A 72,089-nucleotide genomic window follows, 5' to 3' on the forward strand; every position below is an offset into this window, starting at 1 on the left:
GCCGAGGATGCCCCTCTTGCCTTGTGGTGGGGGTGGACCCAGGCTGCAAGTCGGACTGGGGGCCGCTGGTGGTAGCCAGGATCGATGGGTGGCGGGTCACAGATGGTGCCCTGCGGGAGGGCGGGAAACGCCTCAGTCGTTGGTCTTGGGAGTGGCCAGGGAGAGGGCGTCTGAGGCCCTGGGCCGCAGTGAAGCCTTTGCCTCTGCCCTCGCATTCATCAGCGTCGCCCTCCGTGCTCTTGGAACCTCGAGGTGGAGGCGCGTGGCTGTGGATGCTGAAGCCCCGGCGGATGCTGCTGCAGTGGGCAGTGTAGCAGCTTCCCTTCAGTGGCACGCCCGCTGGCCCGGTCACCTTAGCGGCCTCGGTGCCCCGCTCACCCTGCACCACGTCGAACTCCACCGTCTCGCCGTCGTCCACGCTGCCTCGGTACTTGCAGGGGGTTTCCCCAGTGATGGCCGTATGGTGAACAAACACATCTTCCTGGGTATCGTGCCTCCTGATGAAGCCGTACCCTTTCTTATCCTTAAACCACACGACAGTGCCTAGGACCCTCTTAGCAATGACCTTCTTAGGCACCTTTCCCTTGGCGCCCCTGGTGGTGGTTTTGGGGATCCCATCCCCTCTGAGGTGGCCTGTGTCTAGGCCTAGGGTCTGGTCTCCGCCTCCCAAGGATGCCAGGGGTTTCCACGCCACGTAAGGGCAGAAGGAAGTGGCCACGTCCTTGAGGGTGGGCTCTCCCGCCTCACTCATCAGATCGTCCTTGATCTCCTTTGTCCAAGAATCAGAAGGAAATTTGTCCTTCTGAGGTTGGAAGGGTGGGAGGGGGCTCGGGCTGGAGGCAGGAGCCTCTCTCTGGGAGGTTTGTGGGTTAGGGCCAAGGGCTCTCTGGATTTAGTCCCAGAGTCTTGGAGAGGCCTGTGGCATCTCCTGAGACGACGGGGACGCGGACCAAACAATGGCTGCCATGGTGATGGTGAGCTCTTGAGGGGTGGGGGCGGGGTGGGTCTTTGACGTAGCTTGAGTGGGGTGGGGGGGTTGGGGCAAATGCACTCCACCCCAGCCTCCTGCCACCACATCATAGTACCTCCTGCTTCATGGTGGAGAAGGTGGCACACTTGAAGCTCTAGGAAAGGGCCTTGAGCACCCTCTTGCTTGCTTGAGGGGACCCACGTTCCAGCCCTCTTCCTTGGTTGGGGAGATTCGCAGCCTTCTAAGGGCACTCGCTCAATATTCTCTCACAAATCTCTGGTCCTCTTCCGACCCCCGGGGAGCTCATTGTGTGGGTCAGGCATTTTGTGTCACTTGAGGCAAGATGACAGCCGGCTGATTTGAAAACCTAATCAAAGAAACCTGCTGTGGGTTTTGTCTGTTTGTTTTGTTTTTGTTTCCCTTCTGAAGGCTGCCAGGCCTAGAATGCCAGTGCTGAGAGGACACTAATGTAGTACATGTTTATCCAGACTAGTGTTAAGATTATGTTGACCTAAAACAAATAGACTGCCAGGGGTTTCTCCACCATAAATGAGTTTACTCTAGATCAACAGAGAATTGCAATTCGGGGTCTACAACCATGGTGAGCCACACACAAGCTTCCCTAACAGGGAGAAGATAACTCTTTGAAAGAATGGGGAGGTTAGGAAGGCTGCACTAGGCAAAGTGTCCATGGAAGACTGAGGTTTTGAAGTATGGTGGCTCTTCATTTGCTGAGTCCTGACAGTATCTCATTGGCTAAGCTATTAGCATTCAAGAAGAGGAAGTATTTCTTCTTCCTGCTGGGTTCTGGTGTCATGTCTGAGAGCCCTCTCTTCTGGCCTCCCAACTCTATCATAATGGAAGTGTCTTTTTATTAATTTTTACCCTTCATCCCTTTGACCAAAATCTTTCTCTGAAAGCATCATTGATCAAGAGTTAGATTTTTTTCAGTTTCAGCAGCTTTTTGCCAACCCCCGACCACCTTCCTTACACCCCGCCCCCGCCACTGCCACACCCCCATCCCTGGAAAGACCTCTCCTGGGCATAGCATCCCATGTTAGAGTGAAAGTGCAGAGTTTGGAAGTGTATTGAAGTCACTTTAGAGTAAGAAGGAGGGGCCAGAGGGAGAACCCTCAGGCACTTTTTCTCTAAAGTTCATGTTTTCAAGATCATAGACACCGGAGATCACCTGAAGCATTGTGCCCCCATCAGAGGTTTGGCAGACAAACTTTCAAGAGATGTACTCTGAATATCCTGGGAAGGCTGTCTTGTCAGATATCATGTCTGCTTCCACTTCAGAAAACCTCAACTCTCAGATCACTAGGTACTGTGCAGGTCCTGTCAGGATTGGTGCTTTCTTTAAATGTGTCATGTGAGTCCAAGAGTCTATTCCCTGGAGCTTGGTTGCACAAGGGCTGGCTAGCAGTACCTGATAGGGGCCTTCCCAGCAAGGTAGAGGTGACTCCTTCTGGAAGTGTTTTTGCCAATAGATGTAACGTCCCTGTTGCAAGGTGTGTTGAAATATCAGAGGACCTTTCCTTTTTTCAGTGGTGGGTCAAAAGAGGCAGGAGCCAAGTGACTATCCTATGACTGTCTCAAAGGGTGAGAGTTTATGCGTTCCAAACAAAGTGGATCTGTGATTCAGAAGGACCGAAAGGCAATGCTTTTGGGCAAGGTAATTGGAGGGCCTCCACAAATCTTGCCAACTGAGTCTTAATAATGTTGTTAGTGCATTTGACTAAACCAGAGGAGTGAGGCTGGTCAGCACTGTGGAAGTGTTGTAAAACTAGCCAAACAGTGCAGACTTGTGGAAGTAACTGACCAGTAAAATGGGGGCCTCAATCATTCTGAAGTTTGAGAGGAGTTCCCCGGATAGGGATAATCTTTTCCAAAAGGACTTTAGCCACAGAAGAGGCAGTAGCCTGTCTTCAAGGAAAGGTTTTGGTCCAATGTTAAAACATACCGACCGTGACTAAAACACATCCACGAGATGGAGGAAGTTGTAAGGAATCCTATTTCCAGTGCCTGAATGCTCCACTGAGGCAGTTTAAACTGTCCAGGAGGAGTACAGCCGGTCATCTCTGGGGTGTATTTTGGACAAGTGGGCCATGTGGTTTCAAAGATGATATACAGCTAATAATAGCTAAGTTGACACAAGCATGATACACATCATACACAGTAAGGGAACTACAGATGAAAAGAATAGGATAGCACCACTCACCTGTTGGAAAAGACCCTGATGCTGGGAAAGATTGAAGGCAGCAGAAGAGGGTGACAGAGGATGAGATGGGTCGATAGCATGACCGACTCAGTGGACAGGAATCTGAGCAAGCTCTGGGAGATAGTGAAGGACAGAGAAGCCTGGCATGCTGCAGTCCATGGGGTCACAAAGAGTCAGACATGATTTAGTGACTCAGCAACAAGAACACGCACCTATTAGAACTGCTCCCTCCCTCTCCACTCCCCCAAATGGAAACACCAAATACTGGAGGATGGGAAACAACACCAACTTTAACTCATTGCTGAAAGAATGCATTTTCTGCCTCTCAAGAAAGAGATTGTCAGTATTTTCTGAAGCTAAGCAAGCCTCACACCTTGAGATCCATTGAGGTAGGCACTTATTGGCCCCTTGTTAGTGTTTCCCCACCAGTAGGGATTCACACATGCTATCATTCCATCAGTCGGCCAGTAGTTTAATGCAGGTTACAGTGGCTATGAGGGGGGATTTTAGTCTCCAGTAAAGCTGCGCTGCTATTTGATCTGACTTGGATCTTTCCCTTTTAATCAAACCAACAATTGTTTAACCCTCCAGTCTTGCTTTCCCTTCTCTAAGCCTAAGTGTTAAGCCCCTCTTGCCAGTTTTACCAAGTTATAATTTGGGGAAATATCCCTGTGCACCATGACAGAGGTTTGGCTACTGTTGGTTACTTTAAGAGCAGCATTACTTGTGGAAGTATCAGCAAGGTGATTTGATTTGCCTTAGCTTCCAGAGCATCAAGTTTAGAATGCCTCGGTAAGGATTGCATCCACTAATCCCTAAACAAAAGCCATCTTAAATTTTGCTTCCACTGGCAGTTAGGAAGTCATGTTGCTTCTACACCATTCCAAAGTTATGAACTACCGTGAAAGCGTATCTGCTATAAATTTAAATATTGTTAGTTTTGCACTTGAGAAGACTCTGGAGAGTCCCCTGGGCTGCAAGGAGATCAAACCAGTCAATCTTAAAGGAAATCCACCCTGAATATTCATGGGAAGGATTGACGCTGAAGCTGAAGCTCCAGTACTTTGGCCACCTGATGTGAAAAGACCCTGATTCTGCGAAAGATTGAAGACAAAAGGAGAAGGGGCTGGCAGAGGATGAGATGGTTAGATAGCATCAGTGACTCAGTGGACATGAACTTGAGCAAACTCCGAGTGATAGTGAAGGACAGGGAAGCCTGGCATGCTGGAGTCCATGGGGCTGCAATGAGGCAGACATGACCTAGCAACTGAACAGAGCATAAAGTTCAAGCCTGTGTGCCTGCTAAGTCGCTTCAATCGTGTCTGACTCTTTGGGACCCCATGGACTGTAGCCCTCCAGGCTCCTCTGTCCACGAGATTCTCCAGACAAGAACATTGGAGTGGGTTGCCATGCCCTCCTCCCAAGCCTGGGAAAGAACAGAGAACTCATGCTTCTCTTTCAAGATGGTGGAGTAGCAGGACATGTGCTCTTCTCCTCCTGAGAGAGCACCAAAACTGCAACTAGCTGTTAAATGACCATTGACAGGAGGATGCTGGAGCTCACCAAAAACAGATACCTCTTGTCCAAAGACAAAGAAGAAACTGCAACGAGACAGGAAAATCAAAACATGGGAAAGTGAAATCCCATACCGGCCAGGAGCAGGAACCACAAACTGGAGAAGAATAATTCCAAAGACGTTCTCCCACTGGTGTGAAGGTTCAGATCCCCACATCAGGCTTCCCAGCCTGGAAATCTGGCACAGGGACTGGAATCCCCAGGGAATCTGCCATTGACTGCCAACAGGTTTTGATTGCAAGCCTTCCAGAGCACGGGGGAAAACAGAGATGCCACTCTTGGAGGGCACAGACAAAACTGTGCATGTCCCAAGGCTCATGGGAAAGGAGCAGTGACAGCACAAGAGACTGAAGCAGACAGACCTACCCACTAGTGTTGCAGATGTGGGTTAGCAGTGGCTCGCTGCAGGGACAGGGGCGCTGGCAACAGCAGTCCTGGAAGCTTCCCTTTGGCATAAGCTCTCTTGGAGGTTGCCATTAACTCTACCATAGAGCCCAAAGAGCCCCAGGGATGGGTCGCCTTAGGCCAAACATCTAACAGGGAGAAAGCACAGCCCCACTCATCAGCAAATAGTTCGAGTTTTACTGAGCACAGCCCTGCCCACCAGAGCAAGAATGAAGTTTTCACACCACCAGTCCCTCCCATCAGGAAGCTTACACAAGCCTCCTAGCCTCATCTACCTGAGGGAAGACAGAAGAAGCAAGGAGAACCACAATCCCACAGCAGCCAGAACAGGAACCGCATTACAGAAAGTTAATCAGAATGATTGATTGAATAACAATGCCTAAATCCTGGTTTTTGCTCAGTCACTCAGTCAGGTCCGACTCTTTTGGGATCCCACTGACTGCAGCACGCCAGGCTTCCCTGTCCTTCACTGTCTCCTGGAGTTTGGTTAAACTCATGTCCAATGAGTCAGTGATGCCATCCAACCATCTCATCCTCTGTCATCCCCTTCTCCTCCTGCCTTCCGTCTTTCCTAGTATCCGAGGGTTTTCCAGTGAGTCGGCTCTTGGCGGCAATGGCCAAAGTATTGCAGTGACAGCATCAGTGCTTCCAGTGAATATTCAGGGTTGGTTTCCTTCAGGATTGACTGGTTGGGTCTCCATGCAGTCCAATGGACTCTCAAGAGTCTTCTCCAACACCACAGTTCAAAAGCATCAGTTCCTCGATGCTCAGCTTTCTTTATGGTCCGATTCTTACATCCACATGTGACTACTGGAAAAACCATAGCTCTGACTTAGATGGGTCGTTTTTGGCAAAGTAATGTCTCTGCTTTTTAATGTGCTGTCTAGGTTGGTCATAGCTTTTCTTCCAAGGAGCAAGTGTCTTTCAATTTCATGGCTGCAGTCATCGCCTGCAGTGATTTTGGAGACCTAGAAAATAAAGACTGTTACTGTTTCCTTAGTTTCGCCAACTATTTGCCATGAAGTGATAGGACCAGATCCCGTGATATTAGTTTTTTTGAATACTGAGATTTTTTGAATATTTGAATTTTGATTTTATGCAGGCTTCTTCACGATCCTCTTTCACCTTCTTCAAGAGGCTCTTTAGTTCCTCTTTGCTTTCTGCCATAAGGGTGGTGTCATCTGTGTATCGGAGGTTATTGATAACTCTCCTGGCAGTCTTGTGCCCAGCTTGCACTTCATCCAGCCCGACAGTTTGCATGGTGTATTCTGCATATGAGTTAAATAGGCAGAGTGACAATATACAGCCTTGACATACACCTTTCCCAATGTTGAGCCGGTCCGTTCTTTCATGCCAGGTTCTAACTGTTGCTTCTTGACCTACATACAGGTTTCTCATGAGGCAGGTGAGCTGGTGTGCTATTCCTGTTTCTTTAAGAATTGTCCACAGTTTGGTGTGATCCACATGGTCAAAGGCTTTAGTGTAGTCAGTGAAACAGAAGTAGAGGTTTTCCTGGAATTTTTCTGAATCCTGGAGCAGTTGGGAATCAGCAGAACATTCCTGCTGCCAGTTAAATATAGTCACCCCTTTTTACACATGAATAACTCTGTGACAAGCTCTGTACCTCCCGGGAGCCGGCATACTGCATATTGAGTGCAGCACTTTACACAGCATCATCTTTCAGGATCTGGAATAGCTCAACTGGAATTCTATCACTGCCGGGAGCCAGCGTGAGGAGCTCCACCCATGACAAAGGTCATGAGGAAGGAGGCTCGGCATACGCAAAGGTGGGATCAAGCCTCAGGAGTCCTCCTGGAAATTCTCGAGCATCTACCCCCAAAACCAGAGTCTGCCTACTTTCTGCTTTGTGCTTTCACCTACACCTCTGACTCTATGGGGGGCTGTCCCCCACTACCTCTCTCTGAAAAAAGAGTTAGCTTACAGCTCCAGTTAATAATTCCTGGGTGTGACAGTGTTTCAACCTACAAACTCCTTTGGAAGTCCTCTAGCCTGCCTGAATAGGTTTTTCCAGCCACATGTGATTGCTCAGAGCCTCCCAACTGTGAGAGGCATGAGATGTTCTAAACTGTCTAAATACAGATTCCTTTGAGCAGTTAAAAGATTGATTAGAAATTGTATTGGTGAAGGGATTTTCACTTGTTGGGCCAATGTTTGCTGCTAAGTTTCCATATCCCTTACCTGCTGTGTCCCTGGCAGTGTATTGATTAATATAATTGGTGTAAATAGTAGCTTTAATGTTTGTAACCTGGGACCCTTGAGTTAATTCATTTTCTTGTTATAGCCCACCACACCTTTGCTCTGTAGGAATGCAACTTTATCTAATGCTTTTGGAGGGTGACGCTTGATTTATCACCTTTAGAGAAAAATAAGTTTTCTGAAGAAAGGGTCTTAAAATGTTAACAGGCCTCTGGGCCAGAAGATGATGCAAATCACCTAAGCTTTTGCATATGATAAGTTTGCAGGAAGAAAGCCTGGCTTGCTGCATGACTCTACCCCTTCCCCCATTATCCTCTATGCATAACTTAAGGTATAAAAACTACTTTGGAAAATAAAGTGTGGGCCTTGTTCACTGAAACTTGGTCTCCCCATGTCATTCTTTCTCTCACCTTCTGGCTGAATTATTCAGCCTCTTTTCTCCACTGAATTTCCTCACTGAGCTATCCTTATTTCAGCCTCTTTTCTTCACTGAATTTTCCTACTGAGCTATCCTTATTCTATTACTCTTTATATCCTTAATTAACGTTTAATTAAGCAGTTGTTTCCTGATCCTCGCTGACGCCGTCCCTGCTTCGAATTCCCTGGATCCACCGGGGCTGGACCCCGGCATGTACCCTTCAGTTGTCCCTTGCTCCACCCTCAGACAGCAATCACTAGGTCAACGTCTGTTAATGGATCTTGTTAGGAACCTTTCTGAGCAGGGAAAATTCAAGAATCCTTAGTCTGGCCCTTTATGTCCTCCATTCCCACAAAATAAACCCTCCAGGGCCAGGCTGACCCATCCACTGCCTCCTGATGCATACACCTCACTCAGCAGGGAGAAGCCTATGAATCCAACCCTGTACCTACAGGCGACATTTCCTTGCCCTGTATCCGTGTCTGTTACTTGGCATAAAGAGACATCCTGGATGGACCTGACTTCATTCCTAATCAGAGCAGATTTAGTTTCACTTCAAGTCTTCCTCTATTTTCACTTGCTGCTGTGCATCAGTATAAGTTCGTATGCTTGGTGATTTTTGGTGCTCTCTGCTCATCTCTGAAGACATCAGTTAGTATCCTGGGAAGTGCACTGGGCTAGGAGTTTGGATGGACAACTTCTAGCTCTATGTTGATATGACTTTATCAAATCAGAGTTTGGTGGTGAATGCTAGGTAGAATTTTAAATTCAAGTGTCTGCCTCACCTGTGTTTCCTCTCACATCCTGTGCTAACTCCCCCAGAGCACTCGCTCCATGGTGTAGCCACCGTCAGATTTCTCTGAGGTTTCTCTCCACTAGGTTGTGGGCTACTTGAGATAAAGGGCCATCTTCTTCCTTGTTATGTGATTCCTAGTGCCTGGCAGAGTGTCTGGCACAGGAGGGCACTCAAATATTCTCTGAATGAAGTATCTCTACTGTTTCTGTGTGAATGGATTTGGATATATAGCCATAATGAGTTATTGAATACTCCCTCTCCAAATACATTAGGTTAGCTTTTAATTTTGTGTAAAATGCCTTAGCATGTAAATGAGAAAAGTATTTGGATCTTGCTACCTATAATCTAATTTCCTTAATCTGTAACATGAGGTTTTAAAGACCTCTGTTGGTTTCAAGTATCTATGGCTCATTTCCCCCACCTCCAAACCCAACTCTTGCCTCCCATCCATCAACTCCACCACATGTTCAAGTAAAGATCAGGATAGGAATGACACTCCCAAGCAGAGCTTCTCTGTTTCAAGGGATTGAGGTGTGATGAACTGCACCTGCTCAGCCTTCCAGGAACCTTCCACAGGCCCCCTGGAAGAGCTCAACCAGGAAGCACAGAAGAAGATACAGACTTCATGTTTCTCTTTACCTCCAGAAGTGTACACAACAAAAATTACATGTGCTTCCTTGTCCATTTTATTTTTTTTCCTTCAGTTTTCCCCCACAGATTTATTGAGATATAGTGTAAATTTAAGACATACAATGTGATATCTTTCGTACAGGTGTATGTTAAAACCTTTCCCACAATAAGATTAATTAGCATATCCTTCACCTCACATAATTAGCATTTTGTTGTTGTTGTCATGGTGAGAACATTAATGCTCTACTCTCATAGCAACTTTCAAGTATACAAGACAGTATTTTTAACCATAGTCTCCAAACTGTATGTTAGGTTCTTGGAACTTAACCATCTTACAACTCAAAGTTTGTACCCTTGGATGAGCATCTCCTCATTGTCCACCACCATCAGCCCCTCATGCCTATTTTCTTCTTTATTTTTTTAAATTTTATTTTATTTTTAAACTTTACAATATTGTATTGGTTCTGCCATATATTGAAATGAATCCGCCACAGGCATACAGGTATTCCCCATCCTGAACCCTCCACCCTCCTCCCTCCCCATACCATCCCTCTGGGTCGTCCCAGTGCACCAGCCCCAAGCATCCAGTATCGTGCATCGAATCTGGACTGGCGACTTGTTTCATATATGATATTATACATATTTCAATGCCATTCTCCCAAACCATCCCACCCTCTCCCTCTCCCACAGAGTCCAAAAGACTGTTCTATACTTTTATATACTTAAATGGTAGTAGATTGAGTCCATAAAAAAAAAAAAAAAAAACTTCAAAAGAGGCTAATTCTGCTTGCAGAGAACCACATTTTTTACTTGCCATGATGTTTTGCTCAGTTTTTCTTATTTTTGTCTCATAGAAAACTATCTAATCAATAAGTGTACATAGTTGGGCCCACCCTTCCTATTTTTTGCTCCATTTCCAGGGCAGCAAAAGAGGATGAAAATAAAAGAATTTGGGGGTACATCTTTTTAATACATTCTTACTCTTTAGAATATCCTGAAACGTTCAACCTGTAAGTCCAGATTTAGTCTTAAATTCATGACTTCTAAACAGATAAATATGTATGATCATTACTAAACTCCTTCTAAGAAAATGTGGAAAGGACCATCACAATACAATTATGGGCTTGTAGGCTTTAAAAAGTTTCAGACAAGTATGATAATAGATGAAAGCAACTTGAAATGTTTTATTGAGAAAATGACCAATCAGGTGGATAATATCACAACAGTAATGTCAGTTCATTTTTAGTATTAGGTAATATTTGTTTTTGTATTAAAATAAAATAAAAATTTTAAAATTACTTCACCTAATTCACTTGGGGATGCAGAATAATAGCTGTGGTCCTGGTCAGATATTTAAAAATAATATATTTAGAGGTGTGTGTGAGTGTGTCTGTATGTGTGTGAGTGTGTGTGTACACAAACTACCAAGGCAGATGGTATAAGGGAATTTAGAAATATATAGATTTTGTAAGGTGTGATCCTCACACCTTGAGTAAAGGGCATTTATTATTTTCAGGTCCTAGATCTAACGTCCAATGTGGATGTTTGGACTGAGCTGAGAAAAGGGCATCATCTGCTCAAAGGGAGATCACCTGTAGCCCAGGCTAGGGAGTCCCTGGGGAGGAAGCCTAGCTGTTACTAAGCCCAGGTGGTAGCGGGTGCATCCATGAGCAGGAGTTCCCCTCGTCAGGGGCATCCTTCTTCTTGGCCACAGAGACAAAAACAGGTGCTTCAGTGGGGCTTTTCTTGATCTTGCCCTCTCTTCCCTCAGAATCCCGGCCCTGTGTGCCAGGTGCTTGCTGTGGGTGGTGTCGGGGGTTATTCTGGTGGTGGGATCCATAGCATGGAGCGGGCCTCTGTTGTAGGTTCCTGCTGGCATCACATCCATTCTCCCTGTGCTCTGCCTCTGGCTCTTCAGAGATGTCTGGTAAGTGTCTTGGACCAGGAGTGGTGGATTGGTCCCTAGGGTGATTCAGCAGGTAGCTGGGGCCCACACCCCACTGAGGATGGCCCTCCAGGCTTGCAGTGAGGGCAGACCCAGGCAGGTGGTCAGACCAGGGGCCACTGGTGGTAGCCAGGATCCATTGGCAGCAGGTCACAGATGGGGCCCTGCCAAAGGGCCACAAGCACCTCATTTGTTGGTCTTGGGGGTGACCAGGCAGATAGCGTCTGAGGCCCTGGGCTGCAGTAAAGCTTTTGCTGCTGCCCTTTAGTTCATCAATGATGTCCTTGGCACCTTTGGGACCCTGTGATTTTGGCACAAGGCCGTGGATGTAGAAGCCCTGGTGGAAGCCAGAGCAGTTGGCAGCATAGCGGCTTCCCTTCACTGGGGCTAACCCACTGACATGATTTCCTTAGTGGCTTTAGTGCCCCACTTGCTCTGCACCACGCGGGACTCCACTTTCTCGCCATCACCCATGCTGCATTGGTACTTGCCGGTGTTTTTCCAGGTGGTGGCTGTCTGGTGAACAAACACATCTTCCTGGGTATGGTGCCTGCTGATGTAACCATACTCATCCTTCACATTCAAAACACTTGACGGAACCTCACACCCTCTTACTGATGACTTTTTTCAGCACCTTTCACTTGGCAATCATGGCGGTGGCCTTGGAGATTGCATCCCCACTGACATTGCCAGCATCTAGGGCTAGGGGTGGGTCTCTGCCTCCAAAGGATGCCAGGTGTTTCTGTGCTGCTTTAGAGAAGGAAGCGGCCAACTCTCTGGGAGTAGCTTCTCCCGCCTCACTCACTTCTTGCCCTCCTTTTTCAGAGAATCAGAGGGAAATTTGTCCCCCTGAGGTAGGAAGGAGGGGAGTGGGGTTCCAGCTGGAGGCAGGAAACTCTCTTTCAGAAGTTTGTGGGTTAGGTCCAAGGGCTCTCTGACTTTAGTCTGAGATTCTTGGAGGGGTCTGTGGCATTCCCAGGGACAATGGGACACAGACCTAACAATGGCTACCACAGTCATGGTGACATCTCAAGGGGTGAAGGTGGGTCCTAGGCGGAGCTCTAGCTAGTGGGCAAGGCAAATGCACTGCCCAGGCCTCCTGCCCCTATGTCACAGCACCTCCTGGTTCATGTTGGATAGGAGGCACACTTGAAGCTCTAGGGAGGGTTCTTGAACACCCTCTTGCTTGCCCAAGTGGATGTCAGGAGAGGACTCACTTTCCACCCCACTTTCTTAGTTGGGGAGATTCACAGGCTTTTAAGGGCACTCTCTTAATATTGTCTCACAAATCCGTGGCCTTTTCCCACTCCTGCTGTGTTTTCTTTGTGCATCTCGCATTTTGTGTAATGTGAGACAGGTGACAATTGCATGATTTCAAGACCCACTCGAAGAAACCTATTGTGTTTTTTGTTTGTTTTGTTTTCCTTCAGAGAGACAAAGGAAGGCTGCCAGGCTGAGAATACTAGTACTGACTGGACGGTAACCTCACTTAGGTTTATACAGACTAGTGTTCAGATTGGGTTGACCTAAAACAGACTATCAGTTGTTGCTCCAACAAAAATGAGTTTATTCCTAATCAGTGAAGAATTGCAATATATGGTCTGCAAATATGGTGAGCCACATGCAAGTCTCCCTAACAGGGATATGATAACTCTTTTAAAGAAAGAAAGAACCTGGACTGGCAACTCGTTTCATACATGATATTATACATGTTTCAGTGCTAGTGGGATGACCCAGAGAGAGGGTATGGGGAGGGAGGAGGGAGGAGGGTTCAGGATGGGGAACACAGGTATACCTGTGGCAGATTCATTTCGATATTTGGCAAAACTAATACAATATTGTAAAGTTTAAAAATAAAGTAAAATTTAAAAATAAATAAATTAAAAAAAGTAAATGTAAGTACATAAAAATCTAGACTGCATATTGAAAACAAAACAAAAACCAACTACAAAGTAAACTACATATCGAAAAGCATGCCTGATACATAAAATTAAATGTTACCAAATTATGATATTTTGTAAATATTCTTCATAGAGGTTGGCAATTTTAAGGTGTAAAATGTCTTATAAATTATTTTGAAAAACTTGAACACCCAATTGAAATGTAAGCAAAGTGAACAGATAAGAAAGAACATCATTGAACATTAAAATGCTTCCATCTTTAAAAAAAAAAAAAAAAGAAAAGAAAGAAAGAGGAAGTTAGAAAGTCTACACTAAGCAATGTGTCCATGGGAGGCTGAGGGTTTCAAGTGTGGTGGTTTTTCATTGACTGAGTCCTGACAGTCTTTCATTGGCTGAGCTCTTGCTATTCAAAAAGAGGAAGTCTTTCTTCTTTCTGTTGGGCTCTCCTGTCATCTCTGAGAGTTCTGCCTTCTGGTCTCCCAACTCTATTTTAATGTAAGTTTCTCTTTACTAATTTTTGCAGTTCTTCCCATTGATCAAGATCTTTCTCTGAAAACATCACTGATCAAGTGTCAGATTTTTCAGTTTCAACAGTTTTTGCCCTCACCATCAGTGCAAGAAGGACCATCCCTTGGTTTGGTATCCCATGTTAGAGTGAAAGTGCACAGTTTGCAAGCATAATGAAGTTACATTTGCAAAACAAGGAGGTGTAAGAGGGATAACTCTCAGGCACTTTTTATCTAAAGTTCATGTTATCAACATCATAGACAGTGGAGATCATCTGAAGCATCGTGCGACCATTAGAGGTTTGGCAGATAAATTTTCAACACACCTAATCTGAATATCTTGGGAAAGCTGTCTTATCAGATATCTTCTATTTCAATTTCAGAAAATCTTTAATTTCAGATCACCAGATGAAATGCAGGTCCAATCAGGATTGGTTCTTTCATTAGGTGTATCATGCGAGTCCAAGAGACTATTATAATAGTTGATGGCACAAGGGTTGATTAGCAGTCGCTGATAGGCCCCTTTCCAGCAAGGTTGAAGAAGGTCCTTCTAGAAGTGTTTCTTCCAGTAGAGGAATTCTCTAGGTTATAAGATGTGTTGAAATATCAGAGCACCTCTCCTTTTATCAGTCATGGGTCAAAAGAGGCAGGCGACATGTGAGTATCATTTAACTATCTCAAAGGGCAAGAGATTATGTGTTCCAAAAGGGGTGGATCTGTGATTCAACAAGCTCAATGGGAAAGCTTTTGGCAAAGGTAATTGGAGAGCTTCAACAAATTTTTCTAAGTCTTAAGAAATGTCATTAGTGCATTTGACTAAACCAGAGGACAAAGAGTGGTAAGCACAGTGAAAGTGTTTTAAAGCTAGCCAGAGTAATTGACGAGCAAAATGGGGGCCTCAATCATTCTGAAGTTTGAGAGGAGTTACCTAGATAGAGATAATCTTTTAAAAAAGGACTTTTGTCACAGAAGAGGCAGTAGCCTGTCTGCAAGGGAAGGCTTCAGTCCAATGTGAAAACCTATGTAGATATGACTAAAACATATCTATGACATGGAGGAAGTTGCAAGGAATCCTATTTCCAGTGTCTGAGTGCTCAGTTAGGCAGTTAAGAATGTCCTAAAGGAGTACATATAGTCTTCTCTGGGTTGAATTTTGGATAAGTGGGTAAGTGTATATTCAAAAGTGATATACAGGTAATCCCCTCGAGTAGGGCATGGCAGCCCACTCCAATATTCTTGCCTGGATAAATCCATGGACAGTGGATCCTGGCAGGCTGCATTCCACTGAGTCTCCAAGAATCGGACACAGCTGAGTGACTAACACTTTCACTTTCATGCTAGTGGATAGCTCCTCAGCCTTCAAATCATGGCTTAAATGTTACCTCATCAGATAGGTTTTCTGTTTTCTCTTATTTCACCATTTAAGTAGGTTTATTCTCCTGTTGCTCTGTCTTGATGTGTCATGTAAATTTCCTTCATGGTACACTTTGTTCTAGGGTTTCCCAGGTGGCTCTGTAGTAAAGAATCCACCTGACAGTTCAGAAGATGTAAGAGACACGGGTTCAATCCTAGGGGTAGGAAGATCTCCTGGAGTAGGAAATGGCAATCCACTCCAGTATTCTTGCCTGGAAAATTCCAGATAAAAAGGATCCTGGTGGGCTACAGTCCATGGGGTTTCAAAGAGTCAGATACAAATGAGTATGCATACATGTTGATTTGCAGGACAGAAGTAAATGAGATATAGGCCAGAAAAAAAAAAAAATAGAAAAATCAGTGAAACAGTTTTGGTTTCTCAAAAAAATAAATAAAATTGACAAACTCTAAGCTAGATTGACTAATAAAAGAGATGATGCAAATAGCATCAGAAATGAAAGAAGAAACAATACAATTGATAATGCATATATACAAAGGATCATAGTAGACTAAGATTAACAATGCATGCATGCTTCATCGCTCAGTTGTGTCTAACTTTTGCAATACCAGGGACTGCAGCCCGCTAGGCTCCTCTGTCCATGCAGATTCTCCAGGCATGAATACTGGAGTGGGTTGCCATGCCCTCCTCCAGGGTATCTTCCAAATCCAGTGTTTGAGCCTAGATTTCCTGCATTGCAGGTGGACTCTTTACTGTCTGAGCCATCAGAGAAGCCCAGGAATACTGGATTAGGTAGCCTGTCCCTTCTTCAAGGTATCTTCCATATCCAGGAACTGGACAAATCTGAGTCTACTGCATTGCTGGCAGATTCGTATAGTGTTACAAAAATAAAACCTACCAAGACTGGAATCATGAAGAAAGAGATCATTTGAATAGATTTAAATCTAATAAGGAGATTGGGTTCATAATGAAATTTCCATACCCACCCTTACACATACACACAAAAGACCAGGACTAGGTGGTTTCATTAGTGAATCCTACCAAACATTTAGTAGAATTAGAAAATTCTACTCAACAAAAATTAATGATAACCATTCTGAAAATTGAAGACAAGAGAATTCTATCAAAATTGTAGTGAGGTCAACCTTACTTTGACACAATAGTGGTTGAGGCCAATACAAGAAAAAAAAAGTTACACACCTATATCCCTAAGAAATGTACATGTAGAAATTCTCAAAAACATTGGCAAATGAAATTCCAAAGCACATTCAAAGACTCTACATTGAGGTCATATGAGATACACCCCTGAGATTCAAGGATGGTTCATCATACCAGTCTCAATAAATGCTATATACTGCATTGACAGAATGAAAGATAGAAACCATAGCATCACTTCAACAGATGCAGAAGGAAAACCATCTGTTAAAAATCTACATCCTTTCATAGTAATATCTCTCTACCAACTAAATATAGAAGGAATTAACATAGACATGAAAAAGGACATATATGTCAACTACACATCCAACACCATACTCAGTGATTCAAATCTAAAAGTTTTCCTCTAAGATCAGAACAAGAAAATGGTGCCCTCCTCACCACTTCTCTTCAATATAGTATCTGAAGTCCCACCCAGAGTATGCAAGCAAGAAAAATAAATAAATTGGATAGGAAGAAATAAAATTGCCTCTGTTTGTAAATGACATGAGAATCTATATAGAAAACCCTGAAGACTAGGTCAAAAATATCCCAACTAACGTATCAATTCAATATGTTGCAGAATTCAAAATCAACTTGGAATAATAAGTCACATTCTAATCAGTCCAAAACCTCCCCAGTTTTGAGGTAGCATTGAAACATATATATTACCATATGGGAAATAGATGACCAGCCAAATTTTGATGCATGAAGAAAGGCACTCAATGCTGGTGCACTGGGACAACCCAGAGGGATGGGATGGGGAGGGAGGTTCAGGACACCCTTGGCTGATTCATGTCAATGTATGGCAAAAACCACCACAAAACTGTAAAGTAATTAGCCTCCAATTAAAATAAATTAATTAATTTAAAAATAACCTTACAATATATGAGATATGGGATGATGAGGACTTTGAGTGGACTTGTGCGTCAAAGTAAGAGAAGAAAAGTTGAGTGTTGACAAACTGTATTCAAACTAATAAAGCTATTCTGAAGCAAAATGAAAAAAAATTCTGATAAATTTTGGACTCTACAGTTTTACCTTTTCCAGAATAGCATATAATTGGCGTCATGCAGTTTATAACTTTTTCTAGACTCCCTGCTGTTACTTAATAACATTCATTCAGGTTTCATCCATTTTTTTGTGTGTGATTTGATAGCTCATTTCTTTTTATTCTTAAATAATATTCTGTTATATTGATGTACCATAGTTTCTTTATCCATTCAGCTGTTAAAGGACATTGTGGTGGTTTACAATTTGTGTGTGTGTGAGAGAGAAAGATTTAAGCTGTTATATACTGCATGTTCATGCTTTCTTGTGGTCATTAGCCTTTAAATCATTTGATGGACTATCTAGGAGCATAATTGCTAGATCATATGGTATGAAAATGCTTAGCTAGGTAAGAAATTTCTTCCAGAGTGACTGTATCATTTTACATTCCCCATAACATGGATGTGACTTTCTGTTGTTCCTCACCTGACCAGCAACTGGTTTTGTTAGGTTTTTGTATTTGGCCATTCCAATAAGTATGTAGTGGTATCTCATTGATTTCACCAGTCTACTTTAAAATGTCATCTTATTTCCACACTTCCATTGGAGCATTTTCATTGTGTTTTATTACTATGCATTCCTCAGGTGTTTTATCTTTAATCTAATGTTTAAATACATCTTCTGCTCAGCAAAACTTCTGCTACTATTTATACCATCAGTTATTACTTACCTAAATTAGTCCTCTAATAATTTTTTCATGAAAGACTCATCACTCCAGATCATGTATTTTGGAAAATATTTTTAATCGAACAACACTGATCACATTTTATTTTCCTGACTATTGCTTTGCCCACTAATATTTAGTGTCTCTTCACCAAAGTTTAAGTTCAGAAAACCATCTCTTTTTTTTTATGATGTTCTTATATACATACTAGATGTTAATCAAATCTGTAGTAGTACCAGTTGCAGTTGTACATTTATTCTGAAGTTTTACTTACAAGCATATATTTATTTTTTCAGAATCTTGAGTTTATTTTGTGTCTCCTTTATATGATTTTGAAAAACTAAATGCTCATTATTCAACTATTTTTATAGTCTGTGCCTCTTCTCTACTGAGATTCAAATGAATCCACTTATATAATGTCAGAAAGAGGGAACAAGCATAAAATACATCGATATAGTTACTGAAGGAAATGTATTTTAAAAAGAATAGTAGCTAAATTATTTGCTATTTGTCAGGAAAATTAATTTTCTCTTAGCGTATTTAGTAATTATGAATGTGCAAAGTAATGTTTAAAATTCTCCAAGCCAGTCTTCAGCAACACATGAACTGTGAACTTCCAGATGTTCAATCTGGTTTTAGAAAAGGCAGAGGAACCAGAGATCAAGTTGCCAACATCCTATGGATCATCGAACAAGCAAGAGAGTTCCAGAGAAACATCTATTTCTGCTTTATTGACTATGACAAAGCCTTTGACTGTGTAGATCACAGTAAACTGTGGAAAATTCTGAAAGAGATGGGAATACCAGACCACCTGATCTGCCTCTTGAGAAACCTGTATGCAGGTCAGGAAGTACCAGTTAGAACTGGACACGGAACAACAACAGACTGGTTCCAAAAAGGAAAAGGGGGTGTGTCAAGGCTGTATATTGTCACCCTGCTTATTTAACTTATATGCAGAGTACATTATGAGAAACACTGGGCTGGAAGAAGCACAAGCTGGAATCAAGATTGCCAGGAGAAATATCAATAACCTCAGATATGCACATGACACAACCCTTATGGCAGAAAGTGAAGAAGAACTAAAGAGCCTCTTGATGAAAGTGAAAGTGGAGAGTGAAAAAGTTGGCTTAAAGCTCAACATTCAGAAAATGAAGACCATGGCATCCGGTCCCATCACTTCATGGGAAATAGATGGGGAAACAGTGGAAACAGTGTCAGACTTTATTTTGGGGGGCTGCAAAATCACTGCAGCTGGTGACTGCAGCCATGAAATTAAAAGATGCTTACTCCTTGGAAGGAAAGTTATGACCAACCTAGACAGCATATTGAAAAGCAGAGACATTATTTTGTCAACAAAGGTCCATCTAGTCAAGGCTATGGTTTTTCCAGTGGTCATATATGGACGTGAGAGTTGGACTATAAAGAAAACTGAGCACTGAAGAATTGATGCTTTTGAACTGTGGTGTTGGAGAAGACTCTTAAGAGTCCCTTGGATGGCAAGGAGATCCAACCAGTCCATTCTAAAGGAGATCCTGGGTGATGAACATCCTGAGTATTCATTGGTGGGACTGATGTTGAAGCTGAAGCTCCAATACTTTGGCCACCTGATGTGAAGAGCTGCCTCATTTGAGAAGACCGCTGGATCATAGAAAAAGCAAGAGAGTTCCAGAAAAGCATCTATTTCTACTTTATTGACTATGCCAAAGCCTTTGACTGTGTGGATCACAATAAACTGTGGAAAATTCTGAAAGAGATGGGAATACCAGACCACCTGATCTGCCTCTTGAGAAATTTGTATGCAGGTCAGGAAGCAACAGTTAGAACTGGACATGGAACAACAGACTGGTTCCAAATAGGAAAAGGAGTTCCTCAAGGCTGTATATTGTCACCCTGTTTATTTAACTTATATGCAGAGTACATCATGAGAAACGCTGGACTGGAAGAAACACAAGCTGGAATCAAGATTGCCAGGAGAAATATCAATAACTTCAGATATGCAGATGACACGACCCTTATGGCAGAAAGTGAAGACGAACTCAAAAGCCTCTTGATGAAAGTGAAAGTGGAGAGTGAAAAAGTTGGCTTAAAGCTCAACATTCAGAAAACGAAGATCATGGCATCCGGTCCCACCACTTCATGGGAAATAGATGGGGAAACAGTGGAAACAGTGTCAGACTTTATTTTTCTGGGCTCCAAAATCACTGCAGCTGGTGACTGCAGCCATGAAATTAAAAGACGCTTACTCCTTGGAAGGAAAGTTATGACCAACCTAGATAGCATATTCAGAGGCAGAGACATTACTTTGCCTACAAAGGTCCGTCTAGTCAAGGCTATGGTTTTTCCAGTAGTCATGTATGTATGTGAGAGTTGGACTGTGAAGAAAGCTGAGCGACGAAGAATTGATACTTTTGAACTGTGGTGTTGGAGAAGCCTCTTGAGGGTCCCTTGGACTGCAAGGAGATCCAGCCAGTCCATTCTGAAGGAGATCAGCCCTGGGATTTCTTTGGAAGGAATGATGCTGAAGCTGAAACTCCAGTACTTTGGCCACCTCATGTGAAGAGTTGACTCGTTGGAAAAGACTCTGATGCTAGGACGGATTGGGGGCAGAAGGTGAAGGGGACGACAGAGGATGAGATGGCTGGATGGCATCACTGACTCGATGGACGTGAGTCTCAGTGAACTCCGGGAGTTGGTGATGGACAGGGAGGCCTGGCGTGCTTCGATTCATGGGGTCGCAAAGAGTCGGGCACTACTGAGCGACTGATCTGATCTGATGCTGGGAAAGATTGAGGGCAGGAGGGGAAGGGGACGACAGAGGATGAGATGGTTGGATGGCATCACTGACTCAATGGATGTGGGTTTGGGTGAACTCTGGGAGTTAGTGATGGACAGGGAGGCCAGTCATGCTGTGATTCATGGGATCGCAAAGAGTTGGACAGGACTGACTGATGAAACTGAACTGAACTGAATGTGCAAATGCTCTTGCATATAGTCAACAAACAGAGAAGATGAATTAGCAAGAGCCTTAATCGAACATGGGTTTATAGAAAACCTAATGTTTGGTTTTAAATAGTTTAACTCAGAGTCTTGTTATAGTTCAGTTATCAAGATTCTTGTTTTTCTGTTGGTAAAGAGAATGTGACAGTTCTCTTGGGAGGAACACTATTTTAATCAACATAGTCCAGTGTTTTAGATTCTCAAGAGTAAAGAAATTTCACACTAGTCACTTGTTTTTAAGTGTCTGGTACTGTGCCTAATCAATATTTTTCGAATTAATATGTTATCATTAGCAAAATGATAGCATTCTGTTTAATTCCAACACTGATTTAAAGTGACTTGATAAAATATATATGAGATTAAATATGTTTGGGATTGAAATGTATACACTGTAATATATTAAAATGGATAACCAACAAAGACCTACTGTCTACCACAGGTCATTCTACTGAATACTGTGTAATGACCTACATGGGAATGGAAATACAAATACAAGTACAAAAATTTGTATTCTTGAAAAAGAATACAAATATGTGCAATTGCATCATGGACTGTAGCCTACCAGGCTCCTCTGTCCATGGGATTTTCCAGGCAATAGTACTGGAGTGGATTGCCATTTCCTTCTCCAGGGGATCTTCCTGACCTAGGGATCGAACCCAGGTCTCCCACATTGTAGACAGACACTTAACCATCTGAGCCACCAGAGAAGTCCTAACATTGCTGTACACCAGACACTAACACAACATTGCTATCTAATTATACTCAAATATAAAAGAAAAAAATAAAATAAAATAAACTTTAAAGGAAGACAAAAATAGCAATAAGCTAAAAAAAAACTTTACAATGAGGCAGAATATTATTTTACTTCACAGTATAATAGCTTTATCAATATAAATATTAGTCATTATTTGAAATTGAAGGAAATTAAGTCAGCATTGCTCTTTCACATGAAGGCATATGAATGCATAACAGATACAGACAGAAACATATATTGCCATTTATATAAATCATTCATCTCCTTTTATGTTGTTCCATTATAATAGAATCAGTGCTTATTATCTCTCTATTTATATACTGGAATAATTATCTTTCTTACATTAGGTATTTGTTAAGCACCTACTATGTATCAGAGTGTTTAAGGTATTGGAGTTATAGCATTAAACAAACAAACAAAAAAATAAATCCTTGTCCTCATTGAATTTGTATTTTACTCCCAAGTTAGATAGAGATAAACAATAAGCAAATAAGCCAAATCTTCACTGAGGGGTATGGAGAAAAACCTGGCAGAAATAAAGAACTCAATTAACTAAAGATACATGAACTCAGATAAGAACATTTATTCTATGTTTTAAATTTGTTTCAATAATATAGAAGACCTGAAATGCCATGGAAGTGGAAGTGACCATTGAAAAAGTCATGCCCTGAACTATATCTTCGTATTAGTCAAGGCATTGTGTAAAGTAGACATGGTGAGTTTTTAGCTACATCCTCAAAATGTACATTCTTTTAAGTATTTTACAAACAAGCTTCTTTTTTAAAGTTGAAGTACTGTTCATGAGGTTGCAAGAGTCAGACATTACTCAATGTATAAGAAGAGGACATATTTGATTTACAAAGTTGTTTTTTGTTTTCGTTAAGTTTCACTTTTTATATGCAATCATAACCATGTTATTGAAGACAGATTTCTTTTGTGCTGATGGCTATCACTTGATAGAATCTTAATAAGTTTCAGTTTAGAAAAAAAGGACTTGCATGAGATGCATGTGGTCTTAAGGCTTTTGCACAGTTCTTATTGGATGTTTTAAGTTATAGAAAAATAACATTGAATTTTTGTAAATGACAATGTATCTTATTCAGGAATAGCTCTGGAACTTCACAAAAGATGCCTATTTTCCCACTGTAAATTTTTCATGCCAAAAAGCTCATATCATTAGTCATTTCTCTGGATTATATCCTTGTAATTCTTACCTAATCCTAGCCTATGAATTTGGTAATTTTTTAGTAGAAAATAAGATCCTAAGGGAATAAGACAACAAGAAAATGCTGGGGCATGAAATAGTTTTGAATATAGGTATAGGCCTCGGATTCAAGATGTTCCATAGTATATCAAATAAGCTAGTATACCATACTAGTTTTGGAAGCGCAAGCCTTGTGTACTTTTTTTTAAATATAAATTTATTTATTTTAATTGGAGGTTAGTTACTTTAAAATATTGTATTGGTATTGCCATACATAAACATGAATCCACCACGGGTGTACACATGTTCCCCATCCTGAACCCCCCCTCTCTCCTCCCTCCCCGTACCATCCCTCTGGGTCATCTCAGTTCACCAACCCCAGTGAAATAAGCCAGAAAGAAAAACACCAATACAGTATACTAACGCATATATATGGAATTTTTTTTTTTTAATTTTATTTTATTTTTAAACTTTACATAATTGTATTAGTTTTGCCAAATATCAAAATGAATCCGCCACCAGTATACATGTGTTCCCCATCCTGAACCCTCCTCCCTCCTCCCTCCCCATACCATCCCTCTGGGTCATCCCAGTGCTCTAGCCCCAAGCATCCAGTATCGTGCATCGAACCTGGACTGGCATCTCGTTTCATACATGATATTTTACATGTTTCAATGCCATTCTCCCAAATCTTCCCACCCTCTCCCTCTCCCATAGAGTCCATAAGACTGTTCTATAAAAGATGGTAATGATAAGCCTTGTGTACTTTTTAAGCTTTTCCAGTGATTACTCATTTCTTGCTATGCAGTGAAGTTGAAAGTGTTAGTCACTCAGTCAATTGTGTCTGACTCTTTCTGACAATATGGATTTTAGCCCACCAGACTCCTCTGTCAATGGAATTCTGCAAACAAGAATACTGGAGTGTGTTGCCGTTTCTTTCTCCAGGGGATCTTCCCAACCCAGTGATCAAACTTGGCACTCCTGCATTGCAGGCAGACTCTTTATGGACTGAACCACCAGGGAAGCCCTTGCTATGCATAAGAAATATTAAAATGAAAGATAAGGAAATCTTCATTTTTTTCAGTCTCCAAAATGTGAGACAACTCTAAAAAATGACCTTTAAAGACAAGCTCCATTATTTGCACTGAGACTTTTATTGAAGACCTACTCACTACAGCATTGTGTGATATAAACATTTGACTTATTGATAGTTTAGAGATTCATAAGTTGTGTTTATATAATCATCTGGTTAATATTTTACTACTTTGTTATTATGAAAAATTCAGAAGGACAAATTTGAAGCAAAATCATAAAAACATAAGAATACAGAGATGTCACAAAAGCCAGGAAAATGGTAGGTAACTACATGTTTGGAGGCTGAGTGGATCTTCAGACCATGGTATTTCCATTTTTCAGTTCACAACATGCATAGCAAGCGGTTCTCATAAAAAATTTAAGGACTCCCTGCCATAAACTTAGAAGACCCTACCAGAATTGCCCCCAAAACGGCCTCTGCCGACCACATGGCACCAAATCTACAGAGTTGGAACTTGCAAATTAGCCCTGGAACTCCTGACCCACTAGCTGTATAGATTTATTAACCTTTAAGTAATGTGACCCTAAATTTTCTGAAATTGAATTTTTAATCACTTTTTAAAAATTTGTTTTGCATTGTGATAGATCTTTAAGGCATTCAATAGTTCCCAAATACTTGGTATATACACAGTGCCTTCAGCCATGGTCCCTCTCTTGGCCATCTGTCTTCTGCCATCTAGGGCTGCCCTAGCTCCTTACTTTGAACTCCCTCCCTTAGGCTCTCAGAGCAACTAAGGGATAGCAGGAGGAGTTCCCTAGGATCTTACTGTTAGACAAATGTGAGTGAGAATGAGCTTCATGGTTATATGATCAACTCAGTGACACAGGTCCTTGCTCTTGGATGCTTGGAAGGGCCACAACCATGATTTAATGCTCTGCTGTCAGCATCATGAAATTTTGAATCATTTTTAAAGCAGCAGCCCTATATTCTATTCTTACTGTATTCTGTTTATTATGTAGCCATTCCTGTGATCCCACATCATTTCTAATTATTCTGCTCAGGATGTACCATTAAAATCTTTTGAACATCACCCCTTGTTTTTAATATTGGTAAATCAATAATTAGAATCTTAGAAATCACTCACCACCCACCCATGAATCCAGTTATCTACGCTTCCTTCAGCCCAGTTCAACATTTATTGTGCACATAACCCATACTCCAGACACTGTGATAGTTATGGAAATAGCTATCCAGCCTGAGATGGTCAATTCCTTGAAGTGGAGAGAAGTGATATTTATTGAGTGTCTACTATGATTAACTTCTATGCTAGGTGCTTTATATAACACTATTTTAATAGCCTTTCTATCTTCTCTACATTCTGAGAGAGATGTGCACAAATTGTCCATCTTATAAATGAGGAAAATTTTAGGTTAAATAATACATTTGAAGTGTTAAAACTAGAATGGGAATTCATTATTTTCATGCTCAGAACAGTCCTGGGTTTATTCACTCTAAAAACAAGTTGTTTGAAAGAGCACCTCTAGAATTGTGGCATCATGAGAAGCTCCATGGTTCCCCTTTATCAGCAAAACATCAGTAACTAGTAAGTTTAAAAAAAGAAAAGAAAAATAATATTTACTATACATAGAAATTGCTCTAAAGTCTACAGCACATGAAAAAATGTTTTTATTTTAATTTAATTTTTTAGTTTGATTAATGCTGTTTGTTTGTTGTTATGCTGGGGCTTTCTGTACTTGCAACGACCAAGGTTACTCTTTGGTGAGGTGCTCATTCTTCTCATTGCTGTGGCTTCTTTTGTTGCAGAGCACTGGCTCTAGACCTGCAGACTTCAGTAGCTGCATTATGCAGGCTCTAGAGCAGAGGCTTAGTAGTTGTGGTGAACAGTGTTGGTTGCTCCCCAGCATATGGGATCTTCTTAAACTAGGACCAGGAATCACACCTGTGTCTCCTGCATTTGTAGGTGGTTTCCTATTCACGGCACCACCAGAGAATGCCCTAGGGAAACATTTATTCAAGAAAATCTAGTAAATCTTGGTAAGATAAGCTAGAGTCTATGGCATTTGAACCATGCCTTATTCCCCACCTCTCACCTTTCCCAGCTCAGTGCAACAGAAACTTTATTCCCTGGATATAGCTAATTACACAGGACTTGCCTTTTCCCCTCAGGTTTCAAGATATTGATTCATTATTCAAGACAATGATTCATTTCCAGAAGAGGTTAACTCCAACACACTTTATCCTTTCCAGTTCTATTGCAGAAGCTCTTCTAGGCAAGAGAGATCAAAGACTCGCTTCCTCTACCAGCTCACATCCATAGTACAGAAAGTCTATACCAGGCATGGTAAGCCGAGAATACTAGGCTTCAATAATCTTTTTTGCCAGGTTCCCTGTAGGGCAGAGATCCTTACTGGAAGAGACAAACCAAGAAGACCAGCAATGTCCCATCCCCTCCTGCCTACTAGCCTAGAATCTTGCTTGTATGGGAATGGCACTGCAAGAAAAAAATTTCCTGTCATATCTCTGGAGCAGTAGCACAGAGATTCTGCAGAAGTTGAGAGACAGGTCCTAAGAACAGAGCTGTGTGGCTCTCCTAAAATAAACTAACTTTATTTGGAATAGAGCCTGTGGAAGTTCAAGATTAAGGGTTCTGTAAAAAAGTACAGGTTTTGCTTGTGAACAAAGGTAGCACAAAAAAGCAGAAGAGGAGCTAGAGATGTATAGGAATAACATTTATATATGTCATTGTCACTGCTGCTGTCCAGTAACCCAGTCATGTCTGATTCTTTGTGACCCCATAGACTGCAGCACGCCAGGCTTCCCTGTCCCTCACCATCTCCTGGAGTTTTTCCAAGTTCATGTCCATTGCATCAGTGATGCCATGCACCCATCTCATCTTCTGATGCCCTTGTCTCTTTTTGCCCTCAGTCTTTCCCAGCAGAATGTACTTTTTCCAATGAGTCAGTGGTTTGCATCAAATGACCAAAATACTGGCGCTTCAGCTTCAGTTCTTCCAACAAGTATATAAAGTCCATCTCCATTAAGATGAACTGATTTGATCTCCTTGCAGTCCAAGGGAATTTCAAGTCTTGTCCAGCACCACAGTTCAAGGTGTCAATTCTATGGTGCTTTGTCACTTTAAGGTCCACCTCTCACAATCTTACATGACCACCTGGATGTCCATAGCCTTGACTATATGGACCTTTATCAGCAGAGTAATATCTTTGATTTTCAACACACTGTCTAGGTTTGTCATAACTTTCCTACCAAAAGGTAGTTATCTTGTGATTTCATGGGTGCCATCAATATCTGCAGTGATCCTAGAGCCCAAGAAAAGGAAATATGTCTCTAATGCCATGTTTTCCCACTCTATTTGCTATGAAGCAATGGGGCCAGAGGCCATATCTTTTTTTTTTTTTTTTTAATTTGTTTTTTTTTGTTTGTTTGTTTTTAATTTTATTTTATTTTTAAACTTTACAATATTGTATTGTTTTAAGCCAGTTCTTTCATTCTCCTCCTTCAACCTCATTAAGAGGATCTTTAATTCCTCTTTGCTTCTGCCATTAGAATGGTACCATCTGCATATCTGTCATGGTTGATGTTTCTCCTGTCTATATTGATTCCAGCTTGTAAATCATCCAGCTCGACATTTCTCATGATGTGTTCAGCATACAGGTTAATCAAACAGGGTGACTGCAGACAGTAGTTGTACACCTTTCTCAACCTTAAACTGATCTTTTGTTCCATAAAGGGTTCTATCTGTTGCTTCTCAACCCACAAACAGGTTTCTCAGAGGGTATGTAAAATAGTCTGGTATCCCCATCTCTTTAAGAGCTTTCCACAGTTTGTTATGATCCACACAGTTGAAGTCTTTAGCATAGTCAATGAAACAGAAGTAGATGCTTTTTTGTAATGCCCTTGCTTTATCTATGATCCAACAAAAGTTGTCAATTTAATCTCTGGTGCCTCTTCCTTTTCTAAACCCAGCTTGCACAACTGGAAGTTCTTCATTCACATAATGGTGAAGCCTGGCATGTAAGTTCTTGCCTGGAGAACCCCAGGGACAAGGAAGCCTGGTGGGCTGCCGTCTATGGGGTCACACTAAGTTGGACATGACTGAAGCGACTTAGCAGCAGCAGCAGCATGTAAGTGTTTAAGCATGACCTTACTAGCATGTGAGATGAGTGAAATTGTCTGATGGTTAGCCCATATTTTAGTACTACCTTTCTTGGGAACTGGGCTGAGGATTGACCTTTTCCAGTCCTATGGCCACTGCTGGGTCTTCCAGATTTACTGACATATTGAATGCAACAGCATAATGGCATCATCCTCTAGGGTTTTGAATAGTTCTACCAGTGTTGTATCACAACCCCTAGATTTATTAACAGCAGTGCTTCCTAAGACCCTCTTGACTTCACACTCCAGAATGTCTTGCTCTGGGTGATTGACCTCACCGTGATAATAATCTGGTTCATTAGGATCTTTTCATACAATTCTTCCATGACTTCTTGATCTCTAAAGTGTCTACTAGGTCTCTATGTTTACTATCCTTTATTGTGCCAATCTTTGGACGAAATGTTCCCATGATATTTCTAATTTTCCTGAAGACATCTGTAGTGTTTCCCTTCCTGATGTTTTCTTCTAGTTTTATACACTGTTCATTGAAGAAGGCCTTCTTATCTTTCCATGCTGTTCTTTTGAACTCTGTGTTTAGTTGACACCTTTCCCTTTCTCCCTTGCTTTTCTCTTCTCTTCTTTCTTCAGCTATTTGTAAAGCATCCTGAGATAACCACTTTGCTTCTTGCTTTACTTTTTCTTTGGGATTGCTTTGTTCACTGCCTCCAGTTCAATATTATGGGCCTCTGTCAATAATTCTGAAGGAGCATTGTTAACTAGATATAATTACTGAAATCCATTTGTTACCTCCACTGCATGTTCATGGGGGATTTGATTTCAGTGGTACCTGGCGGGCCTAGTGGTTCTCCCCACTTTCTATAGTTCAAGCCTGAATTTCCCTATGAGAAGCTGATGATCTTAGCCACATTCAGCTCCACGTATTGTTTTTTTCTCACTATATACATCTACTCCATCTTCAGCTACAAAGGATGTAATCAATTTGATTTTGGTATTGACCATTCAGTGATGCCTACATGTAAGGCGCCTATCTCATCATCACTCTTCCCTGCTAATTCATTACCAAGCTATTCATCTCTATAGGCAATAGCTTTCTCCAAAACTCGAGTCTTTGAGTCAGGAGTTAGCATCTGCCTCAGGATATACATCATGTACTTCCAAGTAAGATCATAAAGCAGAGTAACACCCTTAGAGGCTCTAATATGTTTTTCTGAATCCTCCAATAGTCTCCCAGATCTTCCTTGATTCTCGTATTTCTTGGTAAGAAAAGGACTTATTAACTCTCATAAACTGATTATTTTTCCTGATGGATACTTCATCGAGAGGCAACAGCTCAATTGGCTGTTCTTCAGCATCTCTGTCTGCCATTAGCATATTATCCCAGGGATAGATTGGAGGAACCTTTTTTTCCTTATCTCTTTGTCTCCTGTCCCCATTCCATCCTGTTTTCACCCTTAGTTTTAGCTGTCTGTGCATCCCTTACTTCAATTATCTGATTTTTTATTGAAACCAGCATAGGCTTAAGTTGTATTGACACAGGAATTTGCATCTCTACTGAGACTGAGGCAGTTTGAATTTGAGTTTCTACCAAGACTGAGGCAATCCTCCCATGAGGGGTTCCATGACTTTCAGTTTGCTCAGTTGGAAGCCCCTGATATGGGAGCAAAGTAGAACAGGAGGGATCTGAAGGTTTCACACCCAAATCTATACCCTTAGGACATAAGTCTGGCATGTCTCACAGAGGGTAAAAAGGCAACATATATGCTACTTCTACCTATTTACCTTGTTTTCTACAGGACTGGTCTAATTGAAAGACAGTATTATAATTAAGAGACCCTCCAACCAGCCATTGTTCATCGTCCTCCAATGGATACTGTGGCTATGCAGTATCAATAGAAAGATCAGGCATGTGTTCTTTAAACTCTGGGGATCAAATCTATCTGAGGTTTCCAGGATGCAGCTCAAAAGAGTGAGGCTGGAGTTGTTAGCTACCATCTGTAAGAGAGAAAAAAACAGTGAACAGTGTCTTTTTTTCTACAGGAGGCATCCCTCCCTGCTCTAGATGAGGGTGGAGACAGGTCTTCCACATAAGCTTCCTTCCCTACTTGTAGGTAACCTGTCTCTTACTAACACAGGTGTCCCACTACCATCCCTCCCCATTCTACCATCAAGGCATGGTGGAGATGCACCAGGGGTAGACCTGGTGGCATCCCAGAATTATGCCCAGTTCCTCATCAATAACCCTTTGCCTTATTTTTGCTCCTCCTCTGATGCCACCCAGGGTGCAACAGCATAGCCTTCCAGAATGTCTCCCAAGCTAAGACCCCAGGATAAACATCCATCTCTTGCATGCCTGTGCACAGGCCTGAGGATATTTCTGACCACTGTAGAACCAGTAAATCATAAAACCATGAACATAAAGCCCAACATATCCCTTCTGAGTGTAACCAAACCAGTATATGTGATAGCAAAAGAGGTGATGAAGGGCTAGCCAGCTACAAAAAAGTGATTGTTGTCTTTGAGCTGTTAGGGTCAATCCTTCCAAAGCCACCAGAGAGCCTCCTCTGGTCCACCAAGAGCTAGTATTACCAAAGAAAGAGGCCCATTGCACTTCCAATCTGACCAGATCCTGGGATTCCCTATCTGTGTCCTCAAAAACCTCATGCTTAACAGCAGTGCTCCTATCCACATAGTTTGGAGGCACAGCCGTAATAAAGACTCACTTTCAGGTCACTAGCCTCTGAATCAGGCAGCTAAGAGAGGGCCTTCTAGCCTGAGAGATCTTCTGGGAGCTGTGGCTCCACCTAGCTACTGAACATGCTCTTGTCTGCAGTGTGTGATAAAATGATCAACATTGTGGATCACAAGTTTCTTGAAAGTCTTTGATCCAATATGTTTGGTTAGTTATTCTAATTCCTCAGGCAATTACAAAATGGTTAAAGAGACCAGGAAAAGCCAACCAAGAAAGGCATGGTTGGTCCACACGCTTTGCCCATTTCTGGCCACTCTCCTTGCAGGGATGTTGGGTGCCTCTTGGCATTGGCAGGTCAGTACAAACCCCCAACAAGGCTCTCCTTGGGCCTGCCTTCAGTCACTATGAGTCTCCATGAAACCACAGTGTAGGGCTCATCCCTCGCTTTGCCAGGGCACTTCTCTTTCATGCTGTTTTCACACACACAAGTACACTGGAGAGTTAGTAAAGTACAGAAGAAAACGTGTTTACCAGGAGAGCAAAGAGCTAGATCTCTAAGCATACTTACCTTGTCTTGAAGATCATGGACAATCCATAAAGATGAAAGGTTGATGCTGTGAGCCATGTGTTATGCCAGGATTTGTGATCTCCAGAGGAGAGGATTTCAATCTGGGGTCAGAGACGAGCTTTGACTACTTAGAGCTTTCTCTGCAGCAAAGTTTTATTAAAGTATAATAGAGATAGGGGAAATTTCTGACATAGACCTAAGAAGGGGACAGAAAGAGTGCCTCCTTGCTAGTTTTTAGCAAGGTATTTTATGTCTCTTAGAAGCTATTAATGAAATAAGAGAGACACTCAAGGCTAAGGGAGTTTCAGCAGTCCCCTCTCCCACAATATGCACTTTTGAGATACGATTGCATGAGGTGTCTTATACCCCAGCCATAAAACAATTGACAGGAATATGGGTTTGTTGAGCCATTATCAGCCCAAGGTTTGAGAAAAGAAAAAAGTTAATCTTAGGCTAGACCATTTTAAAGAAAGGCAGATTCCAAAGCAGATAAGCAGTTTCATTAACATACTTTAAGAAGAGCATTTTCATAAGAAAAACACATTGGTTATCTGAAGTCAGAACCAGGTGTCCTCAAGACAGAATTAAAAGAAGCCTCTTTTAATTTTGTTTAGAAAAGGAAAAAGAAAAACGTCTGCCATTTGCAGTTTATTTCCTCCTGCCACCTGGAAACCTCTGGCCTTCTTTCCTTTTACCCTCTCAATTCCTTTTAATAGTCCATGCAACACTCCTATTTTGGATTTTAAAAAGTCAAGTGATAAGTGGAGACTAGTTCAAGATTTATGAAAAATAAATGAGGCTGTGCTTCCTTTACACCCCGTGGTGCCTAATGCTTATACTCTATTTTCTGAAATTTCTGAACAAGCCAAATATTTTTCAGTCATTGATTTTAGTCCTAACCATATCCAAAGAGATGAGGGCCATAGGCCCCGAGAGAAATAAGCCTATACTAAATCACCCCCTACATATGATTTTAAGACAATTGAGAAGATTTTGAGGCATCACAGCCTACTGCTGCACTTGGTTTCTGGGTGATGGGGAACTTGCCCATTCTTAATGTAAAGTTATAAATGAAATTCAATAAGCTCAAAATGACAAACTGGTTTAGTGTCAAGATACTCAAAAGGCTTTTAAGGCTCTTCAAACTGCTTTCCTGCAAGCCCCTGTTTTGAGCTTTCCCACAGTGTCAGAGTTTAATCTGTTTGTCATTGAACAAAGAGATATGACCTTGAGAGTTATGACACAACCCCGAAGACCTCACCAGCAGCCTATAGGGTACCTGAGTAGAGAGTTAGATGTAGTGGCACATGGGTGGCCACATTGTCTAAAAATAATCACTGACTCGATGGACATGAGTTTGAGCAAACTTTAGGAGTTGGTGATGGACAGGGAAGCCTGGCGTGCTGCAGTCCATGGGGTCTCAAAGAGTCAGACACGACTGAGTGACTGAATGGAACTGAATTTCTGTTATTGCTTTACTAGTGCCTAAAGCCCTTAAGTTTACTAATGGGCAAAATCTTACTGTACTGACTTCTCATGATATAAGTGGAATCTTAAAGTTAACATTTAGATGACAGTCAGCTTCTTAAATATCAGTCATTGTTATATAACTCAAATTTCAGCTTTTCAACATACATTATGGAAACTCTAGGAATTGATTCTTGTTCCAGCCTCCGAGTCAAATAAGCCACTGTTTGAGTCAGGAAGAGAGGTCCTGATAAAGACATTGGGACCTGGGGAGCAATCTCTCAAGCCCCTCTGGGAAGGCCCTTACCAGGTTATTTTCTTCCCCCATAGCTTTCAAGGTACCAGGAATTAATTAGTGGGTGTACCAAAACTCGAGTTAAAAAGTGGCATCCTGACACCTCAGACTAAGCCATGTCATTTTTATGTCTTTATTCTCTATGCTTTTACTCTTCACTTTTCAGATGGGACTGATAATCTATATGGGACTGCTTCTGCTCATTCCAGAAATTCTGAGTCTGCCATTTGACTGTCAAGCCAACGCCTTCCCATCCTGGGCTCATTCCTAAGCCACATTCCACAATTGGTCTAATTGCTGGTTGTATGGTGCCCTCCCCTCCTAATTAGTTGAAGGCTTCCGGTAGTGGGCATCTCCACTTAAGGGAAAGGACTTTCTCCAAGTCTGCGACTACCTTTCACAACAATCATATGTGATGCTTCTTCTTAATCTGATGACATATAACAATCCTAAAATAGACAGGTGTAACACTTTGTACCCTAACTATGGACATGATGTGACTTTTAACTTTGATTATACTTTGTTTAATGACTATTTTGCTTCACATACAAAGACAAATGGGTCTAGATCTGGTGATTTTTCACCTGATGTTTATCAAATATGGGGTGAGGTCATATGGCTAACTCCTGAAAATGGACACCTAATGTCTAGTGCTATGCTGGGAACAAATACAGCCATCCCCAGAAGTTAGCTGACAAGTTAATTATAATGACTAGAACAAATTAGGGGTTTTGCCTCAAGAAATATGAAATTTAATCAGTCCTGTGTTTTGTAACCCCAGTTCAGGTCCTCCTTTTGCTTGGCAAGGCACTGATTGGGACTGCATCCCTCAGTCATGCTTGCTTGCTCCAAACAAGACCTACTGTATATGTGGCTGTTACCTATAGGTGTGGCTTCCCCTGGCTGGATAGGGAGTTGTACCCTGGGTCCAGCTTTTATTCATGGCTTCATATTTTCAGAGATTCCAAAGAAGCCTGCTAATTTGCCACACCTTTGAACTCTTTGGATAAGGCCTGCATTTCACTGGTATGATTATTTGGCTGCAACGTTCATCCCCTCTCTCGGAAATACAGATGTTATGCTACAAGTTGATGTCCTGACTAACTACTCAACAAGCCTTACAAGATTCTCAAAAAGGTATTTCAGCCCTTAAGTTAAGTTAAGTCACTTGCTCAGTTGTGTCCGACTCTTTGCAACCCCGTGGACTGTAGCCCAGGAGGCTCCTCCATCCATGGGATTTTCCAGGCAAGAATACTGGAGTGGGTTGCCATTTCCTTCTCCAGGGGATCTTCCTGACCCAGGGATCGAATCCAGGTCTCCCGCATTGCAGGCAGACGCTTTAACCTCTGAGCCACCAGCGAAGCCCATTTCAGCCCTTAATGCTGAGCAAATACAAATTAGAAAGGTGTGTTACAAACAGACTGGCCTTAGACATTGTAACAGCCAAACAAGGTGGAACTTGTGTCATTATTCATACTAAAGTGTATACATATATACTAGATATGAGCATTAATGTTACACATTTTACTAAACACATGAACATGATAATTCAGGCTATGGATACTCCTAAAGCCTCAGTCACTTCACTTTAGGAGATGCTAACTAGTTCCCCGCGGTGGAAAATTATCTTATTGTAATAATTCTGATTGTTGTTTTTGCTGTTTACTCCCTGTATCTGTAACTGTGTAGCTGGATTTGTTTGTAGCCACATGAAACCTTTTAAGCTACAAATGGTTGTCCAAACTCCAACCAGCACCACAGCTTCCTCCAACCGTTACTTGGGGCCTCTGGATGAGAGACCCTCAACCTGAAGGTTAGGAGAATATGTTCCCTCACCAATTTAGGGATTATGCCCCTTATCAGCTCGGAAGCACTTATGGAATGAGAATGCCACCCATTTCCTGAGGCAACATAATTCTCCTAAAAGAAAAGGGGCAGTGGAATGAGAGGGTAACAGATAGGAAGGTCTGAGGACTCCAAGCAGCAGGAGAAAGTAAATTGCAAGTGGCAGACTTTTTCCCCCTCTTCTCTGTTGACAAAACCTGTTCTTTCCAAGACTAACTTTTTTTTTTCTTTCTTTTTTTCTTTTTTCTTTTCTCAAACCTTGGGCTGATAACGGCTCAACAACCTGGTATTCACGTCAATTGTTTTATGGCCAGGGGATTAAACATCTTGCACCATCCTATCTCAAAAATGTATATTGTGGGAGAGGGGCCTGGTGAAACTCCCTCAGCCTTGAGGTGTTTCTCCTATCTGATTAGCAGCTCACTAACAGACCTAAAATTCAATGTTAAAAACTAGAAAGTGGGCACTCTTCTGTCCCCTTCTGATTTCTATGTCAGAACCTTTCCTTATCTCTATTATACTTTAATAAAACCAGTCTATACAAAAATTCCAACTAGTCAAGCCTCAATTCTGACAACAGATCAAAATCATCTCCTCCACAGGTCACAAATCCCAGCATAACACATGGCTCACAGCAGCTACCTTTCACTACCATGGTGATGGTGATGTCTCAAGGCAGTGGGTCCTAGTTGGGAATTGAGGTGGAGTACAGGGCAAATGCACTTCACCCTGGGCTCCTGTAATGACACCACAGTACCTGCTGGTTCATGGTGAAAAAGAGGCAGACTTGTACTAGTGAGGGGTCTTGAACAATGTCATGCTTGGTTCAGTGAACATGTGGAGAGGACACATTCCTCCTTGGTTGGGGAGATTCATAGCCCTTTAAGGACACACTCTCAGTTCAGTTCATTTTGCTCACTCAGTCGTGTCTGACTCCTTGTGACCCCCATGGACTACAGCAAATCAGGCCTCCCTGTCCATTGCCAAATTCCGGAGCCTACCCAAACTCATGTCCATTGAGTCGGTGATGCCATCCAACCATCTCATCCTCTGTCATCCTTTTCTCTTCCTGACCTCAATTTTTCCCAGCATCACGGTCTTTTCAGATGAGTCGGTTCTCTGCATCAGGTGGCCAAGGTATTGGAGTTTCAGCCTCAACATCAGTTCTTCAAATGAATATTCAGGACTGATTTCCTTTAGGATGGACTGGTTGGATCTCCTTTCAGTACAAGGAACTCTCAAGAGTCTTCTCCAACACCACACTTCAAGAACATCAATTATTTGGTGCTCAGCTTTCTTTATAGTCTAACTCTCACATCCAAACATGACTACTGGAAAAACCATAGCCTTGATTAGACAAAGTAATGTTTATGCTTTTTAATATGCTGTCTAGGTTGGTCATAAGTTTTCTTCCAAGGAGTAAGCATCTTTTAATTTCATGGCTGCAGTCACCATCTGCAGTGATTTTGGAGGCCCCCAAAATAAAGTCTGTCACTGTTTCCACTGTTTCCCCATCTTGCCATAAAGTGATGGAAACAAAAGCCATGATCTTAGTTTTCTGAATGTTGAGCTTTAAACCAACTTTTTCACTCTGCTCTTTCACTTTCATCAAGAGGCTCTTTAGTTCTTCACTTTCTGCCATAAGAGTAGTGTCATCTGCATATCGGAGGTTATTGATATTTCTTCTGGCAACCTTGATTACAGCTTGTGCTTCATCCAGCCCAGCATTCTCATGATGTACTCTGCATATAAGTTAAGTAAGCACATTGATAATATAAAGCCTTGACATATTCTTTTTCCTATTTGGAACCAGTCTATTGTTCCATGTCCAGTTCTAACTGTTGCTTCCTGACCTGCATACAGGTTTCTCAAGAGGCAGGTCAGATGGTCTGGTATTCCCATCTCTTTCAGAATTTTCCACAGTTTATTGTGATCCACACAGTCAAAGGCTTTGGTATAGTCAATAAAGCAGAAATAGATATTTTTTCTGGAACTCTCTTGCTTTTTTGATGATCCAGCAGATGTTGGCAACTTGATCTCTGGTTCCTCTGCCTTTTCTAAAGCCAGCTTGAACATCTGGAAGTTCACAGTTCATGTATTGCTGAAGCCTGCCTTGGAGAATTTTGAGCATTACTTCACTCACATTAGTGAAGTAATGTGAGATGAGTGCAATTATGTGGTAGTTTGAGCATTCTTTGGCATTGCCTTTCTTTGGGGTTGGAATGAAAACTGACCTTTTCCAATCCTGTGGCCACTGCTGAGTTTTCCAAAGTTGCTGGCATACTGAGTGCAGCACTTTCAAAAGCATCTCCTTTTAGGATTTGAAATAGTTCAATTGGAATTCCATCACCTCCACTAGCTTTGTTCGTCGTGAGCTTCCTAAGGCCCACTTGACTTCGCATTCCAGCATGTCTGGCTCTAAGTGAGTGATCACATCATCATGATTATCTAGGTTGTGAAGATCTTTTTTATGTAGTTCTTTTGTGTATTCTTGCCACCTCTTCTTAATATCTTCTGCTTCTGTTAGGTCCGTACCATTTCTGTCCTTTATTCAGCCCATCTTTTCATGAAATGTTCCCTTGGTATCTCTAATTTTCTTGAAGAGATCTCAAGTCTTTCCCATTCTATTGTTTTCCTCTATTTCTTTGCACTGATCACTGAGGAAGGCTTTCTTTTCTCTCCTTGCAGAGTTCTTGCCAGGCTAGAAGAGGAAGTCTTTCTTCTTCCTGTTGGGCTCTAATTTAATTTCTGAGTGCTCTGCCTTCTGGACTCCCAATACTATTTCAATGGTAGTTTCTTTTTATTAATTTTTGCACTTCTCCCTTTTTATTGAGGTCTTTCTCTGAAAACATCACTGATCAAGAGTCAGATTTTCCAGTTTCAACTGCTTTCCTGCCCCTCCCCCAGTGCCAGTAAAGACCTTAGTTAGAGTGAAACTGCATAGTTTGGAAACATATTGAAGTCACATTAGAGTAAAAGCAGGGGTAAGAGGGAGAACTCTCAGGTATTTTTTTATCTAAAGTTCATGTTGTCAAGTTCATAGAGAGTCCTTCTAGAAGTATTTCTTCCAATGGAGGAAATCACCAGCTTGCAAGATATGTTGAAATATCATGGCACCTCTCTTTTTATCAATTGTTGGTCAAAGAGGCAGGAGCAAAGTGGCTTTCCTGTGACTACCTCAAAGGGCAAGAGTTTGTGAGTTCCAAAAGGGGTGGATCTGTCTTTCAGAAGGACCAATGGTGATGCTTTTGACCAACGTAATTGGAGGGCCTCTACAAATTTTGCCAACTGAGTCTTAACATCTGTCGTTAGTGCATTTGTCTTAACCAGAGGACTGAGAGGTGTAAACACCTGAAAGTATTGTAAAACTAGCCAAAGTAATTGACTACTAAAACGGCTGAAGAGGACTGAGAGGTGTGAACACCTGAAAGTATTGTAAAACTAGCCAAAGTAATTGACTACTAAAACGGCTGCCTCAATCATTATGAAGTTTGAGAAGAGTTTCCCAGATGGGATAAACTTTTCCAAAAGCACTTTAGCCACAGAAGAGGCAGTAACCTGTCTGCAAAGGAAGGCTTCAGTCCATTGTAAAAATACACTGACCATGACTAAAAAGTATGTACGAGGTGGAGGAAGTTGTAAGGATTCCTATTTCCAGTGCCTGAATGCTCCATTAAGCAGTTTAGAATGTCCAGGATGGGTACAGATGGTCTTCTCTGTGTTGTACTTTGGACAAGTGGGACAAGTGTATATTCATAGAAGATATACAGGCAATCCCCTGGAGGACAGCATGGCAATCCACTCCATTATTCTTGCCTGGAAATTCCATGGACTAAGGAGACTGCAAGGCTATAGACCATTGGGTGGTATAGAGTCAAATATGACTGAACACACATGCATGTTCATTTTCCGAACAGAAATAAATGAAATAGAGACTAGAAAAACAATAGTAAAATCAATGAAAGAAAATACACTCTTTCTCAATAAAATAAACAAAATTGACAAACTCTCAGCTAGGCTCACTAATAAAAGAAGAGAGATGATACAAATAAATAAAATCAGAAATGAAAGAAGAAGCAATACAATTGATAATGCATAAATAAAATAGACCATAGTAGACTAAGACGAACAATGTGTGTGGTGTGCTAAGTCACTCAGTCATGTCCAAGTCTTTGAAATGCAATTGGGTGCCACCCATCAGGCTCCTCTGTCCATGGGTATTCTCCAGATAAGAATACTGGAATGGATTGCCATGCACTACTGCAGGGGATCTTCCCAATCCAGGAATCGAACCCAAGTCTCCCACATTGCAGGTGGATTCTTTACAAACTGAACTACCAGGCAAGTCCAATATGAATAATAAATGTCAACAAACTTAATAATCTAGTGAAAATCATATAGTGTTACAAATATAAAATCTACCAAGACTGGAATCATGAAGAAATAGAACATCTGAATAGATTTAAATCTAGTAAGGACATTGATTTCATAATGAATATTCCACACCCACCTTTGCACATACACATGAAAGCCTAGGACTAGGTGGCTTCATTAGTTAATTCTACTAAATGTTTAGTGGAATTAGTGAATTATACTCAACAAAAATTAAAGATAAATCTTCCTAAAAATTGAAGAGAAGAGAATTCTGCTAAAATCATCATGAGGCCAACCGTCCCCTGACACAATAGGTGATGATGCCAATACAAGAAAAGAAAAAATGTTACACACCAATATCCCAATAAGTGTACATGTAGATATTCTCAAAAATATTGGCAAACCAAATTCAACAGCACATTCAAAGAATGTACATTGAGATCATGTGAGATGCACCTGTGGGATGCATGTACAGATCTCAATGATAGCAACACACTGCACTGACAGAATAAAGAATAGAAATCATAGCATCATGTCAAAAGGTGCAGAAAGTCTGTTACTATTCTACATCTCAACCAATTAAGTATAGAAGGAATGAACCAAGACATGAAAATGGCCATAGATAACAGCTACACATCCAACACCATACTCACTGATGCAAATCTAAAAGCTTTTCCCCTAAGATCAGATCAAGAAAAGGGTAACCTCCTCACAATTTCTGTTCAATATAGTATTAAAAGTCCGATCTGGAGCAACTAGGCAAGAAAAATAAATAAATTGGGAAAGAAGAAGTAAAACTGCCTCTGTTTGTAGATGACATGAGAATCTGTATAGAAAATCCTGAAGACTAAGCTGGGAGGACCCCATGCCCGAGGGGCAGCGGCCAAGAGGAGCTACCCCGCATCTGAGGTCAGGGGCGGTGGCCGGGAGAAGCTATCCCCCACCCAAGGCCAGTGGCGGAGGCTGGGAGGAGCTACCCCACACCCAAGGAGCGGTGGCTGCATGGGCACAGGAGGGCCTAGAGGAGCTACTCCATGTTCAAGGTCAGGAGGGGTGGCGGTGAGGAGATACGCCCTCGTCCGAGGTAAGGAGCAGCGGCTGTGCTTTGCTGGAGCAGCCATGAAGAGATATCCCACGTCCAATATAAGAGGAACACAAGTAAGATGGTAGGTGTTGCAAGAGGGCATCAGAGGGCAGACACACTGAAACCATAATCACAGAAAACCATAGTCAATCTAATCACACTAGGACCATAGCCTTGTCTAACTCAATGAAACTAAGCCATGCCCTGTGGGGCCACTCAAGATGGGTCGGTCATGGTGGAGAGGTCTGACAGAATGTGGTTCACTGGAGAAGGGAATGGCAAACCACTTCAGTATTCTTGCCTTGAGAACCCCATGAACAGTATGGAAAGGCAAACTGATAGGATACTGAAAGAGGAACTCCCCAGGTCAGTAGGTGCCCAATATGCTACTGGAGATCAGTGGAGAAATAACTCCAGAAAGAATGAAGGGATGGAGCCAAAGCAAAAACAATACTCACTTGTGGATGTGACTGGTGATAGAAGCAAGGTCCGATGCTGTAAAGAGCAATATTGCATAGGAACCTGGAATGTCAGGTCCATGAATCAAGGCAAATTGGAAGTGGTCAAGCAGGAGATGGGAAGAGTGAACTTGACATTCTAGGAATCAGCGAACTAAAATGGACTGGAATGGGTGAATTTAACTCAGATGACCATTATATCTACTACTGCGGGCAGGAATCCCTCAGAAGAAATGGAGTAGTCATCATGGTCAACAAAAGAGTCTGAAATGCAGTACTTGGATGCAATCTCAAAAATGACAGAATGATCTCTGTTCATTTCCAAGGCAAACCATTCAATATCACAGTAATCCAAGTCTATGCCCCAACCAGTAATGCTGAAGAAGCTTAAGATGAACGGTTCTATGAAGACCTCCAAGACCTTTTAGAACTAATACCCAAAAAAGATGTCCTTTTTATCATAGGGGACTGGAATGCAAAAATAGGAAGTCAAGAAACACCTGGAGTAACAGGCAAATTTGGCCTTGGAATACAGAATGAAGCAGGGCAAAGACTGATAGAGTTTTGCCAAGAGAATGCGCTGGTCATAGCAAACACCCTCTTCCAACAACACAAGAGAAGACTCTGCACATGGACATCACCAGATGGTCAACACCGAAATCAGATTGATTATATTATTTGCAAAGATGGAGAAGCTCTATGTTGCTGCTGCTGCTGTTAAGTCACAGACAGTCTCTTAAGTCACAGTCCGACTCTGTGCAACCCATAGATGGCAGCCTACCAGGTTCCCCGTCCCTGGGATTCTCCAGGCAAGAACACTGGAGTGGGTTGCCATTTCCTTCTCCAATGCATGAAAGTGAGAAGTGAAAGTGAAGTCGCTCAGTCGTCTCCAACTCTTTGTGACCCCATGGACTGCAGCCTACCAGGCTCCTCCGCCCATGAGATTTTCCAGGCAAGAGTACTGGAATGGGGTGCCATTGCCTTCTCCAGAAAAGCTCTATACAGTCAGCAAAAACAAGACTTGGAGCTGACTGTGGCTCAGATCATGAGCTCCTTATTGCCAAATTTAGACTTAAATTGAAGAAAGTAGGGAAAACCACTAGACCATTCAGGTATGACCTAAATCAAATCCCTTATGATTATACAGTGGAAGTTAGAAATAGATTTAAGGGATGAGATCTGATAGACAGAGTGCTTAATGAACTATGGACGGAGGTTCCTGACATTGTACAGGAGACAGGAATCAAGACCATCCCAAAGAAAAAGAAATGCAAAAAAGAAAAATGGCTGTCTGGGGAGGCCTTACAAATAGCTGTGAAAACAGAGAAGCAAAAAGCAAAGGAGTAAAGGAAATACATACCCACGTGAATGCAGAGTTCCAAAGAATAGCAAGAAGAGATAAGAAAGCCTTCCTCAGTGATGAGTGCAAAGAAATAGAGGAAAACAACAGAATGGGAAAGACTAGAGATTTATTCAAGAAAATTAGAGCTACCAAGGGAATATTTCATGCAAAGACGGGCTCGATAAAGGACAGAAATGGTATGGACCTAACAGAAGCAGAAGATATTAAGAAGAGGTGGCAAGAATACACAGAAGAACTGTACAAAAAAAGATCTTCACGACCCAGATAATCACGATGGTGTGATCACTGATCTAGAGCCAGACATCCTGGAATGTGAAGTCTAGTGGGCTTTAGAAAGCATCACTACGAACAAAGCTAGTGGAAGTGATGGAATTCCAGTTGAGCTATTTTAAATCCTGAAAGATAATGCTGTGAGTGTGCTGCAGTCAGTATGCCAGCAAATGTGGAAAACTCAGCAGTGGCCACAGGACTGGAAAAGGTCAGTTTTCATTCCAATCCCAAAGAAAGGCAATGCCAAAGAATGCTCAGACTCAACACAATTGCACTCATCTCACACGCTAGTAAAGTAATGCTCAAAATTCTTCAAGGCAGGCTTCAGCAATATGTGAATCATGAACTTCTGGGTGTTTAATCTGGTTTTAGAAAAGGCAGAGGAACCAGAGACCAAATTGCCAACATCTGCTGGATCATGGAAAAAGCAAGAGAGTTCCAGAAAAATATCTATTTCTGCTTTATTGACTATGCCAAAGCCTTTGACTGTGTGGATCACAGTAAACTGTGGAAAATTCTGAAAGAGATGGGAATACCAGACCACATGACCTGCCTCTTGAGAAACCTATATGCAGGTCAGGAAGCAACAGTTAGAACTGGACATGGAACAACAGACTGGTTCCAAATAGGAAAAGGAGTGCATCCAGGCTGTATATTGTCACCCTGCATATTTAACTTATATGCAGAGTACATCATGAGAAATGCTGGGCTGGAAGAAGCACAAGCTGGAATCAAGATTGCCGGGAGAAATATCAATAACCTCAGATATGCAGATGGCACCACCCTTATGGCAGAAAATGAAAAGGAACTAAAATGCCTCTTGATGAAAGTGAAAGTGGAGAGTGAAAAAGTTGGCCTAAAGGGCAACATTCAGAAAACGAAGTTCATGGCATCTGGCCCCATCACTTCATGGCAAATAGATGGGGAAACAGAGGAAACAGTGTCAGACTTTATTTTGGGGGGCTCCAAAATCACTGCAGATGGTGACTGCAGCCATGAAATTAAAAGATGCTTACTCCTTGGAAGAAACGTTGTGACCAACCTAGACAGCATATTGAAAAACAGAGACATTACTTTGCCAACAAAGGTCCATCTAGTCAAGGCTATGGTTTTTCCAGTAGTCATGTATGTATGTGAGAGTTGGACTGTGAAGAAAGCTGAGCAACGAAGAATTGATGCTTTTGAACTGTGGTGTTGGAGAAGACTCCTGAGAGTCCCTTGGACTGCAAGGAGATCCAACCAGTCCATTCTGAAGGAGATCAGCCCTGGGTGTTATTTGGAAGGAATGATGCTAAAGCTGAAGCTCCAGTACTTTGGCCACCTCATGTGAAGAGTTGACTCATTGGAAAAGACTCTGATGTTGGGAGGGATTGGGTGTAGGAGTAAAAGGGGATGACAGAGGATGAGATGGCTTGATGTCATTGCTGACTCGATGGACGTGAGTTTGAGTGAACTCTGGGAGTTGGTGATGGGCAGGGAGGCCTGGCGTGCTGCGATTCATTGGGTCACATAGAGTCGGACACGACTGAGCGACTGAACTGAACTGAACTGAAGTCCAAAATATATCAACTAACATAGCAATTCAGTAAGTTGCAGATTAAAAGCAACAACATGGAATAATCAGTCCCATTCTACACACTAAAAATGAAAAATATGAAAAAGAAACTAAGAGTGTAACTCCAGAATTTACCTGTTGGCTCAACGGTAAAGAATCTCCTTGTCAATACACAAGAAGTAGGTTTGATCCCTGGTCCTGGAAGATTCCACATGCTGTGGAACCACTAAGCCCATGCAATAGAACTATTGAATTTGTGCTGTAGAGCCTGGGAACCACAGTTGCTGAGCCCATGCACCCTAGAGCCTATGATCTGCAACAAGAGAAGCTACTTCAATGAGAAGCCTGTGCACCAACTATAGAAAAGCCCATGCAACAATGAAGACCCAGCAGAGCCATGAATAAATAAATAAAATTATTTTTAAGTGTATCTCAATTTACAATAGAGGCAAAACAATAAAATATTTAGGAATAAATCTAATCAAGTAGCTGAAATACCTGTTCATCGAAAATAAGTTGGAAAGGACATATATAAATTGAATGTTATCCTGTATACTTAGATTGGAATAATTAATAATGTTAAGATGTCCATACTATGTAAAACCACCTACAGAATCAATTCAATCCCTATCAAAATAACAATGGCAACTTTCAAAGAAATTTTAAAAGAATCCTAAAATTCATAAGGATCCACACACACAAAAAAAAGAATGGCCAAAGAAAACTTGAGAAAGAGTTACAAAATTAGTCATCACACTCCATGATTTTAAACTATTTTAAGATGCTATAGTAATCAAAACAAAATGGTACTGGCATAAAAACAGACACGAAGACCAATAGAACAAAATAGAGAATCCAGAAATGAACCCAACTGATCCTTGAAAAGTGCATCAAGAACACAATGGGGAAATGGTTGCTTTTCAACAAATGATTTTTGGAAAACTGGATGTACAAATGCAAAATAATTACACCAGATCAGATCGGATCAGATCACTCAGTCGTGTCCGACTCTTTGCGACCCCATGAATCGCAGCACGCCAGGCCTCCCTGTCCATCACCAACTCCCGGAGTTCACTGAGACTCATGTCCATTGAGTCAGTGATGCCATCCAGCCATCTCATCCTCTGTCATCCCCTTCTCCTCTTGCCCCCAATCCCTCCCAGCATCAGAGTCTTTTCCAATGAGCCAATTCTTCACATGAGGTGGCCAAAGTACTGGAGTTTCAGCTTTAGCATCATTCCTTCCAAAGAAATCCCAGGGCTGATCTCCTTCAGAATCTCCTTGCAGTCCAAGGGACTCTCAAGAGTCTTCTCCAACACCACAGTTCAAAAGCATCAATTCTTCACCGCTCAGCCTTCTTCACAGTCCAACTCTCACATCCATACATGACCACAGGAAAAACCATAGCCTTGACTAGACGAACCTTTGTTGGCAAAGTAATGTCTCTGCTTTGGAATATGCTATCTAGATTGGACATAACTTTCCTTCCAAGGAGTAAGCGTCTTTTAATTTCATGGCTGCAGTCACTATCTGCAGTGATTTTGGAGCCCAAGAAAATAAAGTCTCACACTGTTTCCACTGTTTCCCATCTATTTCCCATGAAGTGGTGGGACCGGATGCCATGATCTTCGTTTTCTGAATGTTGAGCTTTAAGCCAACTTTTTCACTCTCCACTTTCACTTTCATCAAGAGGCTTTTGAGTTCCTCTTCACTTTCTGCCATAAGGGTGGTGTCATGTGCATATCTGAGGTTATTGATATTTCTCCCGGCAATCTTGATTCCAGCTTGTGTTTCTTCCAGCCCAGCGTTTCTCATGATGTACTCTGCATATAAGTTAAATAAACAGGGTGACAATATACAGCCTTGACGTACTCCTTTTCCTATTTGGAACCAGTCTGTTGTTCCATGTCCACCTCTAAATGTTGCTTCCTGACCTGCATACAGATTTCTCAAGAGGCAGATCAGGTTGTCTGATATTTGCATCTCTTTCAGAATTTTCCACAGTTTATTGTGATCCACACAGTCAAAGGCTTTGGCATAGTCAATAAAGCAGAAATAGATGTTTTTCTGGAACTCTCTTGCTTTTTTGATGGTCCAGCGGATGTTGGCAATTTGATCTCTGGTTCCTCTGCCTTTTCTAAAACCAGCTTGAACATCAGGAGTTCATGGTTCACATATTGCTGAAGCCTGGCTTGGAGAATTTTGAGTATTACTTTACTAGCGTGTGAGAAGAGTGCAATTGTGTGGTAGTTTGAGCATTCTTTGGCATTGCCTTTCTTTGGGATTGCAATGAAAACTGACCTTTTCCAGTCCTGTGGCCACTGTTGAGTTTTCCACATTTGCTGGCATATTGAGTGCAGCACTGTCACAGCATCATCTTTTAGGATTTGAAATAGCTCAACTGGAATTCTATCACCTCCACTAGCTTTGTTCGTTGTGATGCTTTCTAAGGCCCGCTTGACTTCACAGTCCAGGATGTCTGGCTCTAGGTCAGTGATCACACCATCGTGATTATCTGGGTCGTGAAGATCTTTTTTGTACAGTTCTTCTAGATCCCTACATTACACCACTGATAGAAATTAACTTGAAATGGATTAAAGAGTTATATGTAAGACCTGAAACTGTAAAACTGCTAAGAGAAAACACAGGGGAAATTCTTCTTGACATTATTCTCTTGTTTTGCTTTCTATTTCTTTTTTTTTTTAATTGAAGATAGCTGGTTAATACTATTATACTATTTTTTAAATGTACAACATAGTGATTCAATGTTTAGATATTATGCACCATACAAACTAATAATATATATATGTATATGTAATTATATTATATATAGGAAGAGAAGTGGGTGACAGAGGATGAGATAGTTGGATGGCATTATCAACAGAATGGGCATGAGTTCAAGCAAACTCCAGGAGATAGTGAAGGACAGGGAAGCCTGGCCTGCTGCATCCAACGTGACTTAGTGACTGTACAAAAACAACAACAAGGACTTCCAAAAATATATTGAATACTACTGTTGAGAGGTGCACTCTTTTCTTGATCCTGATCTTCAAGGAAATGCTTTCAGTTTTTCACCATTGAGAATAATGGTTGCTGTGGATTTCTCATATATAGCTTTAATTACGTTGATGTAGATTCCTTCTATGCCCTTTTTCTGAAGATTTTTTTTAATAGGGGATGTTCAGTTTTTTCAAAAGCTATTTTATGCATCTGTTGAGATTATCATATGTTTTTTATCTTTGAATTTGTTAACATGGTGTAGCAGATTGACTGATTTGCATATATTGAATAATCCTTACATTCATGAGATAAATCCCACTTGATCATGGTGTAGGATCATTTTAAAGTGTTGTTGGATTCTGTTTTCTACTATTTTGTTGAGGATTTTTGCATTTATGATCATCAGTGATATTGGCCTGTAATGATCTTTTAATGTGATAAATCAGTCTGGATTTGGTATCAGGGTGATGGTGGTCTCAGAAAGATTTTGGGAATGTTCCTCCCTCTGCAAATTTTTGAAAGTGTTTGAGAAAAAATAGATATTATATCTTTTCTAAATGTTTAATAGAATTAGCCTGTGAAGTCATCTGGTCTGGGGCTTCTGATTGTTGGAAGATTTTTGAGCATAGTTTTTATTTCAGTCCTTGTGATTGGTCTGTTCATAATTTTTATTTCTTCCTGATTCAGTCTTGGAAGGTTTCACTTTTCTAAGAATTTTTTCATTTACTCCAGGCTGTCCATTTTATCAGTACATCAGTATATATTTCTGCATTGTCTCTTGTAACTTCTCCTTTTTCATCTCTAACTTTATTGATTTGAGTCTTCAATATTGTTTTTTTATTAGTGAGTCAGGATAATGGTTTGTAAAATTTGTTTATCCTCTCAATGAACCATCTTTTAGTTTTACTGATTTTTGCTATTGCTTTCTTTGCCTTTATTGCATTTATTTTTGCTCTAATTGTTATGATTTCTTTCCACCTAATAATGTGCTATGTTTTGTTGTTGTTGTTCCTCTTCTTTTTGTATTTAGTTTAGGTCTAAGGTTAGATTGCTTATTTTATATTTTTTTCTTTTTTATTGAGGTATAATTGTACTGTTGTATACTTCCTTCTTAGAAGTGCTTTTGCTGCATTGGGTGTGCTTTAGGTTGTTGTACTTTCATTGTCATTTCTTTCTAGGTATTTTTTTAAATTGCCTCTTTGATTTCTTGAATAATCACATGGTTACTTAGAAGTATATTGTTTAACCTCCATATGTTTCTTTTTACTTTTTCAGTCTCCTCCCCCCCCCATAATTGATATCTAAACTCATAGCATTGTGGTCAGAAAATCCTGTCTTGCATACAGGATTATGGTTACCATATTTCTAAATTCCATATATATACATTAGTATACTGTATTGGTGTTTTTCTTTCTGGCTTACTTCACTCTGTATAATAGGCTCCAGTTTCATCCACCTCATTAGAACTGATTCAAATGTATTCTTTATAGTGGCTGAGTAATACTCCATTGTGTATATGTACCACTGCTTTCTTATCCATTCATCTGCTGATGGACATCTAGGTTGCTTCCATGTCCTGGCTATTATAAACAGTGCTGCAATGGACATTGGGGTACACATTTCTCTTTCAGTTCTGGTTTCCTCAGTGTGTATGCCCAGCAGTGGGATTGCTGGGTCATAAGGCAGTTCTATTTCCAGTTTTTTAAGGAATCTCCACACTGTTCTCCATAGTGGCTGTACTAGTTTGCATTCCCACCAACAGTGTAAGAGGTTTCCCTTTTCTCCACACCCTCTACAGCACTTATTGCTTGTAGACTTTTGGATCACAGCCATTCTGACTGGCGTGAAATGGTACCTCATTGTGGTTTTGATTTGCATTTCTCTGATAATGAGTGATGTTGAGCATCTTTTCATGTGTCTGTTAGCCATCTCTATATCTTCTTTGGAGAAATGTCTATTTAGTTCTTTGGCCCATTTTTTGATTGGGTCATTTGTTTTTCTGGAATAGAGCTGCAAAAGTTGCTTGCATATTTTTGAGATGAGTTGTTTGTCAGTTGCTTCATTTGCTATTATTTTCTCCCATTCTGAAAGCTGTCATTTCACCTTGCTTAGAGTTTCCTTTGTTGTGCAGAAGCTTTTAAGTTTAATTAGGTCCCATTGAGTTATTTTTGCTTTTATTTCCAATATTCTGGGAGATGGGTCCTAGAGGATCCTGCTGTGATTTATGTCAGAGAGTGTTTTGCCTATGTTCTCCTCTAGGAGTTTTATAGTTTCTGATCTTACGTTTAGATCTTTAATCCATTTTGAGTTCATTTTTGTGTATGGTGTTAGAAAGTGTTCTAGTTTCATTTTTGACAAGTGCTTGACCAGTTTTCCCAGCACCACTTGTTAAAGAGATTGTCTTTAATCCATTGTATATTCTTGCCTCCTTTGTCAAAGATAAGGTGTCCATCAGATCAGATCAGTCGATCAGTCATGTCTGACTCTTTGATTATCTGGGTCGTGAAGATCTTTTTTGTACAGTTCTTCTGTGTATTCTTGCAATCTCTTCTTAATACCTTCTGCTTCTGTTAGGTCCATACCATTTCTGTCCTTTATCTAGCCCATCTTTGCATGAAATATTCCTTTGGTATCTCTGATTTTCTTGAAGAGATCTCTAGTCTTTCCCATTCTGTTGTTTTCCTCTATTTCTTTGCATTGATCACTGAAGAAGGCTTTCTTATCTCTTCTTGCTATTCTTTGGAACTCTGCATTCAGATGTTTATATCTTTCCTTTTCTCCTTTGCTTTTCACTTCTCTTCTTTTCACGGCTATTTGTAAGGTCTCCCCAGACAGCCATTTTGCTTTTTTCCATTTCTTTTCCATGGGGATGGTCTTGATCGCTGTCTCCTGTACAGTGTCACAAATCTCATTCCATAGTTCATCAGGCACTCTATCTATCAGATCTAGGCCCTTAAATCTATTTCTCACTTCCACTGTATAATCATAAGGGATTTGATTTAGGTCATACCTGAATGGTGTAGTTGTTTTCCCTACTTTCTTCAATTTAAGTCTGAATTTGGCAATAAGAAGTTCATGGTCTGAGCCACAGTCAGCTCCTGGTCTTGTTTTCGCTGACTGTATAGACCTTCTCCATCTTTGGCTGCAAAGAATATAATCAATCTGATTTCAGTGTTGACCATCTGGTGATGTCCATGTGTAGAGTCTTCTCTTGTGTTGTTGGAACAGGGTGTTTGTTATGACCAGGGCATTTTCTTGGCAAAACTCTATTAGTCTTTGCCCTGCTTCATTCCGTATTCCAAGGCCAAATTTGCCTGTTACTCCAAGTGTTTCTTGACTTCCTACTTTTGCATTCCAGTCCCCTATAATGAAAAGGACATTTTTTTGGGGGTATTAGTTCTAAAAGGTCTTGTAGGTCTTCATAGAACAGTTCAACTTCAGCTTCTTCAGCATTACTGGTTGGGGCATATACTTGGATTACTGTGATATTGAGTGGTTTGCCTTGGAAACAGAGATCATTCTGTCATTTTTGAGATTGCATCCAAGTACTGCATTTCGGACTCTTTTGTTGACCATGATTGCTACTCCATTTTTTCTGAGGGATTCTTGCCTGCAGTAGTAGATATAATGGTCATCTGAGTTAAATTCACCCATTCCAGTCCATTTCAGTTCACTGATTCTTAGAGCATCGACATTCACTCTTGCCATCTCTTGTTTGACCACTTCCAATTTGCCTTGATTCATGGACCTGACATTCCAGGTTCCTATGCAATATTGCTCTTTACAGCATCAGACCTTGCTTCTATCACCAGTCACATCCACAGCTGGGTATTAGGCACCTACGGACCTGGGGATTTTCTCTTTCAGTATCCTATCATTTTGCCTTTTCATACTGTTCATGGGGTTCTCAAGGCAAGAATACTCAAGTGGTTTGCCATTCCCTTCTCCAGTGAACCACATTCTGTCAGATCTCTCCACCATGACCTGCCCATCTTGGGTTGCCCCACGGGCATGGCTTAGTTTCATTGAGTTAGACAAGGCTGTGGTCCTAGTGTGATTAGATTGACTAGTTTTCTGTGAGTATGGTTTCCGTGTGTTTGCCCCCTGATACCCTCTTTCAACACCTACCGTCTTACTTGGGTTTCTCTTACCTTGGGCGTGGGGTATCTCTTCATGGCTGGTCCAGCAAAGCACAGCCATTGCTCCTTACCTTGGACGAGGGGTATCTCAGTGTCCATAGGTGTGTGGATTTGTCGCTGGGCTTTCTATTTTGTTCCATTGATCTATATTTCTGTCTTTGTGCCAGTACCATACTGTCTTGATGAATGTGGCTTTATAGTTGAGCCTGAAGTCAGGAAGGTTGATTCCTCCAGTTCCATTCTTCTTTCTCAAGATTGCTTTGGCTATTCAAGGCTTTTTGTATTCCCATACAAATTGTGAAATTATTTTCTAACTCTGTGAAAAATACCGTTGGTAGCTTGATAAGGATTGCATTGAATCTATAGATTGCTTTGGGTAGTATACTCATTTTCACTATATTGATTCTTCTGATCCATGAACATGGTATATTTCTCCATCTATTAGTGTCCTCCTTGATTTCTTTCACCAGTGTTTTGTAGTATTATATATATAGGTCTTTAGTTTCTTTAGGTAGATATATTCCTAAGTATTTTATTCTTTTCATTGCAATGGTCAATGGAATTGTTTCCTTAATTTCTCTTTCCGTTTTCTCATTATTAGTGTCTAGGAATGCAAGGGATTTCTGTGTGTTGATTTTATATCCTGCAACTTTACTATATTCATTGATTAGCTCTAGTAATTTTCTGGTGGAGTCTTTAGGGTTTTCTATGTAGAGGATCATGTCATCTGCAAACAGTGAGAGTTTTACTTCTTCCAATTTGGATTCCTTTTATTTCTTTTTCTGCTCTCATTGCTGTGGCAAAACTTCCAAAACTATGTTGAATAGTAGTGGTGAAAGTGGGCACCTTTGTCTTGTTCCTGACTTTAGGGGAAATGCTTTCAATTTTTCATCTTTGAGGATACTGTTTGCTGTGGGTTTGTCATATATAGCTTTTATTATATTGAGGTATGTTTCTTCTATTCCTGCTTTCTGGAGAGTTTTTATCATAAATGGATGTTGAATTTTGTCAAAGGCTTTCTCTGAAACTACTGAGATAATCATCTATTTACTTTTAAGGTTATTATTATTATTAAAGTCATGCTCAAAATTCTCCAAGCCAGGCTTCAGCAATATGTGACCATGAATTTCCAGATGTTCAAGCTGGTTTTAGAAAAGGCAGAGGAACCAGAGATCAAATTGCCAACGCCTGCTGGATCATCAAAAAAGCAAGAGAGTTCAGGAAAAACATCTATTTTTGCTTTATTTACTATGCCAAAGCCTTTGACTGTGTGGATCACAATAACCTGTGGAAAATTCTGAAAGAGATGCAAATACCAGACCACCTGACCTGCCTCTTGAGAAACCTATATGCAGGTCAGGCAGCAACAGTTAGAACTGGACATGGAACAACAGACTGTTTCCAAATAGGAAAAGGAGTCCATCAAGGCTGTATATTGTCACCCTGTTTATTTAACTTATATGCAGAGTACATCATGAGAAACGTTGGGCTGGAAGAAGCACAGACTGGAATCAAGATTGCTGGGAGAAATATCAATAACCTCAGATATGCACATGACACCACCCTTATGATCGAAAGTGAAGAGTAATTTAAAAACCTCTTGATGAAAGCAAAGAGGAGAGTGAAAAAGTTGGCTTAAAGCTCAACATTCAGAAAACGAAGATCATGGCACCAGTTCAATCACGTCATGGGAAATAGATGGGGAACAGTGGAAACAGTGTCAGACTTTATTTTTCTGGGCTCCAAAATCACTGCAGATGGCAATTGCAGCCATGACATTAAAAGACGCTTACTCCTTGGAAGGAAAGTTATGACCAACCTAGACAGCATATTCAAAAGCAGAGACATTACTTTGCCAGTAAGGTCCATCTAGTCAGTTCTTCTGTGTATTCTTGCAATCTCTTCTTAATATCTTCTGCTTCTGTTAGGTCCATACCATTTCTGTCCTTTATCGAGCCCATCTTTGCATGAACTGTTCCCTTTGTATCTCTAAGTTTCTTGAAGAGATCTCTAGTCTTTCCCCCTCTGTTGTTTTCCTCTTTTTCTTTGCATTGATCGCTGAGGGAGGCTTTCTTATCTCTTCTTGCTATTCTTTGGGAATCTCCATGCAGATGCTTGTGTCTTTCCTTTTCTCCTTTGCTTTTTGTTTTTCTTCTTTTCACAGCTATTTGTAAGGCTTCCCCAGACAGCCATTTGGCTTTTTTGCATTTCTTTTCTTGGGGATGGTCTTGATCCCTGTCTCCTGTACAATGTCACGAACCTCAGTCCATAGTTCATCAGGCACTCTATCTATCAGTTCTAGTCCCTTAAATCTATTTCTCACTTCCACTGTATAATCATAAGTGGTTTCTTTTAGGTCATGCCTGAATGGTCTAGTGGTTTTCCCTACTTTCTTCAATTTAAGTCTGAATTTGGCAATAACGATTTAGGAACATGCAAACTGAAACCAAAATGAGTTTCATGGTTCTGAAAATCATTTCACACTTAAAGATGACTATAATAAAAAAAAGAAGAAGAAAATTGTTCAATGTTGATGAGAACATGGAAACATTGCAATCCTCATACTTTGCTGGTGAGGATGTAAAACAGCCACTATAATCAAGTTGACAGTTCCTCAAATAACTAAATGTAGAATTACTATATGACCTTGCCATTCTACTCTTATGTATATATCAACTGAATTGAAAACAGATACATGTTTGGCAATATTCATTGTAGCATTATTCACAGTAATCAAATGGTAGAACTAACCCAAGTGTCCATCAACAAATAAATGGATAAACAAAATGTCATGTGTGTATACACACACAAACACATATAATATATATGGGTGTGTGGTGTGTTTTATTACTTGAGGGATATTATTTAACCATAAATAGGCAGATATAGCGGGCTTCCCTGGTGGTTCAGGTGGTAAAGAATCCATCTGCAATGCACGACTGCTGCTGCTAAGTCGTTTCAGTCATGGTCAACTCTGTGAGACCCCATAGACGGCAGCCCACCAGGATTCCCCATCCCTGAGATTCTCCAGGCAAGAACACTGGAGTGGGTTGCCATTTCCTTCTCCAGTGCATGAACGTGAAAAATGAAAGTGAAGTTGCTCAGTCGTGTCCGACTCTTAGTGACCCCATGGACTGTAGCCCACCAGGCTCGTCCGTCCATGGGATTTTCCAGGCAAGAGTACTGGAGTGGGGTGCCATTGCCTTCTCTGGCAATGCAGGGCACCCAGGTTCAATTCCTCGATTGGGAAGATTATATATGTGTGTGTGTGTGTGTGTGTGTGTGTGTGTGTATATATGTAATTATATTATATAATAAAACAGATTAATATCACAGATTGATTATATTCTTTGCAGCAAAAGATGGAGAAACTCTATACAGTCAGCAAAAACAAGACCAGGAGCTGACTGTGGCTCAGATCATGAACTCCTTATTGCCAAATTCAGACTTAAATTGAAGAAAGTAGGGAAACTCACTAGACCATTCAGGTATGACCTACATCAAATCCCTAATGATTATACAGTGGAAGTGAGAAATAGATTCAAGGTATTCGATCTGATAGACAAGAACTGAAGAACTATGGATGGAGGTTTGTGACATTGTGCATGAGACAAGGATCAAGACCGTCCTCAAGAAAAAGAAATGCAAAAAAGCAAAATGGCTGTCTTAGGAGGCCTTACAGAGAGCTGTGAAAAGAAGAGAAGCAAAAAGCAAAGGAGAAAAGGAAAGATATACACATTTGAATGTAGAGTTCCAAAGAATAGCAAGGAGACATAAGAAAGCAAAGAAATAGAGGAAAACATAAGGATGGGAAAGATTAAAGATCTCTTCAAGAAAATTAGAGAAACCAAGGGAAAATTTCATTCAAAGATGGGCACAATAAAAGGACAGAAATGGTATGGACCTAACAGAGGTAGAAGATATTAAGGACAGGCAGCAAGAATACACAGAACGACTATACAGAAGAGATCTTCACAACCTAGATAATTAGGATGATATGGTCACTCACCTAGAGCCAGATATTCTGGAATGCGAAGTCAACTGGGCCTTAGGAAGCCTTGTTCACCATGAACAAAGCTAGTGGAGGTGATGGAATTCAGTTGAGCTGTTTCAAATCCTAAAGGTGATGCTGTGAAAGTGCTGCACTCAATATGCCAGCAAATTTGGAAAACTCAGCAGTGCCCACAGGACTGGAAAAGGTCAGTTTTCATTCCAATCCCAAAGAAAGGCAATGCCAAAGAATGCTCAAACTACTGCACAATTGCACTCATCTCACACGCTAGTAAAGCAGCAGCAGTCGTGCATTGCAGTGTGATTATTAGTGCTATTAATTTCTTTACTGGTTTGATCTTGCTGTCCAATGGAGTCTTAAGGGTCATCTTTAGCATCACAGTTTGAAAGCATTGATTGTTTGGTGCTCAGCCTACTTTATGGTCCAACTGTCACAACCATCCATGACTACTGGAAATATCATAGCTTTGTCTATATGAACATTTGTCATCAAAGATATATCACTGCTTTTTAATATGCTGTCGAGGTTTGTCATAGCTTTTCTTCCAAGGTGCAAGTGTCTTTTAATTTCACATAGCTGCAGTCACTTTCTGCAGTGATTTTGGAGCCCAAGAAAATAAAATATACCACTGTTACCATTTTTTAACCATCTATTTGCCACGAAGTGGTGGGGTTGGATGCCAATGTTTTAGCTTTTTGAATGTTGAGTATTAAGCCAACTTCTTCACTCTCCCCTATCACCTTCATCGAAAGACTCTTTAGTTCCTCTTTGCTTTCTGCCTTTAGAGTGATATCAGCTGCATATCTGAGGTTGTTGATATATTTTCCCAGAAATTTTGATTTGAGCTTGTGCATCATCCAGCCCAGCATTTTGCATGATGTACTCTGCATATAACTTAAATAAGCAGTGTGACAATATATAGCCTTGGCATACTCCTTTCCCAGTTTGGAACCAGTTCATTTTTCTGTGTCCAGTTCTAGCTGTTGCTTCTTGACTTGCATACAGGTTTCACAGGAGATAGGTAAGGTGGCCTGGTATTCCCATCTCTTGAAGAATTTTCTACAGTTTATTGGGATCCACACAGTCAAAGGCTTTGGAATAGTGAATGAAACAGAAGTAGATGTTTTTTTTCTTGATTTCTCTTTATTTTTCTATCATCCAATAGATGTTGGCAATTTGACCTCTTGTTCCTCTGCCCTCTCTAAATCCAGGTTGTATATTTGGAAGTTCTCAGTTCATGTACTGAGGAGGATGCCTAGCTTGAAGGATTTTTAGCATGGCCTTGCCAGCATGTGAAATGAGTGTGATTGTACAATAGTTTGAACATTATTTGTCATTGACCTGCTTTGGGATTGGAATGAAAACTTATTTTTTCAAGCCCTGTGGCCATTGCTGAGTTTTCCAAATTTGCTGGCATACTGATTGCAGCACTTTAACAGCATCATTTTAGGATTTTGAAAAGCTCAGCTGGAATTCCATCACCTCCATTAACTTTTTTCCTAATAAAGCTTTCTGAAGCTCACTTGACTTCACAGTCCAGGATGTCTTGCTCTTGTTGAGTGACCACACCATTGTGGTTATCTAGGTCATTAACATTTTTTTTATACAGTTCTGTGTATTCTTGCCACCTGTTCTTAATATCTTCTGCTTCTGTAAGGTCCTTGCCATTTCTGTTCTTTATTGTGCCAATCTTTGCATGAAATATTCCCTTGGTATCTCTAATTTTCTTGAGGAGTTCTCTAATCTTTCCCATTTTATTTATTTCTCTCTACTTCTTTCTGTTGTTACTTAAGAAGGATTTCTTACCTCCCCTTGTTACTCTGGAACTCTGTCTTCAGATAGGTATATCATTCCCTTTCTCCTTTTCTTTTTGCTTCTTTTCTCAGGTATTTGTTAGTTCTGCTAGACATCCATTTTGCCTTTTTGCATTTCTGCTTCTTGGGAAGATTTTGGTTACTGCCTCCTGTACAATGTTACAAATCATCCATATTTCTTCAGGCACATTGTCTATCAAATCTAATCCTTTGAATATATTTGTCACCTATGCTGTATAATCATAAGTGATTTGATTTAGGTCATACCTGAATGGTCTAAAGGTTTTCCTTACTTATTTCAATTTATGTTTGAATTTTGCAATATGGAGCTGATGATCTGAGGTATAGTCAGCTTCAGGTATTGAGTTTGCTGATTGTATAGAGTTCTCCATCATTGGCTTCAAGGAATGTAATCAATCTGATTTCAGTATTGAGCATCTGGTGATGTTCTTGTGTAGAGTCATCTCTTGCATTGTTGAAAGAGGGTGTTTGCTATGACCAGAGTGTTCTCTTGGCTAACTCCATTAGCCTTTGCCCTGCTTCATTTTATACAGCAAGGCGAAACTTTCTTGTTACTCCAGGTATCTCTTGACTTCCTACTTTTGCATTCCAATCCCCTATGATGAAAAGATATCTTCTAGAAGGTCTTGTAGGTCTTTATAGAACTGTTCATCTTCAGCTTTTTCAGCATTAGTGGTTGAGACATAGAGTTGGATTACTGTAATGTTGAATAGTTTGCCTTGGAAATGAAGATTATTCTGTTGTTTTTGAGATGTCACCCAAGTACTGCATTTCAGACTCTTTTTTTTTTTTAATTGTGAGGGGTCCTTCATTTCTTCTAAGGGATTATTGCCATCAGTTGTAGATGTAATGGTTATTTGAATTAAAGTCACCCATTCCCATCCATTTTAGATCACTGATTCTTAAGATGTCAATACTCATTCTTGCCATCTGCTGTTTGACCAGAGCAGATGATAAAGGACAAATATTGTATGATTCTAGTTGTATGAAACATGTAGAATAGGAAAATGCATACAGCAGAAAATGTATTAGAGCTTACCAGTAGCTGTGGTGAGAGGATAATAGAGTGTTAAGTGTTGAATGGTTACAGAGTTTCTGTTTGTGGATGTTAAAGAAAAAATTTGGAAACAGTGATGAAGGCTGCATATTTGTGTGAGTTGTGTAATTAATGTCATTGAATTGTGCATAAAATGATAAAAATAGGAAATTTTGTGATATATATATATATGTGTGTTTGTGTGTGTGTGTGTGTGTGTGTGTGTATATATATATATATATATATATATATGTATATATAGTGCTAAGTCGCTTCAGTCGTGTCCGACTCTGTGAGACCCCGTAGATGGCAGTCCATCAGGCTCCTCTGTCCCTGGGATTCTCCAGGCAAGAACACTGGAGCGGGTTGCCATTTCCTTCTCCAATGCATGAAAGTGAAAAGTGGAAGTGAAGTCGCTCAGTCGTGTCTGACTCCTAGCGACCCCATGGACTGCAGCCTACCAGACTCCTCCATCCATGGGATTTTCCAGGCAAGAGTACTGGAGTGGGGTGCCACTGCCTTCTCCAATATATATAAAACTGAAATCAAAAAGTCTTCAATCTTTAGAAAGAAAAGATACACCTACATATCCATTGAAATCCTTAAAATGTTTAATAAAACTGGCAAGGATATGGAGCAACTGGAACTCTCAAACTTGGCTGTGTAGGTATAAAATTGTTAAAGTACTTTGGAAAGTGGTGTGCTAGTGTATATAAAAGTTATACATCCATTTATGATACAACATAGCCATTTTACACATGGAAAAAATATGACTGCATAAATACTTGCACAAAAACACTCGAAGATTCTTATCCTTAGCACTTAGGTGTTCTTTTACCTAATGAAAACCTGAAATAATCTAAATATCCAATAATGGGAAATGGATAAACAAATAGTGATATATTTATACAGTGTGTTAGTTGTTCAGTCACGTCCAACTCTTGGCAACCGCATGGACTATATATAGCCCATGAGGCTCCTTTGTCTTTGGGATTCTCCAGGCAAGAATACTGGAATGGGTTACCTTTCCTTTCTTCAGGCGATCTTCCTGACCCAGGCACTGAACCTGGGTCTTCTGCATTGCATACAGATTCTTTACCATCTGAGCCACCAGGGAAGCCCATTTATGGGATATTATAAAATCAAAAGGGGGCTTCCCTGGTGGTCCATTGGATAAGAATGAACCTGCCAATTCAAGGGATATGGGTTCAATCCCTGGTCTGGGAAGATTCCACGTGCCACAGATCAACTAAGTCTAAGTGCCACAACTACTGAGACCACACTCTAGAGTTCATAAGCAGCAACTATTAAGCCCCCATGCCACAATTACTGAAGCCAGTATGCTCAAGGGTCAGTGAGCTGCAACTACTGAGCCTGTGTACTGCAAATACTGAAGCCCTCATGCCCTAAAACCCACACACCACAAGTATCGAGCCTGCATGCTACAACTACGGAAGCCTGTAGGCACCTAGAGCCTTTGCTCCACAAGAGAAACCACCTCACTGAGAAGTCCGTGCACTGCAATGAAGAATAACCTCTGCTGGACACAACCAGAGAAAGCCTGCACAAAGCAAGGAAGACCCAGCACAGCCAAAAATAAATAAATAAATACAAACAAATTACTGATATCTGCTTCAACATAATTTCAAGGACATAAGTGCTCAGTGCAAGGAGTCAGACTCAGTACTATACTATATATGTATCATTCCATTTATATAAGGTCTAAATCAGGCAAAATAAATTTTTTAGTAGAAAAAGATCAGAAAAGGAACTTGTCAGATAATGGCAAGTAAGTGATTATGACTAGACATTGGGAAATTTTGAGATTATGGAAATACTGATCGTGTTTCAGGTTACACAGGTATATGCATGTGTCTAAAGTCAGAGAGTTATACACTGAAAATCTATTATTTATGATCATGTAATTATACTTTAATAAAAACTATATATAATTTCCTCTGTCAGGAGTATGCAATCATCAATGAGATACTCCTTTACTTGCTGAGATGGTTAATTTTAACATGCCAACCTGACTGGGCTAAGGTTTGCCCAGATATCTGGTAAAACATTGTTTCTGGGTGTTTCTTTGAAGGAATTTATGGAAGAAAATAGTATTTGAAGTGATAGACTGAGTAATGAAGATTACCTTCACAATGCTGTTGGGAAATATCCAATTTATTGAGGTCCTTAATAGAACAAAGAGGAAGAAGATGGGCAAATTTGTTCTCTTTGCCTGAGTTGGGACATCCATTTTCTTCCCGTCAGACATTGATACCAAGCCTTCAAACTTGGTCTGTGACTTAAACTTTTGGCTCCCTGTTTCTCTGGCCTTCATACTCAGACTGTATTATACCACTGGCTTTCCTGGATCTTTACATCGTAAATGGCAGGTTGTAGGACTTCTCAGCCTCTGTAGTCACTTGACAATTCCTATGATAAATACAATGAATAGATACATATCTTATTTGGTTTTTCCCCTTCTCTGGAAATCTCTGAGTAAATCAAATTTTGGTACAGAGAGTGGTTATGGAGTAACAGAATTTTAAATACAAGTTTTCTGAAACTGCTTTGGGGTTTCTGGAATTTCCTTTCTAATCTGATAAGATTTAAATAAATTATTAGAAATATATTTATTGCTTTCAAACATTTTTAGAAAACTGATCACTCCTAATGTTTATAGATAAAGTGATAAAAGAAAGAGCTTAGGGATTCAAATTTCAGCTCATCAGGTGCATAATAACCTACGAGCATCTTTGTGTATTCTGAAGGTTTCCCTTATTTCCTATAGTCACATGGCTAAAATTGTTGAAAATTACATGCAGAACTTCATATTGTATTGGCTAAATTACAGTGTTAGTTGAACTCCCAGTCTTTCAGGGTGTCTACTGTTAAAGTGAAGTCATATTATATGTTTGGAAATAATGGGATCTGGTAAACTGAGATTGGGATGTGTTCAGTTTAGTTCAGTTCAGTTGCTCAGTCATGTCCGACTCTTTGTGACCCCATGAACTGCAACACACCAGGCCTCCCTGTCCATAACCAACTCCTGGAGCCTACCCAAACTCATGCCCATTGACTTGGTGATGCCATCCAACCATCTCATCCTCTGTCTTCCCCTTCTCCTCCTGACCTCAGTCTTTCCCAGCATCAGGGTCTTTTCAAATGAGTCAGCTTTTCACATCAGGTGGCCAAAGTATTGGAGTTTCAGCTTCAACATCAGTCCTTCCAATGAACACCCAGGATTGATCTCCTTTAGGATGGACTGGTTGTATCTCTTTGCAATCCAAGGGACTCTCAAGAGTCTTCTCCAACACCACAGTTCAAAAGCATCAATTCTTCAGCCCCCAGCTTTCTTTATAGTCCAACTCTCACATCCACACCTGACTACTGGAAAAACCATAGCCTTGACTAGATGGACCTTTGTTGGCAAAGTAATGTCTCTGCTTTTTAATATGCTGTCTAGGTTGGTCATAACTTTCTTTCCAAGGAGTAAGTGTCTTTTAATTTAAAGGCTGCAATCACCATCTGCAGTGATTTTGGAGCTCTGCTCCCTCCCCCAAAAAAAGCCAACCACTGTTTCCCCATCTATTTGTCATGAAGTTATGTGATTGGATGTCATGATCTTAGTTTTCTGAATGTTGCACTTTAAGCCAACTTTTTCACTCTCCTCTTTCACTTTCATCAAGAGGCTCTTTAATTCTTCTTCACTTTCTGCTATAAGGGTGGTGTCATCTGCATATCTGAGATTATTGGTATTTCTTCTGGCAATCTTGATTCCAGCTTGTGCTTCCTCCAGCCCAGAGTTTCTCATGATGTACTCTGCATATAAGTTAAATAAGCAGGGTGACAATATACAGCCTTGACGTACTCCTTTTCCTATTTGGAACCAGTCTGTTGTTCCATGTCCAGTTCTAACTGTTGCTTCCTGACCTGCATACAGGTTTCTCAAGAAGCAGGTCAGGTGGTCTGATATTTGCATCTCTTTCAGAATTTTCCACAGTGTGTTGTGATCCACACAGTCAAAGGCTTTGGCATAAGTTCAGTTCAGTTCAGTTCAGTCGCTCAGTTGTGCCCAACTCTTTGCAACTCCATGAACTCCTGCAGGCCAGGCCTCCCTGACCATCACCAACTCCCGAAGTCCACCCAAACCCATGTTCATTGCTTCAGTGATGCCATCCAACCATCTCATCCTCTGTCATCCCCTTCTTCTCCTGCCCTCAATCTTTCCCAGCATCAGGGTCCTTTCCAATCAGTAAAGCAGAAATATATGTTTTTTGTAGGAAGATCTTAATGAAGCTGGGAGCATTGAATCTTTAAATCCTGATGAGTTTTCATTGTCAGTAGAAAAGGCTTCCCAACTCCCAGTGGAAGTTGACTATACAGCCCCAGTGGAAGTGGCCTCCTGTTCCCCAATGGAAGGGATATCCCCATCTCCTGTGGTATCAACCTCATCAACAAGGGTAGAATAAGCCTTTCTACCTCTATCTGAGAGAATTAACCTGCACTGCCAAAGTAAATGAGCTTCCCTGGTAGCTTAGCTGGTAAAGAATTCACCTGCTGGAGACTCTGGTTCAATTCCTGGGTTGGGAAGTTCCCCTGGAGAAGGGATGGGCTACCCACTCCAGTATTCGTGGACTTCCCTGGTGGCTCAGCTGGTAAAGAATCCACCTGCAATGCAGGAGACCTGGGTTTGGTCACTGGGTTGGGAAGATACCTGGAGAAGGTCATAGCAACCCACTCCAGTATTCTTGCCTGGAGAATCCCCATGGAAAGAGGAGCCTTGCAGGCTATAGTCCATGGGGTGGCAAAGAGTCAAACATGACTGAGCAACTATGCACACACAGTCAGAGGAAACGACAATGGCCTCCTTTGAGATAGCTGCCATGCAAGACAATGCTGACTTTCCTCAGGATTCACCTTCATCACCCCCTTTTGCTTCTAGACTTACAACTAGACTCAAGTGCTAGCAGGCTCCTGAAGATAAGGTGCAAATTTTGACCCATGAGGAAATAACATTCTAAGATAACCAATTGAATTTTCTGACTTATTTAAGCAGAAATCCTTTGGGGTATATATTTGAAAGTGGATACTATAGGTATAGTATAATGGTGGAAGAAAAGTAAAATTGGATCAAGGCAAATTTATTGATATGGGCTCAGTAAGCAGAGATCCTACATTTAATATTGAAGTTTGGGGGGATTAGAAAAGAGTTTAACAGTTGGTTAGCTGGTTGAAACATGCACCAAGGGACAGGCCACTGTGATTAAACTGGAAATAATCAGTGGTTTAATGTAGAGGAAGGAATTCAGAGGCAGGGGGAGATTGGAATGTTACAGTGGATTTGTCATTTAAAACCTACTCACACAATGAGAGGCCAGAGGGCATACCTTTCTCTGATACTTGGAACTACATCTATGAAGGCAGCCCCAACATCCTTGAAGAGTTTTGTGATTTTTCTCTATAGGCCAGACCTTGTATTGGGAACCATAGCCACCCAATTGAAAAACATAAACATGACTGAAGTATTAATAATTGGATAGTGGTATTAGTGGCCAAGTTGTGACATGCAACTGCCAAAGGTTAACTAGAGCCCTAACCCTAATCCTAAAGGTAGGAAAGACTAAGTGGAAGCCATTAGAATTGCCTCTACCCAGAAACTAGCAAAAATTTTTTTTAATTTTTAATTTATTTATTTTATTTTTTAAATTTATTTATTTTAATTGGAGCCTAATTACTTTACAATATTGTAGTAGTTTTGCCATACATTGACATGAATCAGCCATGGGTGTACATGTGCTCCCCATCCTGAACACCCTTCCCACCTCCCTTCCCATCCCATCCCTCTGGGTCATCCCCGTGCACCAGCCCTGAGCACCCTGTCTCATGCATTGAACCTGGACTGGCGATCTATTTCAGATATGATAATATACATGTTTCAATGCTATTCTCTCAAATCATCCCACCCTGGCCTTCTCCCACAGAGTCCAAAAGACTTTTCTATACATCTGTCTTGCATATTTTGCTGTCTCGCATATAGGGTTATTGTTACCATTTTTCTAAATTCCATATATATGCGTTAGTATACTGTATTGGTGTTTTTCTTTCTGACTTACTTCACTCTGTATAATAGGCTCCGGTTTCATCCACCTCATTAGAACTGATTCAAATGTATTCTTTTTAATGGCTGAGTAATACTCCATTGTGTATATGTACAACAGCTTTCTTATCCATTCGTCTGCCAATGGACATCCAGGTTGCTTCCATGTCCTGGCTATTATAAAGAGTGCTGTGGTGAACATTGGGGTACATGTGTTTCTTTCAATTCTGGTTTCCTTGGTGTGTATGCCCAGCAGTGGAATTACTGGGTTATATGCCAGGAACTAGTAAATTAAAAGGAATACTGCATTCTTAGGATTGCAAAAATTAGTGCCACTATCAAGGATTTGATATATACAGGAGTAGTGATTCCCAATGCATGCCCATTCAACTCTCCTCTTTGACCTGTGCAAAAGACAGATCTTGAAGAATATTAGCAGATTGTCATAGGCTTAAGCAGGTGGTGACTCCAAATGAAGCTGGTTGTACAAGATATGGTTTCACTGAACAAGTTAACATAATGCTTGATAGTTTGTATAGAGCTATTGTTCTAATAAATGATATTTTTCTCCATTATTGCTCATATAGTCCTCCAGAAGTAGTTCACTTTCAACTGGCAAGGCCAGAAATAACAACTCTCCATCCCTATGTCATAATTTTGTTCACAGGTACATTGTTAATCTTTTCCTTCTGCAAAATATCACACTAATCCATTTCATTGATGACATTATGTTGACTGGGCCTAGTGATCAAGAAGTCACAACTTTTTTAGATTCATTAGTGTTAGGCTTTTGCATATTACAGGGTGAAAAATAAATCCAACTAAAATTCAAGGGTCTTCTAACTCACTGAAATTTCTAGGGGTCAAATCAAGTTATCCCTTCAAACATGAAGGATAAGTTGTTGCATCTAAACCTTTTACAACCAAGAAAGAAGTCATAGGACTTCTTGGTCTCCAGAATCACAAGATAATTCCTAAAATGAATGAATTAATTAATATTATTGGTTTTGTTTGTCTGGAGAACCCTGATATCACACTCAGTTCAGTTCAGTTCAGTCTCTCAGTCATGTCCGACTCTTTGCGACCCCATGAATCACAGTACACGAGGCCTCATTGTCCATCACCAACTCCCGGAGTTCACTCAGACTCACATCCATCAAGTCAGTGATGCCATCCAACCATCTCATCCTCTGTCATCCCCTTCTCCTCCTGCCCCCAATCCCTCCTAGCATCAGAGTCTTTTCCAATGAGTCAACTCTTCACATGAGGTGGCCAAAGTACTGGAGTTTCAGCTTTAGCATCATTCCTTCCAAAGAAATCCCAAGGCTGATCTCCTTCAGAATGGACTGGTTGGATCTCCTTGCAGTCCAAGGGACTCTCAAGAGTCTTCTCCAACACCACAGTTCAAAAGCATCAATTCTTCGGTGCTCAGCCTTCTTAACAGTCCAACTCTCACATCCATACAAGACCACAGGAAAAACCATAGCCTTGACTAGATGGACCTTTGTTGGCAAAGTAATGTCTCTGCTTCTCAATATGCTATCTAGGTTGGTCATAACTTTCCTTCCAAGGAGTAAGCGTCTTTTAATTTTATGGCTGCAGTCACCATCTGCAGTGATTTTGGAGCCCCAAAAAATAAAGTCTGACACTGTTTCCACTGTTTCCCCATCTATTTCCCATGAAGTGATGGGACAGGATGCCATGATCTTCGTTTTCTGAATGTTGAATTTTAAGCCAACTTTTTCACTCTCCTTTTTCACCTTCATCAAGAGGCTTTTGAGTTCCTCTTAACTTTCTGTCATAAGGGTGGTGTCATCTGCATATCTGAGGTTATTGATATTTCTCCTGGCAATCTTGATTCCAGCTTGTGCTTCTTCCAGCCCAGAATTTCTCATTATGTACTCTGCATATAAGTTAAATAAGCAGGGTGACAATATACAGCCTTGACATACTCCTTTTCTTATTTGGAACCAGTCTGCTGTTCCATGTCCAGTTCTAACTGTTGCTTCCTGACCTGCATACAGATTTCTCAAGAGGCAGGTCAGGTGGTCTGGTATTCCCATCTCTTTCAAAATTTTCCACAGTTTATTGTGATCCACACAAAGGCTTTGGCATAATCAATAAAGCAGAAATAGATGCTTTTCTGGAACTCTCTTGCTTTTTCGATGATCCAGCAGATGTTGGCAATTTGGTCTCTGGTTCCTGTGCCTTTTCTAAAACCAGCTAGAACAACTGGATGTTCACGGTTCACGTATTGCTAAAGCCTGGCTTGGAGAATTTTGAGCATTACTTTATTAGCGTGTGGGATGAGTGCAATTGTGCAGTAGTTTGAACATTCTTTGGCATTGCCTTTCTTTGGGATTGGAATAAAAACTGACTTTTTCCAGTCCTGTGGCCACTGCTGAGTTTTCCAAATTTGCTGGTATATTGAGTGCAGCACTGTCACAGCATCATCTTTCAGGATTTGAAATAGTTCAACTGGAATTCCATCACCTCCACTAGCTTTGTTCGTAGTGATGCTTTCTAAGGCCCACTAGACTTCACATTCCAGTATGTCTGGCTCTAGATCAGTGATCACACCATCGTGATTATCTGCATCGTGAAGATCTTTTTTGTATAGTTCTTCTGTGTATTCTTGCCACCTCTTCTTAATACCTTCTGCTTCTGTTAGGCCCATACCATTTCTGTCCTTTATCTAGCCCATCTTTGCATGAAATGTTCCCTTGGTATCTCTAATTTTCTTGCAGAGATCTCTAGTCTTTCCCATTCTGTTATTTTCCTCTATTTCTTTGCATTGATCACTGAAGAAGGCTTTCTTATCTCTTCTTGCTATTCTTTGGAACTCTGCATTCAGACGCTTATATCTTTTTTTTTTTCTCCTTTGCTTTTCGCTTCTCTTCTTTTCACAGCAATTTGTAAGGCCTCCCCAGACAGCCATTTTGCTTTTTTCCATTTCTTTTCCATGGGGATGGTCTTGATCCCTGTCTCCTGTACAATGTCACGAACCTCTGGCCATAGTTCATCAGGCACTCTATCTATCAGATCTAGGCCCTTAAATCTATTTCTCACTTCCACTGCATAATCATAAGGGATTTGATTTAGGTCATATCTGAATGGTCTAGTGGTTTTCCCTACTTTCTTCAATTTAAGTCTGAATTTGGAAATAAGGAGTTCATGATCTGAGTCACAGTCAGCTCCTGGTCTTGTTTTTGCTGACTGTATAGAGCTTCTCCATCTTTGGCTGCAAAGAATATAATCAGTTGATTTCGGTGTTGACCATCTGGTTATGTCTATGTGTAGAGTCTTCTCTTGTGTTGTTGGAAGAGGGTGTTTGCTATGACCAGTGCATTTTCTTGGCAAAACTCTATTAGTCTTTCCCTGCTTCATTCCGTATTCCAAGGCCAAATTTGCCTGTTACTCCAGGTGTTTCTTGACTTCCTACTTTTGCATTCCAGTCCCCTATAATGAAAAGGACATCTTTTTTGGGTGTTAGTTCTAAAAGGTCTTGGAGGTCTTCATAGAACCGTTCAACTTCAGCTTCTTCAGCATATCTGGTTGGGGCATATACTTGGATTACTGTGATATTGAATGGTTTGCCTTGGAAACAAGCAGAGATCATTCTGTCGTTTTTGAGATTGCATCCAAGTACTGCATTTCGAACTCTTTTTTGACCATGATGGCTACTCCATTTCTTCTGGGGGATTTTTGCCTGCAGTAGTAGATATAATTGTCATCTGAGTTAAATTCACCCATTCCAGGTGAGAACCGGTGGCTGCGACCAGTACATTTAGCGCTGGCGGCTACCCCACGTCCCAAGTCAGGGTAGAAGCCGGGAGGACCCCATGCCCAAGAGGACCGGCCAATAGGAGTTACCCCACGTCCGAGGTTAGGGGCAGAGGCCGAGAGTGCCAGGCTGCGACCGCGCAGGAATGGCCGAGAGGAGCTACCCCACGTCCAAGGCCAGGGGCAGCGGCTAGGAGGAGCAACCCCACCTCCAAGGAGTGGTGGCTGTGTGGGCGCAGGAGGGCCTAGAGGAGCTACTCCACATTCAAGGTCAGGAGGGGTGGCGGTGAGGAGATACCCCTCATCCAAGGTAAGGAGCAGCGGCTGCGCTTTGCTGGAGCAGCCATGAAGAGATACACCACGTCCAAGATAAGAGAAACCCAAGTAAGATGGTAGGTGTTGCAAGAGGGCATCAGGGGGCAGACACACTGAAACCATAATCACAGAAAACTAGTCAATCTAATCACACTAGGACCACAGCCTTGTCTAACTCAATGAAACTAAGCCATACCCATGGGGCCACCCAAGACAGACGGGTCATGGTGGAGAGGTCTGACAGAATGTGGTTCACTGGTGAAGGGAATGGCAAACCACTTCAGTATTCTTGCCTTGAGAACCCCATGATCAGTATGAAAAGGCAAAAGGATACTGAAAGAGGAACTCCCCAGGTCAGTAGGTGCCCAATATGCTACTGGAGATCAGTGGAGAAATAACTCCAGAAAGAATGAAGGGATGGAGCCAAAGCAAAAACAATACCCACTTGTGGATGTGACTGGTGATAGAAGCAAGGTCCAATGCTGTAAAGAGCAATATTGCGTAGGAACCTGGAATGTCAGGTCCATGAATCAAGGCAAATTGGTAGTGGTCAAACAAGTGATGGCAAGAGTGAACATCGACATTCTAGGAATCAGCAAACTAAAATGGACTGGAATGGGTGAATTTAACTCAGACGACCATTATATCTACTACTGCAGGCAGGAATCCTTCAGAAGAAATGGAGTAGCCATCATGGTCAGCAAAAAATATCAAACTAATACATCTGAATTCATATGGAACATGTGCACACCTATAACTTTTTAATAATATTTATCACATTCCTTTTATGTTGCTTTATAGAGTTTCATACTCATCTTATTGGTATGAAGGCTACCTGAAGAATAGAAGACCTTGTGTTACTCATCATGGTATTTCAACATAGCCTCTAGAAAAATATCTAGCACATTTTTCTTCATTCTGTGAATGAAGGAAAGATGTAAACAAGTACTAATAAAAAATAACTACAGCAGAAAGCCTGACTTATCAAAAGCACATGTGCATATAGTTTTCTTTGGGGATTATTTAAGTGTCTTTAAAAATGAGCTTATATTCTTTATGTTATGAATGCTTAATGAAGGAATGAAGGATAGGTATAGAAAATATGTGAAGGAAAGAAAACATGAATTCTGTTCATTTACAAAATCCTTGAATATAGTTTAAGCAGTCATGAGTAAGTCCAGAAACAGAACGCATTAGTTCAGTAAAATAATCAGAAATTTATTGATAAATTATTTCTATCTTATAAAAAAAAAAAGATTTTGTCCAAACAACAGACAATAGTGACATTTTACATCTCATTCATGTGTTTTGAGCCTGTTCAGATACAGACTAAAAGAGAAGAAAAAGAAGATCTTTTGTACCTACATTTACTAGTTTATCCTTCAGTTTTGTGTTCTTTCCTTTTATATTCACACTCTGAAAATATTGCCCATCCCACACCTTAACTTTTTAATCTCAACAGATAAATAATTAGCCTAGAGGTATTTCCTTATATAATCAACCACAATATTGACTCCTCCTCAAAATGCTCCTTAATATTCATTTCTAAAAATTATTAGCTTACAAATTTCTGTCTGAATTGCTATTGTGACCACTCATCTAGAATCTTTTGTCCCAGTCTCCAACATTTTCACCACACCATTCAAGATTATCTGATGGAATTCCAGAGGTATGAAAGATTGAATGCTCATTTTAACTTAATCTCTCTTCAATACCCTTATCTGAAGAAAACCAAGATTCTGAGTTAGCAAGCTGGCAGAATAAGGGAATGAATATATTAGAGATGATGAGTTTTCCAGGGATGGTAAAGAGGAAAAAAAGCTCATAGACCAAAGGGGCAAAGAAGACCAAACAGACAGAATTTTGTTTGATGATGAAGGAGGTATTTTAAGTCAGATCATTTAATGAGTGAAACAAAGAAAATTGTCATATTTTTGCCAAAATGTATGACCTCCTATCTTGTTCGGATTAAAATCCAAATTCTTTACTGTGGTCCATAATATTGTAAGTGGGCTTTAAGAAACATCACTACACACAAAGCTGGTGGAGGTGACGGAATTCCAGTTGAGCTATTTCAAATCTTAAAGCATGATGCTATGAATGTGCTACACTCAATATGCCAGCAAAATTGGAAGACTCAGCAGTGGCCACAGGACTGGAAAAGGTCAATTTTCATTCCAATCCCAAAGAAAGGCAATGCCAAAGAATGTTCAAACTACCACACAATTGCACTCATCTCACATGCTAGTAAAGTAATGCTCAAAATTCTCCAAGCCAGGTTTCAGCAGTATGTGAACTGTGAACTTCCAGATGTTCAAGCTGGTTTTAGAAAGGGCAGAGGAACCAGAGATCAAATTGCCAACATCTATTGGATCAATGAAAAAGCAAGAGTTCCAGAAAAAGATCTACTTCTGCTTTACTGACTATGCCAAAGCCTTTGACTGTGTGGATCAACACAAACTGTGGAAAATTCTGAAAGAGATGGGAATACCAGACCACCTGACCTGCCTCCTGAGAAATCTGTATGCAGGTCAGGAAGCAACAGTTAGAACTGGACATGGAACAACAGACTGGTTCCAAATAGGGAAAGAAGTATGTCAAGGCTGTATATTGTCACCCTGCTTATTAAATTATATGCAGAGTACATCATGAGAAACGTTGGACTGGATGAAGCACAAGCTGGAATCAAGATTGCCAGGAGAAATATCAGTAAACTCAGATATGCAGATGACACCACCCTTATGGCAGAAAGTGAAAAAGAACTGAAGAGCCTCTTGATGAAAGTGAAAGAGGAGAGTGAAAAAGTTGGCTTAAAGCTCAACATTCAGAAAACTAAGATCATGGCATCCAGTCCCATCACTTCATGGGAAATAGATGGGGAAATTGTAGAAACAGTGGCTGACTGTATTTTTTTTTTTTTTTTTTTTGGCCTCCAAAATCACTGCAGATGGTGATTGCAGCCATAAAATTAAAAGACACTTACTCCTTGGAAGGAAAGTTATGACCAACCTAGATAGCATATTAAAAAGCAGATACATTACTTTGCCAACAAAAGGTCCGTCTAGTCAAGGCTATGGTTTTTCCAGTAGTCATGTATGGATGTAAGAGTTGGACTATAAAGAAAACTGAGTGCCAAAAAATGATGGTGAATTGTGGTGTTGGAGAAGACTCTTGAGAGTTCCTTCTCAAGGAGATCCAACCAGTCCATCCTATAGGAAATCAGTCCTGAATATTCATTGGAAGAACTGATGCTGAAGGTGAAACTACGATACTTTGGCCACCTGATGCGAAGAACTGACTCATTTGAAAAGACACTTATGTTGGTAAAGACTGAAGGTGGGAGGAGAAGGGAACGACAGAGGATGAGATAGTTGGATGGAATCACTGACTCAATGGACATGAGTTTGAGTGGACTCCAGGAGTTGTGATGGACAGGGAGACCTGGTGTATTGCAGTTCATGGGGTTGCAATGAGTCAGACATGACTAACAACTGAACTGAACTGAACTGAACTGATAAGATTGTACGGATCTGGCCCCTGACAAACTCTCTGATCTCATCTCCTCCCATTCTCCTCCTTGTTCACTTCCAATCTGGCCACACTAGGCTGCTTTCTCAAACCTCCAGGCACATTACATCTCAAGGCACCAGCAATGTGATTTGCTTCTTCACTTTATTCAGCGTGTGTGCCTGCTTATTTGCTTTGGTCATGTCTGACTCTTTGCGACCCAATGGACTACTGCCTGTCAGACTCCTCTGTCCATGGGATTCTCCAGGCAAGAATACTGGAGTGGATTGCCATGTCTTTCTCCAGTGGATCTTCCCAACCCAAGGATTGAACCCACGTCTCTTATGTGTACCTGCATTGGCAGCCAGGTTCTTTACCACTAGCACT

General features: G+C 41.0%; 1 protein-coding gene and 1 pseudogene across 1 annotated transcript in view; both read right to left on the reverse strand.

Moving 5' to 3' along the window:
- LOC147340251 (Y-box-binding protein 3-like) overlaps nucleotides 1-956 on the reverse strand; it is a 1,799-nt gene extending 843 nt beyond the window's left edge. The window contains exon 1 of the mRNA XM_086388134.1: nucleotides 1-956. This exon is cut by the window's left edge and continues 843 nt beyond it. Within this exon, the coding sequence (XP_086244260.1) occupies nucleotides 1-751 (751 nt within the window). The 5' untranslated portion in view covers nucleotides 752-956.
- Nucleotides 957-10,870: 9,914 nt separating this feature from the next.
- Nucleotides 10,871-35,643, reverse strand: LOC147340252 (uncharacterized; annotated as a pseudogene).
- Between the last annotated feature and the right edge of the window lie 36,446 nt (nucleotides 35,644-72,089).

Source organism: Bos grunniens, chromosome X (assembly GCF_055505025.1).
Source record: "Bos grunniens cultivar Pamir isolate PY7600 chromosome X, Bosgru_T2T1.0, whole genome shotgun sequence".
NCBI classification, from domain to species: Eukaryota; Metazoa; Chordata; class Mammalia; order Artiodactyla; family Bovidae; genus Bos; species Bos grunniens.